The following is a 62,476-nucleotide window of genomic DNA, read 5'->3' on the forward strand; positions in this document are numbered from 1 at the left end:
TGTGCTGTGCCTTTCATTCCTGTCACTCCTCATTCCAGAACTGGAGCCTGTGTCTCCCGCTCCCCTTCTCTCCTTGTGCCCATCCCCCATGCCCTTGCCTCTGGCAACCATCAGTGGGTTCCCTATATTTGCAGGTCTGATTCTGCTTTTTGTGTGTTTCTTTAACCATTTGTTTTGTTGTTTAGATTCCACGTATGAGTGAAATTGTATGGCATTTGTCTGGCTTCCTTCATTTAGCAGACATACCACCCTGTAGTTCCATCCATTGTCAAAATAACAAGATCTTATCCTCATTTATGGCTGCATAATATTCTATAGTTCGTGTGTGGGTATGTGGGTGTGTGGGTGTGCGTGTGTGTACCACATCCTCCTTGTCTATGTAACTCTGGGCGGACACAAGGTGCATCAGTGTGGTTTTTGAAGACCTCACATTCTGAACCTCATGTGGGATGAGGGCGCCCCCTGGTGTCTGGGGCCCTTCCCAGGTGCCAGGAGCTGAGGGAGACTCTGGGGAGGGCCTGGCTGAAGAGGAGAGAGGACCCCTGGGTCTTCTCTCCTTGGTCCTGAGCCCCACACAGAGAGAAGGATAAGGGAGTCCCCACCACTGCTCTGCTCTCAAATGGATTCTGACGGAGAAGCCTGAATGGGGTCTGCACTGAATGTCAGGTAGAGATGTCTGAGCAGAGGCCTGGGCATCAGCGGGACAATGAACAACCTTCCAGACAGCCCTGGACTCCACAGGGGTGAGGCTCAGGGCTGTGGCATGGGTTGCAGTAGAGGAAAGCGCAGGAGCCCTAGTGCCCCTTCTGAGGATTCTGTATCCCTCTGCAACTCTTCTCTCCAGCCCATAGATGGTAGTCCGAGGGAAAACCACAAAGTAGAAACTTTATTTTTGATTCCTTCTTCCTGAATTTTTCAAAACTCAGTTAAACAAAAATCATTTCTCATTTGGGAACAGCATCTCAATATCTACATCCTACTCCACAGTGTGGATTTGTGCACTGGGGTTAGAGGATTAAGATCCCAGGTCCCCTAGGCCTCCTGCTCCCTGGGGAAGATATAAGAGGGTACACTGTGCTGGGCTCACAGCTGGTGTCACAGAAGTCTCTCTCCCAATGCAGCTGTCAGGTAGAGCTGACATCCTGTGTGAGTGCACTTCTGCCCCACAGATTGAACCCACGGACTTATTTAACACCTCTCTTGACCCAGGGATTGTCTCCCATAATTGGGGGTTGAGAAGAGGTCCATATGTAGAACTAAGACCCAGTCACCCCAAACCTCCTCGTCTTAATGACAGAGCCCAAAGGAGAGCCCCAACCCTTGTTCCTCCCCATCACCTCTCACACGCTCACCACCACCCTCTGCCTGGAGTCCACCAGGACTAATGTCATTATGTCCCTTTCTTCATCTCTGTTGGTCACCTCTGGTTCCCCAGATATCCTGAGCTCTCACTCCATGAGGCTCTACACACCCCTTTCCTGCCTCCTTCCATGCCCCCCACTGTGCCCATGGAATGCTCAGCCCATGATCGGCAAATGTCCACATCCTTTCAGGATGTACTCTTCACCTCGCAGCTCCAACAGAAACCAGGTCCCCCTGAGGACCTGGCTCCCTGTGCAGTCCTCTCCCACGGGGTGTCTCCTCTCCCATGGACCTGGCACCCCTGCCCTGGAGGTGTGTGGGCTCTCAGTCCATCCAACCTCCCTTCCCTGTTCTTCATTTCTTCATTTTTTAAAGATTTTATTTATTTATTTGACAGAGAGATACAGAGAGAAAACAAGCAGGCAGAACAGCAGGCAGAGGGAGAGGGAGAAGCAAGCTCTCTGCTGAACACGATACCCATTCGGGACTCGGTTCCAGGACCCTGGGATCATGACCTGAGTTGAAGGCAGTTCCTTAACCGACTGAGCCACCCAGGCACCCCCTTCCCTGTTCTTTCTCTGCTAATAGTCTTGTTTCTATGTCACCGAGCACACTGGACACATTAGGGGACAAATGTACAGATTTCTCCCACCATCTACTCATGTCATAGCATCTGTCCCCATGTGATGTGCCTTCCAGTCCTTGAGGACAGGTGACCCAGCTGTGCTGGTGCCAGCAAAGCCACTCCCTCTGCTTCTGCCCTAGACTGCATCCCTTCTTGTCTACTTACAGGTACTGGTCCTGCAATTCTTCCCTGTTCTTTTTCATCATCAGTGTTTGTTCTCAACTAGATTATGGTGCTGTCTGTGAGAAGACACATCCCTGACCAACAGCCTGAAGGAGTGCAACTGATTCCCCACTGTGTGCTCTCAAATCTGATGCCATGTGCGCTCTGAGATGACACTTCCTATGGAATTCCTCCAGCCAGTGCTTGAGAACAGCAAGGAAACTGAGGGAAGACTCTTCCTTTTCTGCAGGCTGACCGAGGCTCCAGGGCTCCCCGACAACCTGATGAACTTGCCTGACTCTGCACTGGATCTAGGATACTCCCACCAAACTTCTTTTCTGTCTCCTTCCCTCGGATTCAGACTCGCATCAAAATTTGCTGTTCTCCCAGCCTTTCTGGCTCCTTCGCCATGTCTTCTCACAAGGCTTTCTCCTAACAAATTCCTGGCATTATCATGCTATGCTGTTCTGGGGTCTGCTCCCCACAAACACTGAAACACAAGTGGCATCGGGAATGACCCACGAATTCAGGCAGAAAGATGGGGATAGGGAACGAGCTCCCACATGCCTGGCAGACCAGGAGTCCACAGACCACGCTGGAAGGTGGGACACAATGGGTGGCTGAACCACCTCAGGTGTTACTGGAGGTGAGCTGAGAAACTGTCCTGGTCTGGGGGAAAGCTATGGCAGGTGGGATGACAGAAGCTGGTGGAAAGTAATTGGGGGGGGCCTGCAGAATCAGTGGAGGTCCAGGTTACTGGTGATTTCTACTGATGCATCACAGAAAGATCATGGGAATCTGAGGGCTATTAACAAGCAGTGAGCGGCTAGACAAGAGAGCCTCTGCAGTATCTTACAGAAGGAGCCATGTCCTGTAGAGGAAGGTGCCTAGAGCTGAATGGCAGCTGAATCATAATGGGAGAGTGGAAGAAGTCCAGAGAGGTTTGGACACTCAGCATGGCAGACCTGTGAGGTGACAGTCAGTGCCCCTGTGGGGACACCTAAGATCCTGCAGACTTGATCAAGTTCCTCACAGTGGATGCCCTTCAGCACCTTCTGGACACATGAAGAAGGCTCGCCCTTCTCTAGTAATGGTTAACACTTCCTGTGCTGGAAGATGGTGCAGAAGTCTCACCCCTAGATGCACGTGGTGTCCACTCAGGAGTTTTGCAAGAACTACCCAGCATGCATGTGTAGGAGCATGAGCAGCAGCTCTGGGACTGGATTCTGTGGGTGCTTGATCAAGGGACCGGAATGTCAGGCTGGAGATGGAAAAATGCATTGCCTGGGGTCACTTTTCAGGATGTGGGTTTATCCAGAACCCCAGGACATGGGGCAATCTCACTGTTGGGGTGGCTCTATGTAGACTGGAAAAAGCGTCTGACTCTCCACAAGGTAGACCTATAGTTGCCCCAGTAGACAGACAGTAAAGGATGGGATAAAGAAGCTGAAGGAAGTGGACATGTGGAATGCAGGCATGATATGAGGCCAGAACACCCACCAGAGGATTATGTTCCTCAAGAAGATCCAGAAGACTCACCTTTCCCCAAAGCCAAGGTGCTGGCAAGAGAAAACTGCATCATTAAGAAATTTGAGGGTACTTTCCTCTACAGGGCAGGGATCATGTCAGGGATGGATGTCCCAGAGTTAGCTCATTAATATCAGTGGAGATGAAAGGGCCCTGAAGAGACGAGTGGAAGCTCCGTGATTGCCACATTGGATGAAGGACATCCCGTAAGTACACCTTGTTATTCCCCTTCCCCCCAGTTATTCAGTCAAACACTCAAGGTGCTGCTGGGCAGGGACCTTGTTGATATAAGTAAGGTGTCAAATCAGCTGACTTTAAGACAGGGAGATTCCCTGACTGTCCTGATGGTGAGTCTTTAAAGGGCTGGGCTCTTCCTGAGCAAAAAAGATCCTAAGTGTGAAAAGGATTCAATGTGAAGGGCTTTTTCTATTGTTGGCTTTGAAAAGGGAGGGCAAAATGGCAAAAATGCTTGTGGGGATGGGGACCATTCCAGCTGGCAAGTAAATGGGGACCTCAGTCTTATAACTGTAGGAAACAGAATTCTGCCAACAGTTCTGTATAAACTTGAAGGAGCAGCCCACCTCAAGAAGAGAACACAGCTTTGTAAAATCCTGAATAAGAACCCATCTACACCATGCCTGAATTTCTTTTTCTTTTTTTCACATAGGGTCCATAGCCAACATGGGGCTCAAACTCATGACCCTGGGACCAAGAGTCACACACTCTACCAACTGAGCCAGCCAGGAGCCCCTTATGCCTGGCAAAAACCTGGTGTTGTTTTGAGCCATGAAGTTGTGGTAATCAGCTGTGCAGTAATAGAAAATGAATATCCAGGCTCACTGTGCAACAAATAAACACATAGCATTTCTTCCCCTGAAATGAATTTATGAACTACTGTGCACACTAATTGCATGCAACAAAACCTTTCTTGATTTTTTACTATATTCCCCTTTGTGATTTTTATGGAATGAATTAAGTTCTAATACAGTCATATTTCATTCATTCACTCATTCAACAACAATTAATTTAATGCCTACTATGTCCCAGGAATAGCTTTCTGTGCTGTAGATATAGTTTTCACCAAAATAGTCCAAAGCACCTGTGCTAGTGTGCTCTACATGCTAGAGGCTTCCCAGGAGTAAGATAGAGCATTTTCAGTGAAGACATGACATGAGCTGACTCACATCAGCAGGATTGCTGACCCCTGTGGGGACAAGGGCCCTGGATGGCAGGTGATGGGGAGACACCAGGGCCCCAGTTCAGGAGTGAGAGATGGTGGAGCCTAAGAGGAGAGGGCCTGAGGGATGAGAGAGACAGAAGGGCTGCAGACGTAGGCTGAGGGAGAGAAGCAGAGGTAACAAATTCTAAAACAGTGGAATTCTCAGACTTAAATATGTTGGTATAGAGATTTTTAATTCATATATATGTAAAGGGCTTTGCAAGATATTTTGTGCATCTGGTATTAACTATACTCTATAGGGCTGCCTGAAAACCAGTTGCCTCCTTATGATAATCAGATAATACCTAGAGCCCTATTAAAAATGCTCATGCCCAGGCACCTGGGTGGCTCAGCAGGTTAAGCCTCTGCCTCAGGTCATGATCTCAAGGTCCTGGAATCGAGACCCGCATCAGGCTCTCTGCTCAGCATGGAGCCTGCTTCCCCTCTCTCTCTGCCTGTCTCTCTGCTTACTCTCTCTCTCTCTCTGTGGAATAAATTAAAAAATCTTTTAAAAAAAAATATACATGCCTTAGGTCTGCACTCACACACAGGCAATGCATGGACATGGGGGAAGGGCATTTCCACTGCACTGAACACTTGCCACTTCTGGGTGATCCAAGCTTGGACAGGCTTTCAGCTGAAATACACAGTAACAATTGTGTGTCCCTGCACTGAGGTTATGTCCAGGACTCGCACAGACAATCTCGGGGCTAGGAAATGAAGATAATTTCAGAACACAGCAGTCACTTATATTGTTTGGGGAAACTGAAGAGCTTTGTGAGTCTGACTGCTGTGCTGTATGGTCACATTTCTGTGGGAAGGGGCCAAAATCACTTTCACAGACTAGACTGCTGATGTTCAGGGGTTATCAAGACTGTGCTACCACTACTGTGGGTCCACAAAAAGGACACTGGGCTCAGTGAGAATGTGCAGCTGGTGCACTAGACCCAGCTTCTCCAGGTGTAAAGAGAAAGCCCTGTCCCTCCATCTCTGTTCCCAGGGCTGCTCTCTCTCTCGTAGCAAATGCCCTGGGGTGAGTTTTCTCTAGAAGAGTCCAGAGAAAGAGACAGAGGTGAGGGGTGAGAGGAAAGAAAGTCCAGTTCAGCAAATATTCCGGAAAGGACGAGGGGAGAAGAGGGGCTGAGTCCAGCCTGAGGGTCTCTGCCTGGTTTCCTCAGAGCCCCTGGGCTCTTCTCAGAAGACAGGGTGACAAAGTGATTACCTGATCACCGTGCAGGAGGAGAGGGGTCAGGACAAATTCTCAGATCCCCAGGAGGGACTGGTCTTCAGAGTCTCAGGAGCAAGGGCGGCGGTGGTGTAGGGAAGCCCAGCGCCAGAGAGTCCGCATCTCCCCGGGTTTCATTTCTCCCTTTCACAGCCTGTGTCTGGTCCTCCTGCCTGGATACCCATGACGCACAAATATTTCGCACTTCCATTGGGTGTCAGGTTTCTGGAGAAGCCAATCAGCGGCACCGGGGTTCCAGGTTCTAAAGTCCTCTCCAGGCCCGCCGGGACACCGCTACTTCTCGAACCCTGAGGGTCTGGGTCGCGGGGTCCCGAAACAGACTCCTCTTGCTGGCTTGTGCCCTTGCCGTGACCGAGACCTGGTCAGGTGAGTGCGGGGGCGGTAGGAAGAGGCAGCTGCGGGGCGGGAGCGAGAGGACCTCCTGGCGGGGACGAGGGACCCCCGGGGAAGACGCCTCACAACCGCCCCCGGCCCCGGACCGGCCCCGCCGCCGCCCTGCTCTCCCGCACTCGGTGCCAGCTCCCCCTGCCCTCCAGGCTCCCTCCACCTGAGCCCGGGACCCCGTGCCCAGAGGAGGGTCGGGCAGGGTCACAGCCTCTCTGCGCCCAGAGGCTCGGGCTCCGTGAGATATTTCCACACCTCCGTGTCCCGCCAGGCCCGGGGAGCCCTGCTCTGTCCCCCACTGCCCTCCTGCCTCCCTCCCCCCGCTGCCTGCATTCTCTTCGTTCATCTGCTCCCCAGTTCCAGCAGAGGGGCCCTCTCCGTCCCTGTCTGTGCTTCTCTTCCCCGGGAGCTGCCGCTCATAATCTCTGGTTGAAATTAAAACTCTGGATGCAGTTTGTTTGCTTCAGTGCTTGCCTGGAGGGGTTGATGGATTGCTTACAAAACGGAGGATTCCTAATGTTCCAGAGAGGAAATAAAAGCACTGAGAGCCTTCCGGGTTCCGCAAGCTTGCTGGGCTTCCTCTGGGGGTGGGGACAGGAGAGGCTGTGAGGAGCCAGCATGGAGGGACTGTGCCCAGCCTGTGCTAGGTGCATCCTGGACTTTGACATGGTCACTCCTCTTTTTGGTCATCATCCCCGCTCCCTTGACCCTGTCCATTCAGTGGAACCTTGTCCCACCAGGCCCTGGGGTCACAGGGACTCATATCTCTCCTGACTCCAGGACCTTGTGCAGGAAGAGCTTCCTGTGAGGAGGACAGCCTAGACTCAGAACTGAGTCTGGAGTGGGCCCCCAAGTTTTGTGTGTCTTTTTTCCTCCCCCTCTCCCTCCCCCTCCTCCTCCTACTCCCCCTCCCATTTTTTTTATTTTTCTATGCAGACTTAGACCAGTTCTTCCCCTGTAGGAGTTCTGGTCTCAGGTTCCTCTGGTGTCCCTAAGTCTGTGACAGCCCCAGGGCTCCTTTGGCCTCTCATTGTCCCCACAAGACCCAGTGAGCTCCTGTACACAGGAGTCTCTGTGAAATTGAGAGATGAGTTTTCAGACCCATCCCATCTCTTCTCATTCTAGGACTGTCCTGGATCATTATTTCCATCTTTCCCCCCATAGCTTCTAGAAAGCAGATTCTGGAGTTAGAGACAGGATCTGGTGGTTTCTCATCATTACTAAACTTTGCTTAGTTTCTATCTTCTCTGCTCACCTACCTGCCAACCTGCCCTTGGCTCTGGTGATCCTTTTTCTGGTTCAGCTCCTGATTCATGGAGTGATGAAGCAGTGTCTAATTTGAATCCACATTTGTCTGGAATATATGACCCATAAGACTATGCACAACTTTTCTGAAGGAAGAACTGTCATTGTTTCCTGTGCTGTGCAGGAGGGATGGTGTGGGAAGGAGGACATGGGGATATGGATGAGACCACCACTGGTGAGAAAAGTGGCAGCTGCCACAAACAGCTATGGCCTGAGGCTCATCTAGAAGAGAGAAGTGCTCTTTGTGGATCATTTCTACAAGTGATAATTGAGCGTCAGACACAGGGGCACTACTGTAGTATCTAGGACACCCCAGTGAAGTAGAAACAGACAAAATGGGCCCACCTTGTGGGGCGTATGTGCTGGTAGTGAGGGGCAGACTGTGCTAGTAACTAAGGGAAGTGTGTGTTAGAGGTTGGGAAGTTCAGTGAGGAAGGGGACCCAGAGGAGACCCGTGTGGAAACAGGGAAGATGGCTACTTTACTGGGGTGGTAAGTGTGAGCCTCACTGAGGAGGTGATCTCTGAGGGAATTGAAGGACATGAAGGAATTGTGCAAGAGGAGGTCTGGGGGGAGTTCTTTCCAGGCAGGGAACCTCCGGTGCACACTCACTAGGGCAGGGGCGTGTCCTGTGCTCAAGAAAGGGTGAGGAGGCCACCATGGCTGGAGTAGAGAGCAGGTGACATGAGGTCAGATGCCCAGGATTAGAAGGGTTTTGAGTTTTCTCTGAGTGAGATGGAGTTAAAGATGGTTTTGAACAGATGATCCACCTGGAGGACTTGTTTTAGAAGCACCTGTTTGCTGCTGTGCAGAATTGAGACGTACAGTGCAAACAACCAGTAGGGAAACTGTAGGAAACCAGTGCAGTGTCGCGGGCGTGGGTGGCTCAGTTTTTTAAGCATTTCCTTCAGCTCAGGGAAAGTAATAGGAAGTAATTGGGTGCTAGAGATATTTAAAGATGGGCTTTGCAGCATTTCCTAATGGATTCATTCTGGGTGGTGAGAAGGAGGAATCAAGGAGGGCATCCAGTATTTCAGGTAGAAATGTGTAATGCCTTCCTTGGATATGAGGAAGATTCTGGAAGCAAGAACATTTGGGGAAACACCAACACAAGCATCCAACTTAGGAATATTAAATCTGAGATATCTACTAGAAATGCAAGTGAGGGGGCTCATGGTTGGCTCAGTACACAGAGCAATTGAGTCTTGGTTTCAGCTTAGGTCATGATGTCACGGTCCTGAAATCCAGCCTTGCATTAGGCTACCCACCCATCGCGGAGCGTACTGGAGAATCTATCTTCCCTCTCCTTTGTCCTTTCCCTGCTAATGTTCTCCCTTTAAGTAAATAAATAAATAAAATATTTTTTTTAAAGGAAAGAAAAAAAGAAATGCAAACAAGGTGGCAGTTGGATGGTGCAGGGGAGGAGAAATATCTGGGTTGGAGAAATAGATTTGGAAGGTGACAGCATATACATGATGAGCCTTCAGCAGAGATGAGGTCACCAGGGGGGGCGAGGGCCATAGAAGAGAAAGGAATAGGACCAAGCCTGGACTCCTCAGGGCTAAGCAGGCTGGTCAGAGCACCCAGAGTATACTGCACAGTCTGGTTCTGTGTCTAGAAGGCACAGAGACCAGGGAGGCCCAGCCTTCAGTGTACACAGGAATTTCCTGGACTATGAAGATCTAGGCAGTCTGGGATAGAGTGTGAGATTCTGGGTTGATAACAAGGTTGGTGCTGCTGCTTCTGGTCTTCAGATCCCACACTGAGTGGTGAACACAAGAAGCAGGATCCCCACATGGCCGTGCATCAGCCTTTCCTGTAGGGCTGCTTAAGTCAGTGATTCCTGGGCCCTCGCAGAGCATTCTAAGATGGTGGGGGGGAGGCCTGATATTTGGTACCAAAGCCACAAGCAATCCTGGGGTTCTGCCAGAGAGGGAAGAAGCACTGAAGTCCTTGAGGCGAACGCTCAGTTGGGGAAGAGTCTTCCATACACATTTATTGTTTTTTTTTCCATAGGAAGAAAAATGCAAGGCATGCTGGGAGATACATATTTTTTCTCTCATGGGGCACAGCCAGGTGGCAGACTGAGAAAGTGGTTGTCAGCTCAACAAAAAGAAAAAGTCTGATTGCTGAAAGAGTAGGTCTTAAATGTTCCCACCACACGCACACACTGGTAACTGACAGGATGCAGGTCTTAGCTAATGCTACAGTGGTAATCAGTTTACAGTTTGTAAATAAATCAGATCCAAAGGTTGTGCCCTTAAATTTATAAACTATTATGTCAATTATATCTCAATACTACTGGAAAAGATTTCTGAATCCATGCTCTCTGAAAGAATTCCTTCACGCATTCCTCACTCCTTGTTTTCAAAACAGAGTCCAAGTTGTTTCAATTGAAAATATATATATTTATAAAGAAATATATTTGTATATATGTATTATCAGGGAGAATCACATATTTAATTTAAATGTAATATAAAATATAAATTATATGTAATAAAATAAATATTAAAATATATTTTAAGAAAAAGGAATATGAGATATTAAGTATAAATTAATTCACATATTGTAAATAGATATATTTGTAAACAAATATATGTATTATGTGTAGATAACATTAGAGTACTGGGTCTCATTTTATTTCAGGGAAAGCCACACAACAGACCCAAGGCTGCACAGGCAGGAACAGAATTCACCTTCACACCCCAGGTCAAGGCCCAAAGAGGAACCACTGCCCCCGGTGCTGGCCACAGGTCCCACTGTTCACACCACTGCACCCTGAGGCCAGGACTGCTGTCACTGCTGCTCCTGGCAGCTGGATGACATGATGGCTACTCATGCCAAATGCATGCAGCACTGTCCCAGCTTCTCTGTCACACACATCCCAAGTAAGAGTCTGGCATCTGGTCACCTGAATGATGGAACCTCAGGCCCTGTCCCCCTGCAACTACCTGTGACATCCCGACTCTGATCTAGATTCCTGGGGAGTGATCACCAACATCCTCCGACTTGAACTCTTCATTTGGTCTGGTCTCTGCATTCCTAGCCACAGGCCTGTGAGAGGCCACACATTCAGGTGGTTCCCAAAGTCACCCCTGCTGGAGGCAGATCCCAAGATGGCCCCAGTGTTCCCATCCTCCGGTATCATGCCCTTGTGTAATAATACCCACTTTGGGAACAGAAGCAGGACATAGTGACTTGCTGGTGACACACAGAATAGAGTGAAGTCATGCAGTGAGTATCTGGAATCACCAGGACGCAAGATATGAGGGGCCTGGGGTCCACAGTCTCAAGGTGGGTGGTCCAAGCCAGACTGGATAAGTGCAGATTTCTGGTGGAACCCCATGACAAAAGACTCTGCATTCCTTTTCCCTCTGAGGGGTTTCTTCTCCAGATCTCAGCCCCCACAACCACTGCACTCAGACAGGAGGAGGAGGAGGAAAGGTCACCAGCAGGGATTCTCATCCTGGCTGCAGTCAACAGGGGAATTCTGTAAAAAGTACAGGAAGGGAAGAGAAGAAACACAGGTTTCCCCAAAAGTAACAGCTGGTGAGTCCATGCACGCCCCCAAGATGGCCCCGTGGCTACAAAGATGAGAGGAGAACAGCCTCCAGTCTCCCCATGCTGCCTCTGGGGCCCAGCTCTCCTTTCCTCCAACCAGACAGTGTCCCAAAGAGCCCCCAGTGCTGCCCCCTGTGTATCTGTCTCTGTTCATCTCCAGAATAGACCACCACACCCACCCCTCCAGGAAACCCTCCCCTCTCCATATGCATTAGTTCAGTTGTGTGCAACAGAAACCCAGCTAACAGTGGTTGTCCACGGGACAGCAGCTTGTGTGTGTCCCATGAGTGAGGTGAGCCCTCTGGGACTGTAGTGTCATTCTGCACCACGGGACTATCCAGACACGCTGGTAACGATGACCCTGGGACGTTTCCTTATTAGCATGACCAGGGCACCTAAGATCATGTCCGTGGTCCGTGAGCAGGGAAGGGAAAGCAGAAAAAGTGGATGTTTCCCGCCTTTTAGGACAAAACCTGCTACCACATTCTGCGTCCCCATAAGGGCCAGAATGTAGTCACACAGACAAAAGTAGCCTCCAGGGAGGCTGGTGACTGAGGCTCTTTTTAATCTGAGGGAACATGTACTCCATGAAATTGTGTCGCTGTGGAATGAGGATCATTTCTGCTTTACTTAAATTTTTAAAAATCACCTGTGGCAGACATTGTCATTACCAATACCTAATATCAATATCTAATCCTGAATGAATTTTGTATGTAAAAACTGGGATCATCTCAGAATATATTGTTAATTGAGAACAAAGTTAGAGGTAGATTATTTGGTAAAATGCCACCTCCTAAAATGGAAATCTCTTCTATAATAATACTGTAGAAACTGGTAACAGCTCTTATGTCCCAGGGGAGAGTTTGGAAGAATTGTGGAGGGAATAGAGGAGGAAATTTACTTTTCACTGCATGCTCTTTTTTGTTATGTAAATGTTTTCAACCTTGTGCATGTATCAGTCTGTTGAAATAAATTCTGAATTGCCCGAGAAACCCTACCTGCATTTAGCAGACACATAATAGGCAGTAGCAGATGTCAGGCTCTCTGCTAGGCTCAGTGAGAGAAACATGAAGGAATTCAGAGTGGGGTGAATAACCTGGTAAATGTACCTATCCTGATGAGGTTTGCAGAAATAGCCACCACGCAGAAGCTAACTGAGTGCCTACTGTGGGCCAGGGGTTGTACTACATGCTTGGGACAGGAAGAAAACACAGAGTAAAGACAAAGGTCACACCTTTGTGACCTACCTGTCTCATGCTCATGAGGTTCTGTACCAACTCCTGACTCTCCGGAAACCCTACTACTGTCTTGTCCCTGTGTGGGAAGGATCTGAGACTTGGGAAGAGAACCTTTGCCCATTTGGTCCAAAAGTTATTGGGAAGATCTAATTAGAGAACAGTGACTTCCTAATGTAACTGACTCATCAATACAAGAGAAAATCACTAAGAAATCATCTGGATGAAGGGAAAGAAACTGACAGAGTGGAATCACAGGAAATGTCTTGGTGGAATCCCATCTGAGGCAGACTGAGAGAAATAGTGGGAGACCAGGATTAGCCAGGCAGCACAATGCAGGAAAGAAACAGAATGGTTGAGTGTAGTGATGGTGTTTTCCTAGAGATTTAAAAGGTCTGACAAATGAGGAGGGAAATATTCAGAGAGGACGACCTCTCAGGTTCTACAAAGTTGAGACAGACCTTTCCAAATGACAGCGTGATTCTTGTAGCTACGACCCTGCTTGGATAACACAACTTAGCCTGCAGATCATCTCCAGCATGGGACCCAGAGTATAATTATGTTGCTCAGTTACTCTGCAGGGTAATAGCCTGGTAAGTACAGATTTATGAACACATCCAGTGCAGAGACCTTGCTACCCTCCATTCCTTCCATCTGTCACCTGGAACATCCCTGTGCAGATTCTATAATAAGGCCCAATGGTCCCCACCTCCTGGTCCACATGGCCTTGTGGAATCTCCTCCTACTGAGAAGATATGAGAATATCTTCTAACGAGTAAAATGTGGCAGTGGTGACCTTGGAATATATACAATCATGAATTCCATTTTGCCTGCTGAGTTTCTACTGTCCTCTCCCCTTGCAAGCTTTGCTGAAGCAAACAGCTGTGTTGGAAAGACCAGAAACTGAGGTCAGCCTGCTGCCTACATCCAGCAAGACGCTGAGGCCCCCAGTCCACCAGCCCACAAGGAACTACTCAGTCTTCTCCAGAGGGCAGCCCTCCCCTTTCTTGAAGACAGACATCCCATTTTCTCTTTACAACATAAATGTCAAGTTCTTACCATCCTACTTGCTTTCCTCTTGCTCTATCTGGAAAGGCCCATGAGGGAGCTACTGTCAGGCTATCAGGAAGTGCCACCTTCATGTCACTTCTCACCTTGGAGAGAAGGCGTCACCAGGAAGTCAGCTGGAAGAAGACAAGTCAGAGACAGCAGGATTGGTAGGTCATGAGTGCTCACCCCAGTGTCTCTCAGGCTCACTCAGGCTGTGCTTTCCAGGCTGTGAACAAAGCAGTAAGGGAACTCTGCCCACCCACGGCTGGTCTCCCCACTTCTGCATGCTGGACAACCCACCTCACACCCCAGATGCAGACTCCACTGATTCCCTACAGCCCAGATGTGCCCTCCCTTCCCTCCACCTCCAGCAAACACACTCCATCAGCCAACGTACAACCAGCTCTCCTGTCGCCTCAAACTCCATGGATTCCCCTACAAGCATATGCCTAACAAGACTCAGCGCTGGAGAAGGAGAAGCTGTCAGAGCCACAGAAGGTCGTGACCCTTACAGAGGCTGGTGAACAGTGTCCTGGAGTTTTAAAAAAAAAATGGTGGGCACTTGACCATTGGTCAGCACCTGACCATTTTGTTAGAGTCATGACTCAGCCAATTGACTCAGTTAACCTCATAGTGACCTTGGATTCCTTCCTTATAAATTGGAGTTGGTACCTTTCCCTATCTCACGGGGTTATTAGGACATTTTAAATGATTCAATTCATATAAGACCCTTAAAACTGTATCTGATGCTTTTATCAAGCAGAACCCTGGGTAGGAAGAGAGTCTCACCAATGTAGCTCCTGTTTTCTTCTTCCTACCATGACATGTACCAGTTCACCCCCTCACTCATCACCCCGAACCCCTCTGACTTTCTCACCTGCTGCAGATGGAATTTGTAACCCATGTGGTGGGGTGGGGCAACCATGAACTGGCCAGGGTGGAGGCAAGCATGAGAAATTCTCAGAGCAGGGTGCACGCACACACACACTCAGGCATGCGTATACACACAAACACTCATACATGCTTGCACGTGCTCACTCACACACATATATACAAATCTCCACACAAATTCCTGTACACATTCCTACAGGATTGTGAACCTGCCCCCCACAAGACAGATATATGTACATGACACACTCGCATCACATTTCCTACTTTATTTAGAGTCTGGCTTACTCTTACTTCCTCTGCCTAAGAAATCTAGGATCTTGATGGCAGTTGTGCATCGAATGATGAATTGGTAAAGAAGAGGTAATGGACAGATAGATAGACAGACAGACAGACAGACACAGTGGAATATTACCTAGCCATCAAAAAGAAAGAAACCCTGCCATTTGCAACAACCTAGATGGAACCAGAAGGTATTATGCAAAGTGAAATAAGTCAGTCAGAGAAAGATAAATACTATTTGATTTCATTCACATGTAGAATTTAAGAAATAAAACAGATGAACATAGGGAAAAGGAAGAAAAAATAAAATAAAATAAAAACAGAGATGGAGGTAAACTATAAAAGAATCTTAATGAGGGTTGCTGAAAGTGAGGTGATCAGGGGGAAGGGATAATTGGGTGATGGGCATTAAGGAGGGTACATGATGTTAGGAGCACTGGGCATTATATGCAACTGATGAATCGCTAAATTCTACCCCCAAACCTAATAATAAAGTATATATTAACTAAATTGAATTTAAATACAAAATATTTTTTAAAATTTAGGATCTTGAGGGAGAAGGACCTGAGAATTTTTTACCACCAAAAAGTGACCCGCCTCCCCAGAACTCTGGTACACTCTGGATCTCCTGCATGCCTGCTCCTGGAACCCTCCTACCGAGCGGGAGATGTGAACTTAGATCCAGACCCTTGAATCCAGAGGCAGCCTGTGCATTGCCCCAGGTGGTGTTGGGGCTCTGGGGTCCAGCAGGTCTCGAGCCTAGAACCTTCTCCTAGCCTGCCCTCCCACCAGCCAGGGAAACCCCCGACCCCCCACCCTGAGACTTGCTGCACAGTGAGTAGCCTCCTTATATCTTTCAGAATAAACAGGAACAGGAGTTTCAGTTGAACCCTTGGGGTGAGACAGGCAGATCAGAATGAGGAAACAGATCTCTTCACCCCCTGAGTTTTTGTTGTTCTAGAACACAACTCTAGCAACTATAGTTCCAACAATCTAAACCTCTGCTAAAACAACCCCTATGATGAGAATATTAGGAGGAACCTGGCCAGCAGATGCCCCCTTGAGGAGCATGGTGGGCTGGGCAAATGGTTCAGGGGTGAAAAGGAAAACTGAGGTGTGCCCCTGTGTCCTGACTCTGCTGGAAGTCTCTAGAAGGCTCCTGGACCCTGATATCGGGCTCCACTCCTCATCCCTCCCCCCCCGCCCCGTCTCATGGTGATGGGCTCAGGCAGCCCCTCATGCTGCACACAGCACATTTATCTCTCTTCATCTCCAGAAGGCAGCACAATGGCCGCCCATTTCTGGATCTTTCCATCGCCTTCTGCCTGGTCTCCACAAACTCCTTGTACTAGATCTGGTTCTCCCTGGACCACTGACAGGTCACGGTCATCTCTGCAGGGCAGGAGCCCAGGGCACACAACCCCTCAGGTTGACCCCACAGTCAGGGGGTTGGGGGTGGGTCACGTGTGCTCTGGGAGGTTCTGTCGAAGAGCAAACGGGGAGCGCTAAGGCAAGGCCTTCTTGAAAAGCATCGACTCCACAGACCAAGACCTGCTGAGGCTCTGGCTGCCTGCCAGGGCAAGGAAGGGAGTGTTCCCTTTCAGGGGGCAGAAGAAACCAGCAGTAGCCAGGCCCACGCCCAAGACAAGAGGGTGGGAACAGCCTCTGACATTTTCCTCCAAGGGAAGAGCCTTTACAGAGACTCTCCACCTGCTTATGAAGCCTATAACTCAGTATCTCTAGCTCAGTATTGATAGGTCCTCACAGCTACTGTGTCTCTGGTGGGAAAGAGCATGAAGAATGAGAAACCTCCATGAGCCTCAGAGCTACTGCCTGCTCTCCTGAGAGAACGTTCCCCAGTGTGGGCCTAGGAAGTGTGTGCCATGGCACTGCCCAGGGGACACAGGATGGGCTGCTGTCCTCAGCGCATGGCCCCCCGTCCCACACTAGATGTCCTCCATCCCCATGTGTGATTAGCTCTGGAGAGAGGGCAGCCCCAGGCTGAGCTGGGAGGAGCTGCAGGGCTGGGCTGTGGGGAGTCCTTACCAGTGCAGCTGATGTTCTTGCCCCAAACCCCAAGTGTCTCTGAAACAACAGGAAACATGGGTTCTCAAGTCCATCTCGTCTCTCCATGAAGTGCCCACTGGCCTCTCATCTCTACTGGGGTAGCAGTAACGACGAGACTACCATGGATGGCAGACGTTCTATGTCCAAACTCAGTCACTGTCATTGTCCTAGTCCTCCTGTTACCACCCAAGGGTCCCGTTATCCTCCTGGAGCTCCCAGACACGGTGACCTGCAGGGTGGGGGGCCTGCCCACCTCCTCCCCAAGTCCAGGCACTGTCAGTCAGTACAGAACATGTCTCCAGGGCCCCCCAGCATTTCTCTCTGACGCCCACCCCACCAGCTTCTCCATAGGGAACATTCACTGTCTAGACTGTGCTAGTGTGACACAGTAAGAAGGACGGACTTGGTCTTCCTCCTCCTGCACAGTTCTTAAAACCTTTGTAACAGCCTGCGTGATGGGAGTCATAGAAGCACTTCTTCTAAGATTTTATTCCCAGATCCTGAAAAAGTACTGGAAAGATCCTGGTCCCATCCTTACACACTGTATCAAACCTCACTGCATACCGTCTCTCTCCTCTGATGCTGTGAGCCCTGAGAAGGCAGGACTCTGTCAGGGCCTGAAACAGAACCATCTGGCAAATTGTGGAATTCCCGTTCCTGTACAGATCAGCTGGGAAAGTCTGAGACCTAATCGTGCCTTTCACTGGTTTATGCCTGGATCCCACATGCAAGGCCTTCCACTAACTGTTTTATTTACTAAAACCTCCAGACATTAACTAGAAATGATTAACTACACCTATGTCCTGACCTCCCTGTGTCCAATGTCACCCACACCTTGCCCAGCCTAACTGCTGACTGCTTGGGACCTCACCCCCCATCAACCCAGATCGTACACACACATCAGGGTCTACACAGAGTTGCAGCTCATTCATGAACCTTCCCCCAACCACTGGAGGTCTGGCCTATGGACCCTATAAACCATGTCTCTGCTTCTCGTGTGACATCTAAGGAGGCGTCTGTCTTCAGTAGCTCTCTGTCTGCCTCACACGCTCAGTCACGTGCTCTCAGAAGGGTGGGTGCCTCCCCATCTTCACTGTAGACTCTGTTAGGACAACCACTAGCTTATATCTTCTGGTTTCCCACCTGCAGGGACCTAAACTGTGTCCATGACCCACTGAGTCTGGTTAGTTAACCACTTAAGGACAAAAAGACCCACCCCCTGAGCAGACTGTCCCCCCTTCACTCTCATGTGACAGCTTGTACACACCTGCCTGCCCCAGCCTCACACAGCGGGGGCACCTGACAAGAGGGTCTCACGTCCCTGGGGTGAGAGTTGTGCTCGACTCTCTCTGCTTTCACCCAGGCCCCAAGCTGCTGACTGTCATGGGGTTTGGCGGTAGGATCGCTGCACATTCCTCAGGTTTTGGGGGTTGCTCTTCATCTGGCTCATGAAGATCTTGGTCTCATCGTCTCAAGAACTCGGCTCCTGCGTGCACCACTGGACTCCAGACTCTGTCTTCCTCCCCTCAGGGTCATGGCAGGGGAAGATGGCTGGTCTGTGGAGCCCAAGGCAGGAAATGCAGGGCCTCCTGGAGCAGCTCCGACCCCCCTGAGAAGGAATAATGCAGAGAGCGCTGTCCTAAGGGAGGAAACAGGGGATTCAGAGGAGGCTCTAGGATTTGATTGAAGACCTAGTGATGCACGTGTGGGGAATCTGTGTGTATCTGTGCGCATATGTGTGTGTGTCTCTGTGTGTATTTGTGTACACACGTGTGTTGTGTGACAGGAGAGACAAGGCCCACAAGATAACACAATGGGAGACAACGACACAACATCCCTCCCTGTCTCCCACCCCTTTGACAGTCATATTCCAATCCCACACCCATGGTGCCCCCGTAGAATGCACAGATTGTGTGACTTCCTGCAAAGCAAACACTATTTGGCATATCCAGATTTTTTTTTTTAAATCTGTGCTACTTTTGTTGAAACTCACTGGTGTCTTGCTCTTGCCAGCCGTGTAAAGATGACATGCAGATCACACCCCAAAGCTGTGTGAGAGCTGAACGTGTGAGCACATGCTGTCTGCGCTCAGGATGCAACGGAAATCATTGGCCATCGTCAAAAAGAACCATTTGGGGATGCCTGGGTGGCTCAGTTGGTTAAGCAGCTGCCTTCGGCTCAGGTCATGATCCCAGCGTCCTGGGATCAAGTCCCACATCAGGCTCCCTGCTGAGCAAGGAGCTTCTTCCCTTGCCTCTGCTTCTTCCCTGCTTCTTCCCTCTGCCTCTGCCTGCCACTCTGTCTGCCTGTGCTCTCTCTCTCTCTCTGACAAATAAATAAATAAATCTTAAAAAAAAAAAAAAGGAACCGTTTGTAGAACATTATAAATGAGCTGCACACAGGAACGCCCTGGGAACAGCAGCACTTTCTATAGTGGTAGTGAGGGGTGATAAGAGCAGCAAACATGGAAACAGTGTCATCAGAAGCTCGTGCTGTCCTCTAAGCTGTGAAGCCAAGCGTCAAATACTTACACAGTGCACTTCCTGTTCACAGGATTCTCTTGTTCACAGGCATTACTCTTGCAGTAAATGATCATCTGAGATGGTTGCCAGAGTGGAGGAAGTGGGGTCTGGGTACATGGGGGAGGGGCAGTGGGGACACAGACTTCCAGTTCCAGAATAAATAAGTGACAGGAATAAAAGGCACAGCATGAGGAGGACAGTGGATGACACTGACATAGGGCTGCATTGGGCAGATGGGAGCTACACCTGTGAAGAATAAAGTGTGACGTGCGAACTTGTCACATCATTACTTTGTACACCTGAGACTACTGGAACATTATGTGTCAACTATACCCCAAATTTAAATACTTTTTAAAATTATTTTCTTATGATTTCAGCTGTTTTAACATTTTACATTACTGAATATACACAGCAAATTCTAATATTGGATACAAGAATTGATAAGGTATATAAGTGTATATTTAATTTACACAAAGCAAGCTGAAAACAAATTAAAAATATAAATACCTGGGGTGCCTGGGTGGCTCAGTGGGTTAAGCCACTGCCTTGGGCTCAGGTCATGATCTCAGGGTCCTGGGATCGAGTCCCGCGTTGGGCTCTCTGCTCAGTGGGGAGCCTGTTTCCCTCTCTCTGCCTGCCTCTCTGCCTACTTGTGATCTCTCTCTCTCTGTCAAATAAATAAATAAAATCTTTTTTTTAAAAGGGGGGGGAGGTGAAGGAAAGCAAAAGCTTATAGTGAAGGTGAGAACAGAAAGGAAAGAGAAAGCTCTCTTGAGTGAAAGGGGTCCCAAATAGGTTGCCACTGAGGGCTTTTAGTGGCAGACTCTTCTTTTATTTTTTTTTTATTTCTTTTCAGCGTAACAGAATTCATTGTTTTTGCACCACACCCAGTGCTCCATGCAATACGTGCCCTCCTTAATACCCACCACCTGGTTCCCCCAACCTCCCACCCCCCCCCGCCCCTTCAAAACCCTCAGATTGTTTTTCAGAGTCCATAGTCTCTCATGGTTCACCTCCCCTTCCAATTTCCCTCAACTCCCTTCTCCTCTCCATCTCCCCATGTCCTCCGTGTTATTCCTTATGCTCCACAAATAAGTGGAACCATATGATAATTGACTCTCTCTGCTTGACTTATTTCATTCAGCATAATCTCTTCCAGTCCCATCCATGTTGCTACAAAAGTTGGGTACTCATCCTTTCTGGTGGAGGCATAATACTCCATAGTGTATATGGACCACATCTTCCTTATCCATTCGTCCGTTGAAGAGCATCTTGGTTCTTTCCACAGTTTTGCGACCGTGGCCATTGCTGCTATAAACATTGGGGTACAGATGGCACTTCTTTTCTCGACATCTGTATCTTTGGGGTAAATACCCAGTAGTGCAATTGCAGGGTCATAGGGAAGCTCTATTTTTAATTTCTTAAGGAATCTCCACACTGTTCTCCAAAGTGGCTGCACCAACTTGCATTCCCACCAACAGTGTAAGAGGGTTCCCCTTTCTCCACATCCTCTCCAACACACGTTGTTTCCTGTGTTGCTAATTTTGGCCATTCTAACTGGTGTATGGTGATATCTCAATGTGGTTTTAGTTTGAATCTCCCTGATGGCTAGTGATGATGAACATTTTTTCATGTGTCTGATAGCCATTTGTATGTCTTCATTGGAGAAGTGTCTGTTCATATCTTCTGCCCATTTTTTGATATGATTATCTGTTTTGTGTGTGTTGAGTTTGGGAAGTTCTTTATAGATCCTGGATATCAGCCTTTTGTCTGTACTGTCATTTGCAAATATCTTCTCCCATTCCGTGTGTTGCCTCTTTGTTTCCTTGACTGTTTCTTTTGCTGTGCAGAAGCTTTTGATCTTGATGAAGCCCCAAAAGTTCATTTTCGCTTTTGTTTCCTTTGCCTTTGGAAACATATCTTGAAAGAAGTTGCTGTGGCTGATATTGAAGAGGCTACTGCCTATGTTCTCCTCTAGGATTCTGATGGATTCCTGTCTCATGTTGAGGTCTTTTATCCATTTCAAGTTTATCTTTGTGTATGGTGTAAGAGAATGGTCGAGTTTCATTCTTCTACATATAGCTGTCCAATTTTCCCAGCACCATTTATTGAAGAGACTATCTTTTTTCCACTGTATATTTTTTCCTGTTTTGTCAAAGATTATTTGACCATAGAGTTGAGGGTCCATATCTGGGCTCTCTACTCTGTTCCACTGGTCTATGTGTCTGTTTTTATGCCAGTACCATGCTGTCTTGGTGATCACAGCTTTGTAGTAAAGCTTGAAATCAGGTAATGTGATACCCCCAGTTTTATTTTTGTTTTTCAACATTTCCTCAGCAATTCAGGGTCTCTTCTGATTCCATACAAATTTTAGGATTATTTGTTCCAGCTCTTTGAAAAATACCGGTGGAATTTTTATTGGAACGGCATTAAAAGTATAGATTGCTCTAGGCAGTATAGACATTTTAACAATCTTTATTCTTCTGATCCTAGAGCATGGAATGGTCTTCCATCTTTTTGTGTCTTCTTCAATTTCTTTCATGAGTGTTCTGTAGTTCCTCAAGTACAGATCTTTACCTCTTTAGTTAGGTTTATTCCCAGGTATCTTACGGTTCTTGGTGCTATAGTAAATGGAATCGATTCTCTAATTTCCCTTTCTGTATTTTCATTGTTAGTGTATAAGAAAGCCACTAATTTCTGTACATTGACTTTGTATCCTGCCATGTTATTGAATTGCTGTATGAGTTCTAGTAGTTTGGGGGTGGAGTCTTTTGGGTTTTCCATATAAAATATCATGTCATCTGTGAAGAGAGAGAGTTTGATTTCTTCATTGACTGGCAGTCTCTTCTTGAGAACTGACTGGGAAGCTCGTGGCCTTGAGATTCTTGTGCCGTCTTGGCTTGAGCAAGGACTATTGAGGAACTGTTAATGAATTACTTCTTTGGGGTTTGGTCATTTTCTGTGATACACTGTAGCCGCCAAAGAAACATATGATCCACTGGAGGCCAGAGGTCTGTTTCCTTATCTCTTGTTGACTCTGGCTTAGAGCTTCTGCCTGCCAGGAATAGTGTCCCAGCCAGGGGCCCCCTGCCTCTCCCTGCCTACACGTTAGCCCTTTCCTTATTCAATATTGGATGAATGCATCAAAGTCAGACTTCATGGTTGGCAGGGCACTTGGAAGTCTGGGGGAAATCTCAGGAACAATGTAACCACAGAGAAGGTGAGTGTCATAATCTGAGTAGAAACTGCACATCCTTGATTTACCACTAATCACACAGATGGAGGGCAGCTCACTCAGGACCCAGGGCAAAAATGCAGCCACTGGACGCAGAAAAACAGGGCACAGGCAACAGTTGTCAGCACTGCAGGGGCTCAGGCCATAGTGGGGTCTGTGCAGGTTAAACAATTCTAGAAAAAGAACAGTCTTCAAGAAAAATAAAATAGATTCCAGATTTGCTTAAACATAAAATGCATAATCCACTTTTAAAGAACATATTACTAGACATACAAAGAAATGTATGACTTATTCAAACAGAAATGTGTGACTCTAATGAGAAAGTCAACAGAAACGTATTCGCAGTGCGCCCAGATATGGGAATCAGCACCAAAGGCTCCCACACAGCTTCAGGAAATGTGCTCAAAGAACTGCATAAATATGTGTTGAAGGAATGTAAGAGAATCTTGTTATTAAATGGCGAACAGAAAATAAACCAGAACAAAGAAGCAGAATGAACTAAGACGACCAAATAAAAATTCTAGAACAAAAAGAAAAATATATATAGTAAAATTCCATAGATAAACAGCATTGAAAGCCTGGAAAGGCAGAATGAAGAATCAGTTTGTCTGAATATAAATAGTTAGATAATTCAGACTGGAGACTGACAATGGATGGGGACTTCTTCTGTGTGCACAGCCCTGTGTCCCTGTTGGGGAGCCTAAGGAGACCCCGGGGAAGTCCCTGGGGAGAAAGTCAAAGGCCCCTCAGGTCTTCTGCCATCAGCCCTGTGGCCACACGGGGGTGCTGCTGCGCTCCAGGCCTTCACCGCCAGGGGGCGCACGGGGCTGAACTGAGTGAGGTCCAGAAGGAGGACCAGCAGACTAGTAGTCTTGGGGCCTTCTGAGTAAGGGGCCTTCTGAGCAGCCCTGGGGCCAGGTGCAGCCGGGGGACAGGGATCCCGGGAAAGGAGCGCTCTGGAGCCCTGCCCGGTGTCTGAGTTGCCATCTGTCCTCCCCACAACCCCTCTCTCCAGCCCCTGGATCACAAGTCCAGGAAAACTGAAAAGTAGATTCTCGATCCTCCTGGACCGATTCCCTCTCTGAGGGCTATTTTACAAAAGACACTTTCACCTTAGAATAGTTGGGGATTTACAGAGAAGTGACAAAGTTAGTGCAGAGTCCCTGAGGACCCCATACTAATTGTCCTGTCGTTAACCCCAATCTCACCGTCATGCATTTGTCAGAGCTAATGACACAATATTCACACATTACTACTGATCTCCACGCAGGATTTGCTGTTATGGTTTTGTTTTCTCTCCCAGGATCCCATCCAAGTTGCCTCGTTGAATCTCATCATGGCTGCTTCGGGCTCCTCTGCCTGTGACCATGTCTCAGACTGTCCTTGTTTTTCATGACCCTGACATGTTTGAGGAGATGGTTTGGGTACTTTGTAGACTGTCTCTCATTGTGAATCAGGCTGACTGAGGCTGTGGGGTTTGGGAACACCACACCTGGGTGGGCCGTTCTCCACACAACACAGCAAGAACATACAGTGATCACTCGCTCGTCACGGATGAAGTTCACCTTCACCCCCTGGCTAAGGTTGTCTAATCCAGATGAAAAGAGAAATACCAATTCTATAATTATGTTTTGAATCAGTTGTAGCTATTTTAAAATATGGAATTTAACAGAGAAGAGCCAGCAGCCCCCAACACTGGGAGCTGGTCTGACACTGACAGTCGGGCTCAGTGTGGTCAGAAGCTGGTGAGTGTCCACCACTTGGCCATATTCTTCTCCTGTGGGACATGAGTCAGTCACCTCACAGAACATCAGCATCAGACAAGGACACTCTGAAACCACAACATCACTCTGTGTCATTACAGACAAAGCAAGGCACTGAACAATCCACAAAATAACACGCATCTCCCTGTGTCAGCCGATGTGAGCAATCGCTGCTTCTTCACCATGACTGCTCTCTCCTTGCTCTGGTCTGCCTGCTGGAGAGCGGACTCACTGAGATGCTCAACCATGGGATTGCCCACATGTCCTGACAACACAAAGTCGGGAGTGGGCCCCTCTTCCACAGATCATCTCCAAAACTCCCATCCAAAGCCCATGTCCCTTAGGTTCCAACACCTTCATATTAAGATGCCCCACGGCCCCCAAAGGTGTGCGTTCTCTCTCACTGCAACAGAATAGATCCAACTTGAGGGCCTGCAAGTGCTCCTGGTGGTCTTGGTTGAAGAACAATAATGAATGTTACCCTTCTGACCATCAAATTGTGTCTGTGTCTTTTATTTTTTGTTTTTTTAAAGATTATATTTATTTATTTGGCAGACAGAGATCACAAGTAGGCAGGGAAGCAGGCAGAGAGAGAGGAGGAATCAGGCTCTCCACAGAGCAGAGAGCCCGATGTGGAGCTCAATCCCAGGACCCTGGGATCATGACCTGAACTGAAGGCAGAGGCTTTAACCCACTGAGCCACCGAGGTGCACCATGTTTGTATCTTTTAGTTCGATCATGACATGTGTTTGTATCTTTGTGAGTGTGTGGTTGACATGCAGATATTTCATGTTTTTCTTGATGGGTTTTCATCACTGGGCCGTGCTTAGAGAATTTCTTCATCTCAAAATTGTAAACATTTCATGTATATTTCTACCTCAGTAGAAATGAAGAGCACAGGGCTTTAAGGGTGAAGGGAAACACAGAATTGTTTGAATTTGAGCAAAAGTATGGGAAGGAGAAAGAAGTAGAAGATAATAACATAATGGAATCGAAGAAGTCCATCGTCTTCTTTATGACGTTTACAAGTACCTACAAAGCCTATGAGGTATCTGATACATGTGTGTTCAATAAATCCTCTCACCTGGGCTTGGTGAAGACTTATGTGTCTGCTTCTGTTTATCAGATGAACATACAAGACCCAAGACACCCAAGTAATAGAGATAACAAAGAGGTCCAGGGATGGGCATTTTTGAACACTTAATGACCTAGATGTGATACATCATGTTTTGGTTCATGTCTGTATACTTCAGCTGTTACAATGCATGGTAATTATACTTAGGTGCTGTATTTTAAGCATATGATATGTTTCAGACCCACATAGACAATCCATGTCTTCAATTTGAAGATAAATTTAATACGTATATGCTTATGAGTCACACAGAATCTTCTTTAAGGAGGATCCTGACAACTAAGAGCATTCTAGCTATGTACTGTCTGAATAGTAGCTATGAGCCACCTGTGGCTATTTAAATTCATATTCTTTCAAAACAATTAAAAATGCAACTGCTCAGCACACCAGCCCCATTTCAAGTGCCACCTGCATCTCAAGAGCCACATCCCTCTTGTGGCCACCATACTGGACAGCGCAGATACAGAACAATTCCTTCCGCACAGACTGTTGCATTGGAAGGTGCTGTGCTTCATGCTTTGTGGGTCTTGAGTCAGAGGCATGAGACACATGTAAACTGAGAAGACCAACATGATTTCTCTTACAGACAACATCAGATTTCTGTCTGGGATGTGAATACATAAGAAGCTGATGTGTCACAAATCAAAGTCGGTTATGCCTGAGTCTGGTGCCTTCAGGGGCAAACTGTCTCCAGTTACCAAAAGGAAATCCCTGTCCCTCCACCTCCCTTCCCAGACTGGGGACCCTCTCTGCCAGCTCATTTCCTGGAGGTGAGGTCTCTTCTAGATGCACTCAGGGGCTAGAGTCAGAGCTGAGTTTTCAGAGCAGGAAGTGCAGCTCAGGGAGAGGGATTCTGCTGAGTGAGGAGGAGGCCAGGGCAGGACCAGTGGGAGACTGGCCTCTTTTTTTTTTTTTTTTACAGAATGCCATTTTTACCTAAAGGAATGAACGGCACAAAACTTGGATTATTTAGACTAGGGCAATTGACCGACAGTTTCTGGAAAATGAACATGAAGTTAACCTTTCATGAAAATCAACTCATATACAACAGCTGAGAGTACTTGTTGCTTGATCAAATGTAAGCTCTCAAGAGAAAAATCAGAATTTTGGGAAACTTGTGATGTACCAATAAACTTGACAGCTTCCCACTACTGATCTATTGGGATCTGTGGTAATATTAAAACAAATATGACTTTTGATAATTCAATTTTAACCTCATCAACACTGGAACACATACATAACTTAGTTAAACAACACATTACTTTTTTAAAAATCATGCATTAGTACAAGATCCATTCAGTGTGCAAGATGGGCCTGTGGATTTTAATGCATCAGATGACAGAGTCAATGATACTCTTTCAAGTTCCACTTTGCAAATAACCTTTGAGAAAGTACAACTTGTGTCCTTTGAATACAGTACCTAAGATGAATAGCCATAATGATCTGAGAAGGTTATGAAACTACTAGTCTCCCATATTTGTGTAAGGTTGTACATTTTTTCATACACTTCAACCAAAACAACACAATAAAGGCAGAAGCAAATCTGAACATCCAGGGGTCTTCTAAGGAGACAGACAAGAAAGAGACTTGCAACAATATAAAAAGCAAGAACATCACTCTTCTCGCTATGCTTTTTATTTGTAGAAATAGTTATTTTGCATAAAAACGGTATTTCTGTTTTCATGCCATAGATTATTAATACGAATCTAAATGAATTAATGAATTTTTAAACTTGTTTTATTCCTACTACGGTAAATACTGATAGAGATAACCCACAGACACAAAATGATCCTTGGGATCCTCAGTCATCTGGGAGACTATGTAGATACCCTGTGAACAGAATGTTTGAGAATCACTGACTCACGCAGCTCCTGGGACACGGCTCAGGGGGACAGCGTGACAAAGAGCGCTCTGTGCAGTAGGTGAGGGGTCAGGGCAAAGTCCCAGGTCCCTGGGTCGCCTCAGCGGCCCCAAGGTGAGTCTGGGGTGGAGAAGCCCAGTGTTGGGGAATTCCCATCTCTCTGGGTTTCACTTTTCTCTCTCCCAACCTGTGTCACCTCCTCCTGTCTGGATACTCATGACACAGACCCAGCTGGCGCTCCCATTGGGTGCCGGGTTTCTGGCGAAGCCAATCAGCGGCACCGCGGTTTCGGGTTATAAAGTCTCCTCACCCGCCTGCGAGCCCAGCGGCGACTCACTGTCTCCTCAGACACTGAAGATGGAGGTCGTGATGCCCCGAACCCTCCTCCTGCTGCTGTGGGGGGCGCTGGCCGTGACCGAGACCTGGGCGGGTGAGTGCGGGGCGGGAGAAAAGGGCCTCTGCGGGGCGGGAGCGAGGGGACCACCCGGCGGGGACGCGGGACACCCAGGGAAGGTGCCTCTCCGCAGCCCCCATCCCCGCCCCAGCCTGTGCTTACCCCGTCCCTCCTCGCCTGCACCCTGCTCTCCCCGACTCGGTGCCCTCTCTCCCTGCCCTCCACCTGGGCCCCGCTCCCCGCGCGGGGAGGAGGGTCGGGCGGGGTCTCAGCCCCTCCGCGCCCGCAGGCTCCCACTCCCTGAGGTATTTCGACACCGCGGTGTCCCGACCCGGCCGCGGGGAGCCCCGCTTCATCTCCGTGGGCTACGTGGACGACACGCAGTTCGTGCGGTTCGACAGCGACTCTGCCAGTCAGAGGATGGAGCCGCGGGCGCCGTGGGTGGAGCAGGAGGGGCCGGAGTATTGGGACCGGGAGACGCGGATCTGCAAGAACGACGCACAGACTAACCGAGTGAACCTGCAGACCGCGCTCCGCTACTACAACCAGAGCGAGGCCGGTGAGCGACAGGGCCCGGGTCCAGGTCACGACCCCCATCCCCACCGCACCGACGGGCGGGGGTCGCCCCGAGTGTCCGGGTCTGAGCGTCACCCGAGTGTGAGGGACCCTCCCGCACCCCCACCCCCGTCCCCCATCCTTAAGCCCAAAGAACCGCGGGAACTTTTAGGCGGTCTTACTTTCTGTTTAACCCCCTCGCTGTCGGCCTGGGCCAGGGTCTCACAACATCCAGCGCATGTTCGGCTGTGACGTGGGGCCAGACGGGCGCCTCCTCCGCGGGTACTGTCAGGTCTCCTACGACGGCGCGGATTACATCGCCCTGAAGGAGGACCTGCGCTCCTGGACCGCGGCGGACACAGCGGCGCAGATCACCCGCCGCAAGTGGGAGGCGGCCGGTGCGGCAGAGCAGCTGAGGAACTACCTGGAGGGCACGTGCGTGGAGTGGCTCCGCAGGTACCTGGAGAACGGGAAGGAGACGCTGCTGCGCGCAGGTACAAGGGGCCTCGGGGCCTCCCTGATCTCCCCTCCCCTGGGGCTGGCTTCCCACCAGGAAGGGAAAATGGACTTGGTATCAGAACACCGACCTCCCACGGGTGGGGAGAGGGAGGTCCGCCTGAGTGTTCAGGTTCCTACTAGAGAGTGACTCAGCCAGAGGGCCGCTTTTCTCTAAAGGACAATTGAGGAATCTAGTCTTTCCCGGGAGACAAGTGGAGACCATCCCTGCAATAACCCATCAGCGGTTCCCTTTGACCCTGGCAGCCACCCTGGGAAACCGGGCTTAACCTCTCAAGGCCTTTTTCTCCACTACAACACCTTTGGAGGTCTGACTGGGTGTGTTGAGTCATTCACCCCCCACCACAGTCAGGACCGTTAGTTTGCTCTACCCCTTAAACCTACAGCCTCCTATCCTGGACCCTCTCCCTGACTCTAGAACTTTCCAGGATTAGAAGATCCCAAGGGCTGGGTTGGTGACTGGGTTTTGTGCTTCTTCCATCTAAACCAATACCCAGTCCATCTTCGAATGGTCATGTGAATGCCGTTTCAGTGGCCCATAAAGGTAAACCCAAGTGTGGATTTTCTGATTCTCTTCCTCAGAACCCCCCAACACACATGTTACCCGCCACCCCATCTCCGACCATGATGTCACCCTGAGGTGTTGGGCTCTGGGCTTCTACCCTGCGGAGATCACCCTGACCTGGCAGCGAGATGAAGAGGACCTGACCCAGGACACAGAGCTTGTGGAGACCAGGCCTGCAGGAGATGGAACGTTCCAGAAGTGGGTGGCTGTGGTGGTACCTTCTGGACAGGAGCAAAGATACACATGCCACGTGCAGCATGAGGGGCTGCCCAAGCCTGTCACCTTGAGATGGGGTAAGGAGGGTTTTGGATAGAGCCTCTTCTCAGGGAAAGCAGAAGGCCTTCTGGAGAACTTCAGCAGGGCTAGGACACTTAACGGAGCTCTGGACCCCTCACCTTCCCTCCATTTCCAGAGCCACCTCCTCGCACCATCATCCTCACGTTGATCATTGCTGGTCTGGTTCTCCTGGTGGTCACTGCAGTGATTGGAACTGTGATCTGGAGGAAGAAGCGCTCAGGTAAGGAATGGAGTGGGGTAGGGGGATGGGGATCTCAGGTTTCTTGTCCCACTGGGGAATTTCCTAGGTAGCAGACTGTCTTGCCTTGTTACTGGGAAGTACCATCGTCACAAATGGACTTGCCTGCTCTGGAGCTGATCACAAACACTCACTCTGTAGCAAACACTCGTGAAAATGAAGGACATATTTTCATCTTGTTAATTCTGGTGATGGGGACCTCATGCCCAGCAGTTATAGGACAAAGAGGGAAGTCCCTGCTGAGGACAGAGCTCCAGCAAGTCAGGTGACCCAGTGACTTCTCACCTCATTTTTCATGATTCCTCTCGTGTCCTGGGTGTTCAATTACAATTCTGGAAACTTCATTTAGAACCAGGACTTGGAGCTTCCTCTAGGATCTCATGGCCCAGCCCTGCCCCAGGCCTCTAACATGATATTTTTTTCCCACAGGAGAAAAAGGACCAGGCTACTCTCATGCTGCACGTAAGTATGGAGGGGTGATCCCTGAGACCCTTGGAAAGTGTAGACAGGACCCCATGGGGAGTTCATGCACCATAGCTCCTCCTTTAGTCTCCTCTCCTGTGAGCTCTGACCATGTCCTGTTTGTTCTCTCTTAGGTGATGACAGTGCCCAGGGCTCTGATGTGTCTCTCATGGCTCCTAAAGGTAAGACCCTGGAGACCCTGATGTGGGGAAGGGTTGGGGCACTAGGGACATTTTGAGCATGAGAGGGGCTTCTGCGATGTCCCCACTTATGGGACTGACCTCAATTTGTACATTATTTTTTTTCACAGTATGAGACCAGCTGCCTTATGGGGACTAAGAGATGGAAGATTTCTTCACACCCCCACTTAGTACCCCCACTTGGTGACATCAGCAACCCCTGACTTCTCTTTGTGCAGATGTCAGAATGTGTCTGTGTTCCTTTGAGCATAATGTGAGGACATGAGAGGATTTGCCCACCCTGCCCACCAGACCCCTCGCTATTCTGATTTTATTCTCTTTTCAGATGTGCTTTCCTGTTCAAGCAGGGCAGGGCTGGAACATCTCTATCCCTGTCTTAATTTCATGTTGGGCTGAGTACAAATGACTTACTTCTGTATTGAAAATGAGAATCCAGACAGGAGTTGTGTTTCCTAATTCTTGCCACGTGGGGTTGATGAGGTAATAAAAGAGGAGATTTGTAAAATTGAGACAGCAAATAAATGGAAGCACTGAGAACCTTCCAGAATCCGTGTGTTTACTGTGCTGAGTCTGTTGTAGATGGAGGCAGAAGGCTGTGAGGAAATGAGCGGGAATGGGGCCTGTGCCCATCGTGTGTTCAGTGCATCACGGGCGTGATGTTGCTTACCCCTCAGCTGGGTCATCTCTCTGCTCTGTGTCCTTGACCCTAGTGTGGAAGCTTGTCTCACCAGGACCTGTGATCTCAGGGACTTGGACATCACCTGTCACCAGGACCTGTGAAGGAAGAGCTTCCTGTGACTGGGTCAACCTCACCTCAGGCCTGGGTTGGGTCATAGCCTCCATTCAGGGGTGGGCTTTTTTCATTGTTTCTCTACAGCGTCAGACCGGCTCTCGCTCTTGTGTACGAGTTCTTGTCCCATTCTCCCTGGGTGACCCTGTCAGTTATAGGTGCAGGTGTCCTTTGGGCTGTGTTCCCATAGGCCTAGGTTGTCCCCTGCACACAGGAGTCTCTGGTATGGAGAGATGAACTTTCAGATTCATCTATCTCTTCCCCTCACTCTAGACCTGTTTTCTAGATTGTTCTTAAGATTCTGGAGCTAGAGGAGGAATCTGAAAGTTTCTCCTTAGTAAACATCAGTTAGTTTCTCTTTCCAGCTGCTCTGTCCTCTCTCTACCCCTAGTTCAATGATCCCAGTGCTGGCTTGGATCCAAGTTCATGGATCTATAAACCAGAGTCTAATGTAGATCTCTTTGTGGTTGGAGAAAACGACTCAAAAAGCCTGAGTACAGTGTTTCTGGAGAGAGAACTCTGTGTGCTGTGCTGTGCAGGAGAGATGGTGTGGGGGGAGGGGCTGAGCAGAGAGAGGGAGGGGAGGGCAGCCCTGTGAGGGGAGTGGGCAGCACGGATGGTGAGGTGGGTGCACGTGGGGCAGGAGCTGCCGCAAACAGCTGTGCCTGAGACTCAATCTAGAAGAAAGAGTCCTCTAGCTGCTCATTCATTCAACTAATAACTATCGAGTGCCTCATACAGGACATGCTATGTTTGCATCTGGGCACCTCAGTGAAGCTAAGAAGAGGGAAAATGTGCTGGTCTTGTGGAGAGTATTTCTAGTGTAAGGGGCAGACTACACTTGAGCCTCCGACAATGTGGGGATGGGGCAGTGACCCCCTTGTGCAGTCAGAAATCCAAGTATAGCTTTTGACTCCCTCAAAACATAAGATCTAATAGGCTACTGTTGCTGGAAGCCTCACTGATAGCATGAAGAGTCACTTAACACACGTTTATGTTACATGTAGAAAACAGTCTTCTAACAATGAATGAAGTTGCAAAAATTAGTTGGAAATCATAAAGATAAGGAAATGCATGGACAGTACCTACTGTAAAAAGTCCGCACACAGGTGCACACGCACCGTGCAAACCAGTGTCATTCAGAGGTGAACTGTGTATTATGTAAGCGCGGTAGTAAGGGAAGTGTTTAAGTTGGAAGTTGGCAGGAGCTGTGAGGAAGGAGACCCAGAGATCACCTGTGCTGAGATGGGGACATTGGCTCCTTTACTCCAGGGATCAGGGGAGCCTCACTAAGAAGGTGACCTCATCATGGAGGTCTGAGGATATTAGAAGGCTTTTGAGTTTTCTCTGAGTGAGGAGTGGAGTTACAAGAATGAACAGATCAATGGGATTGACTTTCTAAGCAGCACCTGTTTGTTGCTGGGAGAATCGAGAGGTGCAGGATGAGTGACCAGTGGGGGAAAATGTAGGAAACCAGTGCTGTGTCCCAGAAGGAGGATGTGGGCTGTACCTCTGGGGTGTGAGGAGGGAAGATATAGGAAGTGGTTGGGTGCTGGATATTCACAGATGGACTTTCCTAACGAATTCATTCTGGGTGGTGAATAGGAGGAATCAAGGAGGGCATCCAGTATTTCAGACTGCAAGTAGAAATGTGGTGTGCTTTCCTTGGATATGGGGAAGATTCTGGAAGCAGGACATTGGGAAAAGCAGCATCACAGGCATCTAGTTTAGGCAGGTGGAATCTGAGACAACTATTAGAAATGCAGTGAGGTTGGCAGTTGGATACAGAGTGCAGGGGAGGAGAAATATCCGGATTGGAGAAAGAGATTTGGGAGGTGACAGCATATACATGATGATCAGAGCCTTCAGCAGAGATGAGGTCACCAAGGGTCGAGGGCCATAGGAGAGAAAGGAACAGGACCAAACCCTGGACTCCTCAGGGCTAAGCAGGCTGACCAGAGCGCACACCCAGAGTGCAATGCACTGTCTGGTTCTGCGTCTAGAAGGCAGAGAGACCAGGGAGGCCCAGCTTTCAGTGTGCACAGGAATTTCCTGGACTATGAAGGTCTAGACAGTCTGGGGTAGAGCATGGATGCTGGGTTGATAACAAGGTCGGCGCTGCTGCTGCTGGTCTTCAGATCCCACACTGAGTAGCGAGCACAAGAAGCAGGATCCTCACATGTCCGTGCATCAGCCTCTCCTGTAGGGCTTATCACGTCAGTGATTCCTGGGCCCACACCCAACATTCTAAGCTGGGGGTGTCTGGGGAGAGGCCTGAGTATTTGGTAACAAAGCCACATGCAATCCTGTGACTCCACCAGACAGAGAAACACTGAAGTGATTGATGAGAGCCCTCGTTGTGGGAAGGGGTTTTACAGACACATTTAAATGGTTTTTGCGGGGCATCTGGGTGTCCCACTCTTGGTTTCAGTTCAGGTGATGATCTCAGTGTCATGAGAACTAGCCCACGCTGGGTGCTGCACTTAGTACAAAGTCTGCTTGAAATGTCTTCTCTCTCCCTCTACCCCTCCCTGCCTCTCTCACATATGCTCACTCTCTCTCTCTCCCTCTCTCTCTGTCTCAAATAAATAAATCTTCAGATGTCTTTTTGTAGGAAGGAAAATGCAAGACATGCTGGGAGATGCATTTGTTTCTCTCCTGTGGGCACAGCCAGGTAGCAGACTGAGGAAGTTATCAGCTCTTCATAAGAGTCTGAGTTACTCATCTTAAATGTCATCTTAAATGTCTGCATCACACAAAAGGAATTATGTGACATGATGCATGTGTTAGCTAACGTTATGTTTGTTATCACTGTGCAATGCAGAAATGTATCGATCAGCAGGTTGTACCCTAAACTCATACAATGGTGTATGTCAATGATATCTCTATAAAGTTGGTTAAAAAAAAAATGCCTGAATTCTTGCTCTTGGAAAGTCTTTACATGGGTTTCTGACTCCTTGTGATACATTCATACAGTTAAGAGAGACTCCGGGAAGAGAGAGAATATATGGGACCTTGTTTTATTTCCAGGAAAGCCTCGATACAGGATTGAGACTACACAACTGGGAGTAGAATCCACACTGGACCCTAGACGGAGGCCCACAGACAACCAGCGCCTGCTACTGGGTATCGAGGCCACTGACTCCCCTGAGGGAGGCCACTGGACCCTACAGCTGGGACTGCTATTGCTGCTGCCCCTGACAGCTGCATGACATGACTGTGGACCTGCTTAGACCCCCTGTGCCTAAAGCACGGATGCTGTCCCAGTGTGTCTGTCACATGTCCAGAGTCAGAGTCTGGCAGGTGGTCACGTGACTGTTGAAGCTTCATGTCATGTCCACCTGCTGGACTGTTTGGCAAAGTGGGTTTCCCTCTCTGTGGTTGGAGGTGTCTATGCCCCCAACAAGATTGTTGACATATGGCATTCCTGTATGTGGGAAGAGAGGTACAAGTTCTGGGAATAGACATTGGGAACCAGGAATGGAAAAGAGTGACAAATTTCCACATTTGGAGCAGTGATCTGAGACTAGAACTTGATCTGGACACTGTAGGCACTCAAGTCTGCTTGGATGAGGAGTGACTCATAAGTGGCATCTTTCAACTAATTCCCTTGATGGTTGTTATGAGCCCAGGTTTGTCCACTCCAGTCCCTACTCACAGATAAGTGGAGTAGCATTGTTGGGTCATGAAGTGATTGCTCAACATGTCTTCTCCCGGCCTTTGTCCCTTCCTGGGATTAAAAACCCAGATCTGTATCACTTCAGATGATCCTCATATACACACTAAAATTCTATATTTCTTCATACATGCACATATTTCTGGGTATCTATATTGTTAGATTTTATGTGGCCTCCACAAAGGTCTGAAAAACCACTCCATTTTAGACACTGTCCTACTTCATCTCTGGTCCATGAACAGCTAATGATCACAGTGTTTCAGCAGATCCAATGACGTGATATTCATGCTCAGTTTTGCTTGGCAATGACCAGTCTCAGACAGGAGAAGGTGAAGCTTTTTGGTAACACTCACTTCCAAATTCTGTGTGTACTTTCTGTGGGCAGAGTCACAGTTCCCAGACCAGGGCTGGCTCACAGGAGACACAGATCACCACTGGTTTAGGTGACTTACACTCTAGCACCAACTCGGGTGCCTAAAAAAGAGCAGAAATGAAAAATACTTACTGAGGATTCCATTTCCACCTTTGCAGTAGACTAAGGTTTAAGGCTGCCCTTCTCCACATGAGGTGATGAACACTGGTGTTATATGCAGCTGACGAATTATTGAACTCTACATATGAAACTAATGATGTACTCTGTTGGCTAATTGAATTTAAATTGAATTTTTTAAATAAGCTGCCTCTTCTCCCCAAAATGAAAATGATAGAAAAAAAAATAAAATCATACAAAAGTGCAGAACAATCAAGAGAAAAATCATTTAGCCCAAAATTTATAAATGGGCCATAAGCCCCAGAGAATAGTTGTTCTGATCTGTAGAGTATTTTTCAAATCTAGAAAATCTTAGCTTGGCTTCTCAGGCTCAGGAGCTTCATAGAGAGGAGACAATGCCCAGAGCTGCTTCATGTGAGGAGCAGGAGAAACATCCCCTCCCTGAACATCTGGGAACCTGAGATTCACATCCTCAGAACAGGGTGACACAAATCAAATCTGTTCTACCTTCAAGTGCAAGGACATTCTAAGGAAATTTGCCTTTAAGTCAGGAAAAGTGAGTAAACAGCTATTTCAAAAATTTGCAGACACAGACTAAGCCATCTGTGATTTGTAGTCCAAATTTCCTTTACCATTGGCCATTGGGTCAAAATAACTTCATTTCATTAGCTTAGTTTATAATTGTCCTGGATTGGTGATGCCCCCAAAATTTTAAGAAACAAATTTCTCTAGAGAAATCTCTATTTAACCTACATGTCATAAAACTTATACAGAAAATTACACAGAGGAAAAAAGCAACTCATAGAAAGAAAAGTAAAGGTAAAATGGAAAAAAAAATGATTAAGCAACTTTAGAAAAAATGAGTAGTAAAAAGCTCATGAAACTTCAATATTGGAACCATAAGATACAATATAACAGGACCAGGATATGATATAAATATATAAAGATACATTATTTGAATATATATTATGGATATGATATAAAGAAAAAAATTACAAAATTTAAAATGTAAAAAACATGGCAAAAGCAAAAGTGCCTCTTAAGAAAATAACTACAAAATAAAGTGGTTAATGATTAATAATGAAAATATTACAGTTTGTTCACTGAATAAAAATTTATCAGTAGGGCGCCTGGTTGGCTCAGTGGGTTAAGCCGCTGCCTTCGGCTCAGGTCATGATCTCAGGGTCCTGGAATCGAGTCCCGCATCGGGCTCTCTGCTCAACGGGGAGCCTGCTTCCCCCTTTCTCTCTGCCTGCCTCTCTGCCTACTTGTGATCTCTCTCTCTGTGTCAAATAAATTAATAAATAAAATCTTAAAAAAAAATTATCGGTAAAAGAAGAATGAGTGGAGGGGCGCCTAAGTGGCTCAGCTGGTTAATCATCTGCCTTCTGCTCAAGTCATGATCCCAGGGTCCTGGGATCAAGCCTAGCATCAGGCTTCCTGTTCAGCAGGAAGGCTTGCTGCCCTTTCCCCCATGCATCTGCTGCTCCCCTGCTTCTGCACTCCCTCTTTTTCTCATCTCTCTTAAAGAAATAAAATCTTTTTTAAAAGAGAGAGAAAAATTAGGGAGGCATGGAAAACAAAAAGCAAAAGGTAAGACAGCAACATAAATCCAACAGTGTTAATATTAACATTGCAAGTGAGTGACTTAAATAAATCAATCAAAGTGCAGATTGTTAGCCTGAACACAAAACAAGATCTACCTATGCTGTCTACAGTAGACACACTTGATCTCAGTTACAAACAGATTAAACTCAAAGGGATGGAAAAAGTTATCTCAGGCAAACAACCATAAGAAAGCTGGAGTGGATACACTCATTAGCCAAAGGGGACTTTATAGTAAGGGGGCACCTGGGTGACTCAGTTGTTAAGAGTCTGCCTTTGGCTCAGATCATGGTTCATTGAGCCCCCAAATAGGACTCCCAGCTCAGTGGTAAGCCTGCTTCTCCCTCTCCCCCTCCCCCTGCTTGTGTTCCCTCTCTCACTGTGTCTCTCTCTGTCTAATAAATAAATAAAATCTTTTTTAAAAATTTTTTTAAAAATGCTAGTAGGATAGTGCTCGCTTCGGCAGCACATATACTAAAGTTGGAACCATACAGAGAAGATTAGCATGGCCCCTGCGCAAGGATGAAACACAAATTCGTGAAGCATTCCATATTTTTATATCATTCTCAATGGAGAAAAACTGAAAACTTTTCTGCTAAGGTCAGGAACACAGCAGGGATGTCCATTTTCACCACCTCTATTCAACATAGTACTAGAAGTCCTAGCCTCAGCAATCAAACAACAAAAAGAAATTAAGGGCATCCAAATAGGCAAAGAAGAAGTCAAACTATCACTCTTTGCAGATGATATGATACTATATGTGGAAAACCCAAAAGACTCCACTCCAAATCTGCTAGAACTTGTACAGAAATTCAGTAAAGTGTCAGGATATAAAATCAATGCACAGAAATCAGTTGCATTTCTTTACACCAACAACAAGACAGAAGAAAGAGAAATTAAGGAGTCAATCCCATTTACAATTGCACCCAAAACCATAAGATACCTAGGAATAAACCTAACCAAAGAGGCAAAGAATCTATACTCAGAAAACTATAAAGTACTCATGAAAGAAATTGAGGAAGACACAAAGAAATAGAAAAATGTTCCATGCTCATGGATTGGAAGAACAAATATTGTGAAAAAGTCTATGCTACCCAAAGCAATCTACACATTTAATGCAATCCCTATCAAAATCCCATCCATTTTTTTCAAAGAAATGGAACAAATAATCCTAAAATTTGTATGGAACCAGAAAAGACCTTGAATAGCCAGAAGAATATTGAAAAAGAAAGCCAAAGTTGGTGGCATCACAATTCCAGACTTCAAGCTCTATTACAAAGCTGTCATCATCAAGACAGTATGGTACTGGCACAAAAACAGACACAGAGATCAATGGAACAGAGTACAGAGCCCAGAAATAGACCCTCAACTCTATGGTCAACTAATCTTGGACAAAGAAGAAAGAATGTTCAATGGAAAAAAGACAGCCTCTTCAACAAATGGTGTTGGGAAAATTGGACAGCCACGTGCAGAAAAATGAAATTGGATCATTTCCTTACACCACACACGAAAATAGACTCAAAATGGATGAAGGACCTCAATGTGAGAAAGGAATCCATCAAAATCCTTGAGGAGAACCCAGGCAGCAACCTCTTCAACCTCAGCCGCAGCAACTTCTTCCTAGGAACATCGCCAAAGGCAAGGGAAGCAAGGGCAAAAATGAACTATTGGGACTTCATCAAGATCAAAAGCTTTTGCACAGCAAAGGAAACTGTTAACAAAACCAAAAGACAACTGACATAATGGGAGAAGATATTTGCAAACAGCATATCAGATAAAGGTCTAGTATCCAAAATCTATAAAGAGCTTATCAAACTCAACACCCAAAGAACAAATAATCCAATCAAGAAATAGGCAGAAGACATGAACAGACATTTCTGCAAAGAAGACATCCAGATGGCCAACAGACACATGAAAAAGTGCTCCACATCACTCGGTATCAGGGAAATACAAATCAAAACCACAATGAGATACCACCTCACACCAGTCAGAATGGCTAAAATTAACAAGTCAGGAAATGACAGATGCTAGCGAGGATGTGGAGAAGGGGGACCCCTCCTACACTGTTGGTGGGAATGCAAGCTGGTGCAACCACTCTGGAAAACAGCATGGAGGTTCCTCAAAAAGTTGAAAATAGAGCTACCTTATGACCCAGCAATAGCACTACTGGGTATTTACCCTAAAGATACAACTGTAGTGATCCAAAGGGGCACATGCACCTGAATGTTTATAGCAGCAATGTCCACAATAGCCAAACTATGGAAAGAACCTAGATGTCCATCAACAGATGAATGGATAAAGAAGAAGTGGTGTATATATATACAATGGAATACTATGCGGCCATCAAAAGAATGAAATCTTGCCATTTGCAACGACATGGTTGGAACTAGAGGGTATCATGCTTAGCGAAATAAGTCAATCATAGAAAGACAACTGTCATATGATCTCCCTGATATGAGGAAGTGGAGATGCTACGTGGGGGGTGTGGGGGGGGTAGGAAAAGAATAAATGAAACAAGATGGGATTGGGAGGGAGACAAACCATAAGAGACTCTTAATCTCACAAAACAAACTGAGGGTGACCAGGGGGAGGGGGATAGGGAGAGGGTGGTGGGGTTATGGACACTGGGGAGGGTATGTAATATGGTGAATGCTGTGAAGTGTGTAAACCTGGCAATTCACAGACCTGTACCCCTGGGGCTAATAATACATTATATGTTTATTAAAAATTAAAAAATTATTTTTAAAATTGCTAGTAAGATAAACAGGATCATTTTGTAATGATAAAATGGTCAAGTCATCAGAAGATGAAAAAAACTCTAAACATATATTCACCTAATAATTCAACACCCAACTTCTTGTAGCAAAACTGACAGAAACTGAGAAACAGACAATATGACAATAATACTTAAATTTCAATATACCACTTTCAATAATGGATAGAACAACTATGCAGAGATCAATGAAGATAAAGAAGACTTGAACCATACTATAAAACAACAGGGTAAGTCGGACATGACTTGGTCACTTTTTTTTTTTAATTTATTTATTTGACAGAGAGAGATCACAAGTAGGCAGAGAGGCAGGCAGAGAGAGAGAGGGAAGCAGGCTCCCTGCTGAGCAGAGAGCCCGATGCGGGGCTCGATCCCAGAACCCTGAGATCATGACCTGAGCCGAAGGCAGAGGCTTAAACCACTGAGCCACCCAGGTGCCCCGACTTGGTCACTTTTAACACTGATCCTACTCAGCAGCAGCCAGGGGACACCTCATCGGCCTAAAACAGCCCAATAGAAAATCAGAAAGACAGTGGATGGAACAACACTCAAGATTAACAACACCTCAGGTCAGCCTGTTTTCACCCTCAACAACTGGCTGAAGAGTCAAAGAATTAACAAATCTCCAAAGAAAAGGGGGAAATGTTAGGGCCAATTCAATGTTAAAACCTGTTTAACTATTAGGGCCTACTTAGCCAGAGTGACTCCATATTGCCTAGGTAGCCATATTGTTGTTTACATCCACAGACATCATTCTGGGAATAAATGCCCCAGTAGTTCCTGGTATGGTTCCAGGTATCGATTCCGGGAGTAAACGCCTTAACAATAGAAGCCAAGTACCTTGGGTCTGCAGTTATGCCCTATAAAAACAGCCTGTGAGATCAGGAAGGGGTCGCTCTCTTCCGAGGCGGCACTGGCTGGTCAGTCTGACTTCTAATGCTTGGCATAGAATAAGGCTTTGCATAACTTTCACTTTGTCTCAGTCTCATTCCTTTGATGACAGACCCCAACAACATGTATAGAACATTCCAGCCATGAACAGAATATACATTCATTTTGAATGCACACACATGGAGCTTTCTAGAAGATAAGCCATATGCTAGGCCATTAAAAAACTCAATGAATTTAAAGGGGTAAAAATAATGCAAATATCGCAGTGGCATGACACCAGAAATAAATAACTGGAATGAATTTGGGAAACTCACAATATGCAGAATTAATACACTTCTACATAATCAAAGGTCAAAAACATCAAAATGGAATCAGGAAATACTTTGAGATTAATAGAAATGAAGACAGAGCATACCAACCCCGAGGGGGTCTGACTAAAGCAGTGCTGAGAGAAAATATATAGTTGGAACTGCCTGTATGAGAAAGAAACATCTCCTATCAATTACCTGAACTTCCACATTAAGTCATAGGAGGAAGAGGAGCGAACTAAAGCAAAAGCAGGCAAAAGGAAGGAAAAAATAAAGATGAGAGCAGAAGTTAATGAAATAGAGAAAAGAGAATAAAATAACAATATAGGAAACTAACTGAATCAAATGTGATCCTTTGAAAGATAAACCAAACTGACAAATCTTTAACTAGACTCACTAAAAGAGAGAGAGAGAGAAATGACCACCTTACTGGGATCAGCAATGAAAGAGGTGATATCAGGACTGACCACACAGAAATAAAGAGAATTAGGAGGTTATGATACACAATTATATGCTAAAATATCAACTTGTTTCTATAAAATAGATGAAAACGCAGAAAGACACAAATGACTAAAGCTGACTGAAGAAGAAATAGACCATCTGAATGTACCTATAATGAGGTAGAAGATAGTCAATTGTATAAACTATTCCACATAAAAGCCCAGTTCCAAATGGCTTCACTTGCGAATTATACCATATGCTGAAAGAATTAATGACAATTCTTTACAAACCCTTCCCAAAAAAAAGAAGAGGGAACCCAACTCATTCTATGAGGCTAGGATTATTCAGATACCAAAACAGACAAAGATATCACAAGTCAAGAAAACTACAGACCAATATCTCTTATGAATGTAGACTCACACACACACGCGCGTGCGCACACACACACACATCTCAACAAAATGTAGCAAATCAGACCTAGCAACATATAAAGTTAATTACAAGCCTAATGAAATTTATTCTGGGAATGCAAGATTGGTTAAACATCCATATAAATCAAGATAAAACATCATATTAATATCCTCAAACAAAAGCCACATGCTTATCTCAACAGATGGGCAAGAAGCATTTGACAAAATCAGACACCTTCTCATGATAAAAACTCAACTACTAATAGAGGGAATTTCCTCAGTCTGATTAAAGGCATTTATGAAAACCCTTAAGCTAACATTTTACCGGGACACCTGGGTGGCTCAGTTGGTTAAGCAGCTGCCTTCGGCTCAGGTCATGATCCCAGCGTCCTGGGATCAAGTCCCACATCGGGCTCCTTGCTTGGCAGCGAGCCTGCTTCTCCCTCTGCCTCTGCCTGCCACTCTGTCTGCCTGTGCTCACTCTCGCTTCTCTCTCTATGACAAATAAATAAATAAAATCTTTAAAAAAAAAAAAAAAAGCTAACATTTTACCTAATGGTGAAAGACTGTTGGATTTCCTCCTCAGATCAGCAACATGAAATGTTCACTCACCACTTCTATTACACATTGTGCGGGGGGCGGGGGGGGGGGTGCCTGGGCAGTTAGGTCAGTTAATTGTCAGCCTTTGGCTCAGGTCATATCCCAGGATCATGGTCCCAGGGTCCAGGGATCGAGCCTGCATGGGCTCCCTGCTCCGCGGGAAGAATACTTCTCCCTCTCCCTCGCCTGCTCTCCCCCTGCTTACTCTCTCTCGCTCTCAAATAAATAAAGCTAAATTAAATTTTAAAAAGGGAAATGCCAAATGAGGTTGTCAGGTTGGCAGCTGTGTTTCTGAAAACTGGATTCACCTCTTGATGAGTTCAAGGCAAAAGACTCAAATGAAGCCAAAGAATAGGGAAAGGAAGGCTTTTCCCACTCCCTCTGTCCCTCCCCTCTGCTTGTGCTCACTCTCTCTCTTTCTCTCTCTAATAAATAAAATCTTTTACTGACACATAAAGGAGAACACCGGGGAAATTTCTGAAAGCAGCGTCTCCCTGAACAACACACTGGGGAAGTTTCAAGCTGAAGGTACAGATGTCATGACTCCTCTGATGCAGGACACCTGACCCTCGGTTGGAACCGCTGTCTCTGCTGCTCCTAGCACCTGGATGACACTCGTGCTACTCAGGCCTAAATGTCTCTGCACAGACGTGGCACCAGAGCCGGGAGCCCTTGGCTGCCATGTCCCATAAGACCCACCTCCAAGCAAGTGAAGATGTTAAAGATAACTTTTCCAGAGGAGAAATGGAAAGTACAGACTTCTAATAATATCTACTGAAAATGAGACACTTGTGATTGGACAATGTAGTCAGCGTTCTGATTGCAAACAGCTGTGCTACATGGTATTCAGGTTAGACTCTCAGATGCCCAGGGATATGAGTGTATATTCACCATCTGGTCTCCAGAACATTCTCATGATCATTAAAATATGTTGTATGCAGGAACAAGTGGGACTCTGAAAAAGGAGTTTGGAGGGGGCCACATTACAGATGAAGTGTTTGGAACAGTAAAGGAAGATGCATCATTACACGGATATAAAAAACACAATCTTCTGTCACAATCTTCTCCTGCCCCACTGACCGCAGCTGAGGAAGAATCACGACAGATCAAAATTAATGAGGCACAAACTGACATGGGTGCGGACACGCAGCATCAAACACTATAAGGAGTAACATTTCCTATATCTCGAGAAGCTTTTCAAGGTTTGGAAACATTAAGTAACAGACAGCTCAACTACATGCAATTGGAAATAGATATGAAAGATGAAATTATAATTTTGGCCAACACAACAAAGATAGAACTGAAAGACTTGCCAAGGAGGAGTCCCAAGGATTCAGCACGCTACCATTTCTTCCTGTGGAAAGATTCCCATGAAGGAGACGATTTTAAGTCTATAGTTTTAAATTTATTCAATGCCGGGATACACATGCAGTATGAGAACGGATGTTATATTCTAGTTGCGAGAGCCCTCTGCTAGAAACTGTAGAGAGACAACTACAAATGGACGTCATTAAAAAGATCGAGATAGGGTGTTTAGGTGGCTCAGTCAGTTAAGGGTCTGCCTTCAGCTCAGGTCATGATCTCAGGGTCCTAGGATGGAGCCCCACGTCTTGTTCCCTGCTTAGCAGGGAGCCTGCTTCTCCCTCTCCCTCTGCCCCTCCCCTCTGCTTGTGCTCTCTCTCTCTCTCTCTCAAATAAATAATATCTTTTTAAAAAGAAAACAAAGAAAGATCCAGAGAGAAAATGGAGATGAGTTGACAGCAGGCTTCCTTTATGAAGAAGAACACCCAAAGCAGCAGGCACATAGCAAAGTTTTGCAAAACCGAAAGGTCCTTCAGCAAAATTCAAAACTCACTAGGGGTCCAGCTGAAGGTGAAGCCACTGCTGATCAAAATCATTATATTAAGGATTCCAATACTAGTTTTTTAAAAACAGCTTTTGGTACAGGAGAACTGTTACATCACTGCATGCAGGTCAGCTCACTGAGCTGTTCACTTCTGTGTATTTAAAGTCAAGGTTACAGAAGACTATATAGGATGTGCTATTAATTTTGTCATTGTTTTTTAAGAAGTATTTTTTGACTGTTATCACCTTTTAATGGAATTCTGGGCACTGTCCTCTCCATTAGAGTGTTTTCCCAACATTATCCAAAACCCCATGGCTGTATCAGGCTCAGGATTGTCTTTTGCCCGTAGGGTTAATTCTAATGTTTATGTTGGTGCATAGTGTAAGGGCCTGTCCCTCCCAGAGGAACTGGCTTGTGGACCCCGGATGTAGGGGCGGGGCAGTCTGGGTGGAGACGTCCAATTGGTGGGGCGAGTGTATATCGGGTGAATTGGGATTCAATTGGCCGCCTGTGTAGGGGCGTGGCTCAACCACCCCCATAAAGGTTGGTCTGCGAGGCTGGCTGGAGCAGAAGGAGAGCCGTCAGAGGAAGAAGAAGGAAGAAGCAGCAGCAGAAGGAGAAGAGTCAGGGGAGCAGCAGCAGCAGAAGAGTTGGCGGGAGCAGAAGAAGAGCTATAACAGCTCTTGTAAGAGCTATAAGCGCCGCCAGTGGCACCGAGGCCAGCGGTCCTGCCCACACACTGCGACCCTCGGCAGCGGCGCCACGGGGAACGGCCTAGACACCAGCAACCTCACTGTGAACCCTGAGCTGCTGCCTCGCCGGAGCTGTGTCATTCCGGGGAGCGGCTTCATCTGGGAAGAGGCCTCCTCGGTGAGCAGCCCTGCAGGAGCAGCTTCATCAGGGGAAGAGGCTTCCTCCAGAGCGGCCTCACCCAGCAGCCTTGTCCGGGGAGCAGCCCTGTCGAGGGAGCAACCTCATTAGCAGCGGCCTCGACTGGGGAGTGGCCTCGTCAGTGAGCGGCCTCATCCAGAGTGGTGGCCTCCTCTGGGGAACAGCCTTGTCAGAGTGGCGTCATGGGGAGCAGAGTCTGTGTCATCCTTGTCATCGTCGCTGTCGTCATTGCCTCTTCGTCGTTGGGAGCGGCCTCGTCCTGGGAGCGGCTTCCTCCAGAGTGGCCTCTTCTTGGGAGCGGCCCTGTCTGGGGACCGACCTCACCAGCAGCGACCTTCTTGGGAGTGGCCTCTTCTTGGGAGCGGCTCCAACCGGGGAGCGGCCTCATCTGCAGAGCAGCCTCCTCCGGAGCAGCCTTCTTGGGAGTGACCTTGTCAGAATCGTCGTCATCGTCGTCATCGTCGTCTTTTCGTAAGAAACAGCCCTGACCGGTCAGTTTGATTTTTGATGCTTGGCATGAAATAAAGCTTTGTTTGATTTTTGCTTTATATCAGTCTCGTTCCTTTGATCACGGACCCTAACACATAGCAGTGAAAAAATGGAACAATGGGAAAAGCCCCCATGTTTTGGACTTACCAACTCATGGCCAGTGGCCAACAGCCAGACCACATGGTCAGGCAGAAGGACAATGGAAACATGGTCTATTAAAGGAATAGCCACATGGGGTTGGGCCCTTGCTCGTTATGGGAATTTGTGGTGTGCATCAAAGGAGGACATCTTGATGCCCATCACAAGAACCACCTTCTGAGTTTGGAAGTGGAATGGAATGGAGGAGTGTGTTTCCTGGTGTCCTCTCTTGGGGTAGCCACCTAGGGCAGGGAAATAAGGGGACTGGGGGGTGGGGCTGTGGCAATGCAGGGAAAGGCTGAAACTCTATAGTTCACTTGCATCTTCTGTGGCCCAAACAGAACTGCTCTGGCTGCCAACCAAACACCAGAGAGAGCTAGGAGGCCAACCCCCTGGTAGGAAAGCCTTGAATGTAGCTGACAAGTCAGAGCCATAATGGTAACCCCAAAGGGCAACAAAAGGGCCTTGACAGGAATATGTATTCTGGATTGTACTTTGCTCACCCAGTGGTAGATGCAAATGGTCAGAGTGCTATTAAAACAAACAAGCAGAAAACAGAGCATAGACTCATGTTGGGGCCCACAGTTTGGACAAGCACAGCAGCCACACATAATGTCCCTTCCAATGGCAGAAAGTGAGGTATAAATGCAGAGAAGTAGAAATAGTAACTGAGGGTAAAGGAGGGGATATATTCACTATGTCATGAGGAAAATCCATAGTACATTAGCGCCTCGGAAGAAGTGTGAGCAAGAGATGACACTGTCTCTTAGCTCTGCCATCCCAGACCCTGAAAGAGAAAGCTGTGTGCTCTGAGAACATTCCTGCTTCTGGAACCTGGCAACACTGAATGGACCCAGCAGACCTGAGAGGCCTTGGGAGACATTGTCCTCCAGCAGGAAGATGGGCTGACCGTTAATGACCAGATGGGCCGCAAGTACTGGGCCAGCATCTCTGCAGTTCCGGTCCCACCACTACAAGGAACCTGTGCTCAAAGACCACAGCGTGGCTGCAGGATAATAAAAATATGTGGTCTTTGTCCCCAGTTCGTGGCACCCAGCTCCCCAGCCCTTTGGGATCTCCTTAGTGATAAGACTGTCACTGGTACTCTAATGAGATGACTTGGCCAAGGGTCTTAGACAGTTCAGGTTGGGGCTGGTGACCAGGAGGACCAAGACATGACTAGAGAGTTGGAGCCATCAGCCTCACTCACCGATCTCTGTGGAGAGGCTCTGGAGGCTGACCTCCATCCCCGACAGCCAGTGACTGAATCAAGCGTACCTATGTCATGAAGCTTCCATGAAGACTGCTCCACAGTGGGGTTCACAGAGCTTCTGAAATGCCAAACACGTCCATGTGCTCCGAGGGAGGCACATTCCGAGTCCACGGAGACAGAGGCTCCCGCACCAGGACCTACACGCCCCCACACTCCCGAGCCTCTTCATCTGGCTGCTCGTGCGTGTCCTTGTAATAAACCATCATAGTCAACATGGAGTTCTCCTGAGACCTAGGAGTCCTTCTAGCAAACTACTGAATGTCCAGGGTACCCCCAACTTTGTAGCAAACTTGAACAACAGTGCCGGGCATGTGGGAACCTGAAAGTTGAGACTTGCCCATGAGCTGAGGGCAACTTGCAGGATGAGTCCTCCCACCTGAGCTCACCCCAGGTCGACAGGGTCAGGTGTGGAATGAATCAGAGGACACCCAGGTGGTGACAGGGAATCAGAGAGCTGGTCAGTTGGGGGAAGAAACCCTCTCTGCTCCACAAAGAGAAACTGAGAGTTAGAGCAAGCAAGTAACCTGCACCTCATCTCGTCCAGGAGCAAAGGAGAAGCAGAACGGAAGCCTGTCTATCATGTCCGTCCGCCTGCGACCAGCTGTTCAGGGTCCTGTTGAGGAAGGAGACAGTGGGCCCAGCATGGAGTCACAGATGCCACATGCCACCGAGATCGTCAAACTCAACCTACCGCGGCTTCAGCTCTCAGGTTCCCATGTCCCTGGCACTGTCGTTCAAGTTGGGCAGCGGTCCCGTGAACGCTGACAGATGCTAAAATGTCTCACCCCAGAACATCGCCACACACGGGAAATAAACACATTCACATGACACATCGGTGCACACAGACCACTCACGTCTTGCAGACCCAGGGTTCTCGTTCTTCAAGAACAAAGGAGGGCAAATTTGCCCTGAGCCATCAGGCCACCAGCCCACTTCGCCATTGCCCATGTTTGTGAGTGAGAACTGCAGTGGACGACAGCTGGGACTGATCACGTAGTGTCAGGGGAACGAGAGGACAGCTGTCATTTATTACCCACTTGTTCCCTCGGCCAAACCTGAGCACCTACAGAGCACCAGGCCAAGCTGCAGCCTCAGATCTGTGCCCCGAGAAAGACAGTTAGGCATCCTCTCTCCCCCAACACCCCAGTGGCCTTCCGACATGAGGAGAATTCCACAGTCAGGGCTTCGGAAGAGACTGCCTTCCTCCATAGAAGAGGAAGACCTGTTTCCCCCCCACATCCTTCCAGTGGGACCCGGCCTGAGGCTCCATCAGACAGGGGAGCACACGCTGGACTTGACTCACGACCTGGGGACAGAGAGAGGCTGCCAAGGTGCACGGTGTGTTTGACAAGGGGCATGAGTGGCAGTATGTACCCCAGGCCCAGGAGCGGCCACAGTGGCCCGTGTTCTGACCCAACCGAGTCAGCGGTGCTAGTGGTGATCACTGTGCCCTCAGCAGAGGCCAGGGTTCCCGTGTGAGATGCAACCAGACCGGCCACTGCAGGTGTGCTCCTGGCTGCACAGCCTAGCCTGTTCCATGACGTGTCCCAGGAACACATTACATCCATACAAATGCGTGTGCATAAGTGTGTGTGCAGTACCTTCTGTCCAAGTTCGAGCAGGGCTGGGTTCCAGGGTTTGCTCCGAGGAAGAGCTGCAGAGAGCAAGCTTTCAGAGATGCTCGTCATCCCAGCTGTGAACCACTCCCTAATCCTCCCCCTGATGACACCCCATGACGAAACAATGCTGTAAATCTCACACATCACACCTCGTGACAACAAATGTCCTCCCTCTTGATGAGGGAAAAAAATATAGTAAATGCGATTTCTTTTCCAGCTTTTTTTTTTAATTTTCAGCATAACAGTATTCCTTGTTTTTGCACCACACCCAGTGCTCCTGCAACCCGTGCCCTCTCTAATACCCACCACCTGGTTCCCCCAACCTCCCACCCCCGCCACTTCAAACCCCTCAGATTGTTTTTCAGAGTCCATAGTCTCTCATGGTTCACCTCCCCTTCCAATTTCCCTCAACTCCCTTCTCCTCTCCATCTCCCCTTGTCCCCATGCTATTTGTTATGCTCCACAAATAAGTGAAACCATATGATAATTGACTCTCTCTGCTTGACTTATTTCACTCAGCAAAATGTTCATCATCACTAGCCATCAGGGAGATTCAAATTAAAACCACATTGAGATACCACCTTACACCAGTTAGAATGGCCAAAATTAGCAAGACAGGAAACAACATGTGTTGGAGAGGATGTGGAGAAAGGGGAACCCTCTTACACTGTTGGTGGGAATGCAAGTTGGTGCAGCCACTTTGGAGAACAGTGTGGAGATTCCTCAAGAAATTAAAAATAGAGCTTCCCTAAGACCCTGCAATTGCACTACTGGGTATTTACCCCAAAGATACAGATGTAGTGAATAGAAGGGCCATCTGTACCCCAATGTTTATAGCAGCAATGGCCACGGTTGCCAAACTGTGGAAAGAACCAAGATGCCCTTCAACGGACAAATGGATAAGTAAATGCGATTTTAATGCCCCTCCCACCCTGGCCTGTTCTCCTCTCTGACCTCACAGACTCCAGATTCGTCTGAGCACCAGACTTGCTTGTGGGGCTTCTCAGAACACACGGGCCTCTCCCTAGACCCACAGACTCCGAGTATTTGGCGCAAGGTCAAGTAATCACCTGTTTAACAAGCCCTACGAGCAAGGCTGCAGCGCAGCCACGGGGAATCCTAATCTACATTCCTGCTGCTAAAAGTGCGATGGGAAGACCAGAAGCCACCACCCCTTGTCGAAAATACAGAAACTTCAAACGCATTTCCCAGATGCAAACCACAGTGTGTCCCATATCTGGCGCACGACCTACGCCAGTCAAGGGCTGGCCAGTATGGAGCACCTCCCTGGTCCAGAAGCAGTACCTTCACTAATGCAGCCTCATACCCCAGCTGCTCTGCAGCCCACCCAGCACAGACACCCCTCCCGCTGCCCCCATGCCCTGAACTTCCTCACCATGCTGCACCCCTGCCTCCCTTCCTCCCCGCTCTCACAGCACCTCCCCTGCACACCAAGTACATTCCCATTTTCAACAACCACCATCCTTGACTCACAGATGCTATTTCCCAACTGAGCAGAATTGCAGGAGACTCTGCTTCCTAACTCCTTGACCTTGGACTGGAGCCAGCACAGGATCGCTAGGGCAGAGGTGGGCAAGGAGAGGATGGAAACCTAACAGGAACTAATTCAAAACGAGAAATTCCGGCAGGCCTCTTGTCTGCTAATCCAGCTAATCCAGAATCTGTTCCTCAAAGAAGAATGGGAAAAAGATGGAAAGAACAACTGAGCCCCAGAAGAAGGGCAAGAGCTAAATGAGTCTGAGAGTAACCCCTCGATACCACAGATGCCTGGGCATGGGGGCGCGCCCTGGGCCTGTGGAGACTCCGACGGGCCAACTGCCTCCTGCAGCTGTCAGGCAGGAGACACCCGAAGCTGAAGGAGACCAAACTCCTACTTGGATGTGAAAACAGGCCTAATCCTCTCCAGAAACAAAGAAACAACAAATAAATACCCAAAGATGGGCTGAGGCCCCAACCCAGGCCTGAGCCAAGGCTGTCCTGGCCATAAAACGTTGCTGCCCACAGTCAGTCCCGGACGCAGGACAAAGGTCTGGGTGATGTCCAAGTCTCTGTGATCACAGAGACTGTCCTACAAGGACAGGTCCCACTGGAAGGATGAGGACAAAAGAGCAGAGAGACTCCCCAGCTAAGCGGTGACCGTGTCACACCCACACTGAACGGCTCTTCACAGCCTTCTCCTGCCCCCACCTAGAGGAGACCCAGCACACCAAACCTGCAGATTCTGGAAGGTTCTCAATGCTTCCATTTATTTCCTCTCTCAGACTTCAGGAATCCTCTCCTTTAACTAACTGATCCACTCCTCATGACAAGAACTGGAAAAAAACAATTCACATATAGGGTCCTGTTTTCAACAAGGAAGTAAGAAGTTGTAGCTCAGTGTCACACTAAGTAAAGACAGGGATGGAGATGGGCTACTCTTCCTTGGCTGGAATAGGAAAGCAGATGAGAAAAGAGAACACGGGTCGATCTTGGTGGAGGGGGCAAGGGGTAGGGGCAGGGGGATAGTCACGCGGGAGGGGGACCTGTCTCCCCACCTCCTCACATTATGTGAATAGGAACACAAACACATTCAAATGTCCTTTGCAGAAAGAGAAATCAGGGGTATTGATGTCACAAGATGGGAAAGTGAACACATCTTGCATTACTTGGTCCCCCACAAGGCAGCGGGCTCACTCTGTGAAAGGAAACAATCATGAACAGATTCAGGTCAGTCATATATGTGTGGACTTTCTCAACAGCCCACCACATGCTCAAAATATCCACTCAAAGAATCCCCACAATCCAGTCATGGCCCCGTTCTTTCCCCCTCCCCATGTCAGACCCTCTAGGGTCTTACCTTCAGAAGCAGAGGGAGCCCTGGGGGCTGTCACTGCCTGGGGAAGAACAGACAGAATGTGGTCAGAGCCCACAGGAGATGAAACTAAAGGATGAGCTGTGGGGTGGGTGAGCTCCCCATGGGGTCCCATCTACACTGTCTCAGGGTCTCAGGGATCACCCCTCCATACTCACTCGTAGCCTAAGCATAACTCCTTCCTCTTCCACCTGGGGAAAGAAAACATCCCATGAGATGCCATGAGGGAGGCCAGGCCCAAGATCCTAGATGAAAGGATAGCCTGGACCACAAGGAAGTTTCCAGAACTGTCACTATAGACCTAGGGCAGGATCAGGGACATGAAGAAAAGAGATGGCAGGGTGAGACCAACCATCCTCCTGCAGTCTGTCCTCAGCAAGGACCTAGCTCTCTGACCTGTGACTGCTGGGAATCGGGTCCATCACCACATTCATCAGGATGATTAATCTATCTTTCACTCTCACCTGTGCTTTACTACATGGTGATCTGGCAGTGAGCCCCACAGTGGAGGGGCACATGTGTGCGGACAGCAGTGCCCATAAACAAGGCAGGACAGACTTTCACCTGGGAAAAGAAAACTCAGAGCACCCCCCTTCCCTACCTGAGCTCTCCTTCCTCCACATGACAGCTCCAACCACCACAGTACCAGTGACCACAACAACAACCAAACCAGCCATGATGCCCTCGAAGGTAATGGGGGGCCAAGGAGGGGACTCTGGGAAAAGAGGGTAAGGTGAGGGCCTTGACCCGCAGGTTTCAGCTTAGGCACTACTGAAGATCTCCACAACAGCTCCTGATGTCCCTGACAGCAGACTCTATGACCAGGTTTCCCTCCTTACCACATCAAAAGGTAATGTGCTCGGACAGCCCCTCATGCTGCACATGGCATGTGCATCTCTGCTCCTCTCCAGAAGGCACCACCATAGCTGCCCACTTCTGGAAAGGTTCCATCTCTTGCAGGCCTGGTCTCCACAAGCTCTGTGTCCTGCTGGGTCAGGTCCTCCTCATCACGCTGCCAGGTCAGGATGATCTCCGTAGGGTAGAAGCCCAGGGCCCAGCACCTCAACGTGACCTCATGGTCAGACACAAGACGTAGGTGACACGTGTTTTCAGGGCACCTGAAGAGAAGGGTCAGAAAATTTAGGAAGGAGTTAAGATGGTGGAGGAGTAGGAGACCCGAATTTCATCTGGTCCCTGGAATCAGCTAGATAGTTATCAAATCATTCTGAACACCTAAGAAATCAATGGTAGGTGTGAAGAAAGAAATGCTGCAATTCTACAAGTAGGAAAGTGACCACTGTTTGGGAGGTAGGAGGTGCGGAGACATGAATCCAGGGTGAAATATCGGAGGATATGGCAGAGCGGAGACAGTTGCTTCAGGAATCAGCTGCCAAGTATTATAAACAGCAGAGCACGAAATCGGGACTCTTAGAAATCTGCTCCAGTGCGGGAGGTCCCTGGCTTAAAGATACTCAAGTATCAGAGTAGGGCGGAATCCGGAATCCGAGGTGGGACGGCATGGCTCAGGATCCCCAGGGTCACAGAAAGAACAGGGGTGCCTGAGTGGGCAAAGTACCCAGGCATCAGAGCGGGAAAACCGGCTGCAATCAGTGAGGGTAGGCGCCCACTTTATCCTCGGGTTGCCATAAACAGGGAACCACTGCACAGTTGGGGGAACTATTCTCCCAGTAGGGGCCCAGCAAGTGGAGAAGCACAGGGAGACACCCCCCTCCTCCTCTGGGTGGAACTGCCCGGGTCCCCCTGCAGGAGTCCGTGAGGTTGGAGTTTTGAAACTCGGTCACATGCCTGACATAAAAAAACACTTGGTCACAGTCTGGGTGAACACAGAGTTTGTAGGGAAATCAGGGAGACCAGAGTGACTGATTGCTTTTCTGTGCGGCTCACTAAAGAGTGGGCAGTGTGAATTTTCAGCTCCAGGGCTAAAGAGCAAGGTGTAGCCATATTCACCGGGCTGATCAAGCTGAAAGCCTCCGCGCAAAACAGCGCCACCTAGTGGAACCCAGAGCTGCTTACACTGAGCCCAGCCTCTGCGCAAAGGAGGTGCAATTCCACCAGGGCAAAGTCCACCTGAGAATCAGCTCAAGAGGCCCCTCCCCCAGAAAACCAGCAAGGACAATTGGCCGGCACCAAGTTGACTGATCATAGGCGCTCCAAAGCTTCCATTCTTGGGGAAAACCATATATAGCATTCATGGTTTGTTTTTTTCTTTAGTCTTTCAGTATTATTTTTTCAGCTATTTTTCTCAATTCCTTTTTTTTAATTTTTACATATCCATTATTTTTTATTTTTTTGTTTCCTTCTGTTGAATTTTATTTTATTTTGTTTTTGTATAGATATGTTTTTCTTTCTTATTTTGGGATCTAGTTTCTCTTAATAAGTAGACCAAAATACACCAAGATCTAGTTTTTGTTTAGTTTTTTGTTTATTTCTTGTTTTGGTTTTTTTTTTCTAGCTTGTTTTGTGTTTTTTTTAATGTTATTGTTGTTTTTTTCTCTCATTCTTCTATTATTTTCTGGACAAAATGATGAGATGGGGAAATTCACCCCAAAAGAAGGAACAGGAGGCAGTACTTACTGCCAGGGATTTAATCAATATGGATATAAGATGTTTGAACTAGAATTTAAAACAACTATAAAGATTCTAGGTGGGCTTGAAAAAAGCATAGAAGACACTACAGAATCTCTTACTGTAGAAATAAAAGAACTAAAATCTAGTCAGGCATTTAAAATGCTATTACCAGGTGCCTGGGTGGCTCAGTCAGTTAAGCATCTGTCTTCAGCTCAGGTCTGATCCCAGGGTCCTGGGATCGAGCCCCACATCAGGCTCTCTGCTCAGTGGGAAGCCTGCTTCTCCCTCTGCCTGCCTCTCCCCCTGCTTGTGCTCTTTGTCTCTCTCTCTCACTCTCTCAAATAAATAAAATCTTTAAAAATAAAATAAAATAAAAATGCTATTACTGAGATGCAGTCCCAAACGGAAGCAATAAAAATGAAGGTGAACAAGGCAGAAGAGCGAGTCAGTGACACAGAAGATAAAATTTTGAAAAAAAGGAAACTGAAGAGAGAAAAGAAACAATTAGATCACGAAGGGAGACATAGAGGACACAGTGATTCCATAAAGTGAAATAATATCCATATTATAAGAGCCCCAGAAGATGAGGAGTGGAAGAAAAGGGCAGAAGTTTTATTTGAACAAATTATAACTGAGAAATTCCTAATCTGGGGAAGGAAACAGCATTCAGGTCCAAAGTCCAGAAGGCACAGAGAACTCCCCTCAAAATCAATAAAAATGGGTCAACACCTTGACATATAATAGGGAAACTTGCAAATTTCAAAGATAAAGAGAAAATGCTGAAAGCACCTCAGGAGTAGAGGTCCTTAACTTACAAGGGTAGAACATAAGGCTGGCAGCGGATGTGTGCACAGAGACCTGGCAGGCCAGAAAGGACTGTATGATATATTCAAGATGCTAAATGGGAAAAATATGCAACCAAGAATACTTTATCCAGCAATGCTGTCACTCAGAATAGAAGGAAAAATAAAGATTGCCCAGGAAAAACAAAAACTACATGAATTTGTGAATACTAAGTCACCCATTGCAAGAGATATTAAAGGGGAATCCTTTGAGCAGAGAGAGAGTCAAAAAGTAACATAGACCAGGGCGCCTGGGTGGCTCAGCTGGTTGAGCAGCTGCCTTCGGCTCAGGTCATGATCCCGGCGTCCTGGGATCGAGTCCCACATCGGGCTCCTTGCTCATCGGGGAGCCTGCTTCTCCCTCTGCCTCTGCCTGCCATTCTGTCTGCCTGTGCTTGCTCTCTCTCCCTCTCTCTCTCTCTGACAAATAAATGAATAAAATCTTTAAAAAAAAAAAAAAAGTAACATAGACCAGAGAGGAACACAGACAATCTACAGGAACAACAACTTTACAGTTAATACAGTGGCACTAAATTCATATCTTTCACTAATTACTCTGAATGTAAATGGACTAAATGCTCTTATCAAAAGACATAGGGTATCAGAATGGATAAAATAACAAGACCCATCGATATACTGCTTACAAGAGACTTATTTTAGACCTCTATACACCTCCAGACTGAAAGTGAAGGGGTGGAGAACCATTTATCATGACAATGAACATCAAAAGAAAGCTAGAGTAGCCATCCTTACATCAAACAAACCAGGTTTTAAACCAAAAATTAATGAGAGATGAAGGACACTATATCATAATAAAAGTATCTATCTAACAAGAAGATCTAACAATTGTAAATATTTATGCCCCTAAATTGGGAGCAGCCAAATGTATAAACCAATTACTAATAAAATGAAGGAAACTCATTGATAATAATATGATAATACTAGGGGACTTTAACACCCCACTCACAGCAATGGACAGATCATCTAGGTAGAAACAACAAGGAAAGGTAGGGAGCTTTGAATGACACACTGGACCAGATGGACTTCACAGATATATTCTATACATATTCACAGATATATATAACCAGACAAAGACCCCATTTTTTTTTAAGATTTTATTTATTTATTTCACAGAGAGAGACACAGCAAGAGAGGGAACACAAGCAGGGGAAGTGGGGGAGGAAGATGTAGGCTTCCTGCTGCACAGGGAGCCCAATGCAGGGCTCTATCCACCCTGGAATCCTGACTGAGCTGAAGGCAGATGCCCAGTGACTGAGCCACCCAGGCACCCTGAAGACCCCATTTTGAAGGAGAATTACAGACCAATATCCCTAACGAAAAGTCTCACCAAGATACTAGCTAATAGGATTCAACTGTATGTTAAAAGGATTTATTCCTGACTACAGGGGTGGTTCAACATCTGCAAATCAATCAGTGTGAGATGCCACATCAATAAAAGAAAAGAACCATATGATCCTCTCAATAGATGCAGAAAAAGCATTTGACAAAATACAGTGTCCTTTCTTGATTAAAAACTCTCCACCATGTAAGGATCAAGGGAATATCATACGCCAATATCATAAAAGTCATATATGAAAGACCCACAGTGAATATCATCCTCAATGGGGAAAAACTGAGAGTGTTTCCCCTAAGGTCGGGAACACGGCAGGGATGTCCACTCTCACCACTGTTGTTCAGCATAGTACTGGAAATTCTAGGCTCAGCAATCAGACAACAAAAAGAAATAAAAGGCATCCAAATTAGCAAAAAAGTCAAACTCTCACTCCTCGCAGATGGCATGATACTCTATGTAGAGATACCACCTCACATCTGTCAGAATGGCCAAAATTAACTAATCAGGAAACAAGATGTTGGTGAGAATGCAAAGAAAAGGAAATCCTCTTCTACTGTTGGTGGAAATGGAGACTGGTACAGCCACTCTGGAAAACAGTATTGAGGGTCCTCAGAAAGGTAGAAATAGAGCTATCCTACAACCCAGCAATTGCACTACTAGGTGCAATTCTACCCAAAGGATACCAGCATAGTGATCTGAAGGGGCACGTGCATCTCAACGTTTACAGCAGCAATGTCCACAACAGCCAAACTATGGAAAGAGCCCAGATGTCCATCGACAGATGAATGGATAAAGATGTGGTACATATATACAATGAAATATTACTCAGCCATCAAAGAGAATGAAATCTTGCCATTTGCAACAATGTGTATGTAACTAGAGGGTATTATGCTAAGTGAAATAAGTCAGTCAGTGAAAGATAAATAGCATATGATTTCACTCACATGTGGGATTTAAGAAACAAAACAGATAAACAAAGGGGAAGGAAAGGAAAAATAAAATAAGATTAAATCAGAGAGGGAGACAAACCATAAGAGATTCTTAAGTCTAGGAAACAGACAGGGTTGCTGAAGGGGAGTTGGGAGGGAGGGATAATTGGGTGATGGGCATTAAGGAGGGCAGGTGAGGTAATAAGCACTGAGTGTTACATGCAACTGATGAAATCACTAAGTTCTATCTCTGAAACCAGTAATACAGCATATGTTAAGTAAGCTGATTTTAAATTTTTAAAAATTGTTAAAAGAAAGAAAATTCAGGAACTTTACATCTGTCTTGAGCCACTGAAGCAGCTCTCATGTGGCCATCTTGAGAATGAACAGGACATCTGGGGTGGGGAAAGACAGCAATAACCCAGACAGCAGCCTGAACACATATTCTCTTCTTGTTTGGAAAGTTCTATAATTAGGGTGAGATGGCCCAGTGTATAAGGCAGGTTTCTGTGAGAAAAAAGGAATTTCTGGTCCTAGAATGGCTGGAGGCCAAGTGACTCAGAATAGGTAAAGTCAGACCCCAAACAGTGGCGTATGGGGCAGAGAACAAAGCCTAAGACAATCCCCCAAGGTTCCCAAAGGCACTGTGAGTCAAAGGGAAAGGCCTGTCAGTTGTTTCAGAAATGGTCTCCTCCTCCATACCTGGAGAGACTGTAACCCTCAATAGTCCCTAGAAGAAAGTCAGACCCTTAGAGCCACTCTGGTACCAGGTCTGAAAACCCAGGCAGAGTTAGTCTCCAGACCCGACCCACGGGAGGGCCATATACTGGTGTGGATCCCATGTCTTCCTACCCTCTTAGGAGGCCTCAGCCTGAAGGGAAATCGTGTAAGTCCCGCGGCCCCCGGTACCTGTGTGCTGCAGCGTCTTATTCCCCATCTCCAGGTACTCCGGAGCCATTCCACACACGTGACCTCCAGGTCGTTCTTCTGGGGCTCCGCCACACAGGCCACCTCCCACTTGCTCCGGGTGATCTGCGCCGCTGCGTCCACCACGGTCCAGGAGCGCAGGTCCTTGTTCAGGGGTGAGGTAATCCGCGCCGTCGTAGGTGAACTGCCTGTATCCACCGAGGAGGCGCGCTTCCGACGCCACGTCGCAGGCAGACGTCCACCGGACGGTGTGAGACCCTGCCCCGCCCCCGCGGTCAGCTCCGCCCCAGAGGCCCCGCCCCCACGGTCAGCTCCGCCCTGAAACCCAGGTCCCCGCCTGCGAACCCCAGGGCTTAAGCCAAAACTGAAAGGCGGGTAAAGTGCCCTCGGGCTCTTCCCGGGTGGGGAGACGGACGGGTCCCGCAGCCCCGTCCGTGAGGATCGGACCTGGACCGGGACCCGCGTCGTTGACCCGCCTCGCTCTGGTTGTAGTAGCCCCGCAGGGTGTGCAGGCTCACTCGGAAAGTCCGTGTGGTGTCCTTGGCGCCCCGCGTCTCCTGGTCCCAAAACTCCAGCTCCTCCTGCTTTACCCACGGCGCTCGCGGCTCCATCCTCGGATTATCCGCAACGCTGTCGAACCGCGCGAACTGCGTGTCGTCCACGTAGTCGACTTCCCAATACCAGGGCTCCCCGCGGCCGGGCCGGGACACGGCGGGGCCGAAATACCTCAGGGAGTGGAAGCCTGCGGGCGCGGAGGGGCTGAGACCCCGCCTGACCCTTCTCCCCGCGCGGGTCCCGGAGCCCGGGGCCCAGGTGGAGGCGGCCGGGAGGACAGGGGGAGGGGGCACCGAGTGGGGGAGAGCAGGGCGGAGACCCGGAGGGACGCGGGAGCACTGGCCGGGGTGGGGCCGGGGGCGGGGACAGCTGAGAGGCGTCTTCCCCCGGGGTCCCGCGTGCCCGCCGGGTGGTCCCCTAGCTCCCGCCGCAGAGGCTCTTTCCTCCCACCCCGCACTCACCGGTCCAGGTCTCGGTCACCGTCACAGGACCGACAGCAGCAGGAGGAGTATTCGGAGTATTACCACTCGCATTCCTGGGGTCTGGAGAATCTAAGTACCCGCGGATCCGTGGCACCTACTAGCCGGGAACCGCGGTGACGCTGATTGGCTTCTCTAGAAACCCGGCACGCAATGGGAGTGAGAGCTGGGACTACGTCATGAGTATCCAGGCAGGAGGACACGACACAGGTTGTGACAGGGAGAAGAGAAACCCGGTGAATAAGTACCTCAGCTGGGGCACCTGGGTGGCTCGGTGGGTTAAAGCCTTCTGCCTTTGGCTCGGGTCATGATCCCAGGGTTCTGGGATTGAGCCCCACATCGGGCTCTCTGCTTGGCAGGGAGCGTGCTTCCCCTCCTCTCTCTCCCTGTCTCTCTGCCTACTTGTGATCTCTGTCTGTCAAAGAAAGAAAGAAAGAAAGAGAGAAAAGGAAAAGAAATAAGGGCCTTGGCTTCCTCTACCCCAGACACCGATCTCAGGCCTGGGACTTTCAGAGCCAGGCCTTCTGGGAAACCCCGTACATGCCCTGCTTTCTCTCCACCTGGCCCAGGGTCTTTCTTGAAGAGACACCAGGCAGGGATCAGCCCCTTTTGTCCCTTTTTGTTTCTGGAATTTCTCAGCTTGAGCTGAACTCCTACTCCTTACCTCTCCTATGGACTCTTCTAAAGGAAAACTCACCCCCAAGATACTGGATGCTAGACAGTGAGCAATGAAAATGAAGGGACAGGGGTTTTCTCTTTAAGTCTGAAGTCACCATGGAAAGCCCCAGCTGGAGATTCCCATAGGTATTAGTTTCCTTTTTGTCAATTAACTACAGTGGTAACACAACCTTGATAACCCCTGAACATCAGAACCTAATCCGTAAGTGATTTTGCCCCTTCCTACAGAAATGTCTAAACAACACCGCAGTAAAGGCTCACAAAACTCCTGTGTTGTACTTTGTCAGACAGTGTAACTGTGACGCCAAACTGTTGTCCGGTTTGGTTTGGTGTTTGAAATGAGAAGAAACTCACCTCACATTTAGGTTGAAAATAAATGGATGTTTTTATATACTAACACAGGTTACATGGAAACCAAAATTTAAAACACAATGCTATTTAAAGTTGTTACAAAGAAAATGAAATACCATGTATACACTTAACAAAACACATAAAGGATCTGCATGCTGAAAATTACAAAATGCTAATAAAAGAACTCAAGTAGAGCCATTATATGTTCATGAATAAGAAGATTCAATTTAGTAAAAAGGTCCGTTCCCTCCAAATTGATCTAGAGGTTTAATGCACTTCTTGCCAAAATCGCAGTAAGGCTTTTTTGTAGACATAGACAAGGTTATCTAAAATTTATATGGAAAGCCATAGTACCTAGAATAGCTAACACATTACAAAAAGAAAGATAAAGGGAGAAGGATCACTCTATTTGATATTAAGGCTTATGATTTGGCTACAGTAATTAAGACAGTGTAATGCTGGCAGAGAAATAGACATATAAATCAATGGAAAAGAATAAAGAACCCAAGAATAGGCCCACACACATGCTCAGCTGAGTTTTGACAAAGGCACAAAGGCAATTCAATGCAAAAGGATAGTGTTTCCAGTAAATGGTGCTAGAGCAATTGGGCATCCACAGACAAAAACACATAAGCAAACAAAACCCAAAGCTAACTCTCTCACTTTATAAAATTAATTTAAAATGTATAGTGGAACTTATACATATATAACATTTAAAAGTATAAAATTGTTAGAAAAGGGGTGCCTGGATGGCTCAGTCGGTTAAGCGTCTGCCTTCTGCTCAGGTCAGGATCTCACATCAGGCTTCCTGCTCAGCAGGGAGTCTGCTTCTCTCTCTCTCTCTCCATCTGCCCCTCCACACAGCTCTCTCTCTCTCTCTCTCTCTCAAGTAAATAAATAAAATCTTTTTAAAAATTGTTAAACGGGTGCCTGGGTGGCTCAGTGGGTTAAAGCCTCTGCCTTCAGCTCAGGTCATGATCTCAGGGTCCTGGGATCGAGCCCCACATTGGACTCTCTGCTCAGTGGAGAGCCTGCTCCCCACCCCACTGCCTGCCTCTCTACTCGTGGTCTCTCTCTCTCTGTCAAATAAATAAATAAAATCTTTTAAAAATTATTAGAAAAAAAAGAAAATCTTTGGGATATATCTTGACTGTGGTTATAGATATACAAACCTTCATGTATGATTAGGTTCCATAGAATTAAACACATACCTAGATAAGCACAAGTAACACTGGCAAAACCTGCCTAAGAGCAGCGGATTGTATCAGTGTTAAAATCCTGGTTGTAATACTGACTACAGTTTTGCAAAGTGTTACCACTGAGTAAAAGTTTCACAGGATCTCTATTATTTCTTATAATTGCATGTGAGTCTTCAGTTAGCTCAAAGTAAAAAACATTAATTTTTAAAAACACTTGCCCCCCCCAAAAAAAAACAGAAACAACAAAACTCTTGTGGCTCTAATTAAAGCCCAAACTTATTAGTTTCATACTCCTAGCTCCCTACAAACAGACCCCAAATTCCCTTTCAAATCTTACCTTCCACAAGCTGTCTGCACACACTGGCTTAATAACTGGATATTCTTGGGAGTTCCATATGTCTGCCTCTCCAATCAGCTCATCCCCCAGCCCAGTCCCCTCATCCACACACCCCAGTTCTACTCTTCTTCAAGGTTTACCTCTAGATGGTATGGCCAGCTGGAAGGAATCCCTCCGAGTTCCCAGGCACCTTCTCACCTTGTGTTAAAGCTCTGTAGGTGCGTGTTTTCTATTTTCCACAGAGCTCTGAGCTTTTGTCTCACAGAGCTGAGATCCTTTAATTCTGATTCCTCACAGGTGCTAGTAAGCACCAGCAAGTCAAGCTATTGTATTTTCTTTTCTTCTTTTTTTAATTATTGTTTTATTTACATTCAATTAATTAACATATAATATATTATTAGTTTCAGAAAGTAGAGTTCAGTGATTCTTCAGTTGCATATAACACCCACTGCTCATTACATCATGTGCTCTC

General features: G+C 47.5%; 1 protein-coding gene, 1 long non-coding RNA gene, 1 other non-coding gene and 2 pseudogenes across 3 annotated transcripts; 4 read left to right on the forward strand and 1 right to left on the reverse strand.

Annotated features, from left to right (window-relative positions):
- Nucleotides 1-6,129: 6,129 nt before the first annotated feature.
- LOC125101835 (uncharacterized) lies at nt 6,130-11,342 on the forward strand. The gene is made up of 3 exons (XR_007127946.1): nt 6,130-6,507; nt 9,584-9,665; nt 10,476-11,342. It is a non-coding gene; the product is annotated as an uncharacterized LOC125101835 (long non-coding RNA).
- Nucleotides 11,343-27,626: 16,284 nt separating this feature from the next.
- Nucleotides 27,627-31,196, forward strand: LOC125101804 (DLA class I histocompatibility antigen, A9/A9 alpha chain-like). Its single transcript, XM_047732295.1, has 8 exons — nt 27,627-27,855; nt 28,109-28,378; nt 28,593-28,868; nt 29,473-29,748; nt 29,868-29,972; nt 30,420-30,452; nt 30,587-30,634; nt 30,774-31,196. Exons 1-8 carry the CDS (start codon nt 27,642-27,644, stop codon nt 30,821-30,823), a joined length of 1,272 nt encoding a protein of 423 aa, XP_047588251.1. The 5' UTR covers nt 27,627-27,641; the 3' UTR covers nt 30,824-31,196.
- Nucleotides 31,197-37,663: 6,467 nt separating this feature from the next.
- On the forward strand, nt 37,664-37,770 carry LOC125103361 (U6 spliceosomal RNA). Its single transcript, XR_007128367.1, has one exon. It is a non-coding gene; the product is annotated as a U6 spliceosomal RNA (small nuclear RNA).
- A 5,774-nt stretch (nt 37,771-43,544) lies between these two features.
- On the forward strand, nt 43,545-45,848 carry LOC125101554 (twinfilin-1-like; annotated as a pseudogene).
- Nucleotides 45,849-49,710: 3,862 nt separating this feature from the next.
- On the reverse strand, nt 49,711-59,654 carry LOC125101813 (popy class I histocompatibility antigen, alpha chain E-like; annotated as a pseudogene).
- Nucleotides 59,655-62,476: the final 2,822 nt, after the last annotated feature.

The sequence above is a fragment of the Lutra lutra genome, chromosome 6 (assembly GCF_902655055.1).
Source record: "Lutra lutra chromosome 6, mLutLut1.2, whole genome shotgun sequence".
Taxonomy (NCBI): domain Eukaryota; kingdom Metazoa; phylum Chordata; class Mammalia; order Carnivora; family Mustelidae; genus Lutra; species Lutra lutra.

Excerpts from the sequence above, each read along its gene's own strand:
- LOC125101804 (XM_047732295.1), top strand. The coding sequence starts at position 27,642 with ATGACACAGACCCAGCTGGCGCTCCCATTGGGTGCCGGGTTTCTGGCG. Across the intron at positions 27,856-28,108 it reads CGTGACCGAGACCTGGGCGG|GCTCCCACTCCCTGAGGTAT; the intron begins GTGAGTGCGGGG and ends CCGCGCCCGCAG. Across the intron at positions 29,973-30,419 it reads CTGGAGGAAGAAGCGCTCAG|GAGAAAAAGGACCAGGCTAC; the intron begins GTAAGGAATGGA and ends TTTTTCCCACAG.